The 72,089-nt window shown below is 36.4% G+C and overlaps 2 long non-coding RNA genes across 2 annotated transcripts; one reads left to right on the top strand and one right to left on the bottom strand.

The window, feature by feature from the left end:
* Positions 1-41,263: 41,263 nt before the first annotated feature.
* Positions 41,264-46,460, bottom strand: LOC146440299 (uncharacterized). The gene is made up of 3 exons (XR_014851396.1): positions 46,200-46,460; positions 44,151-44,346; positions 41,264-41,769 (listed from the first exon to the last, which is right to left on the bottom strand). It is a non-coding gene; the product is annotated as an uncharacterized LOC146440299 (long non-coding RNA).
* Positions 46,461-46,694: 234 nt separating this feature from the next.
* Positions 46,695-52,720, top strand: LOC146440298 (uncharacterized). The gene is made up of 4 exons (XR_014851395.1): positions 46,695-46,947; positions 48,180-48,223; positions 50,492-50,580; positions 52,587-52,720. It is a non-coding gene; the product is annotated as an uncharacterized LOC146440298 (long non-coding RNA).
* The last annotated feature ends 19,369 nt before the right edge of the window (positions 52,721-72,089 follow it).

Raw genomic sequence — 72,089 nt, 5'->3', positions numbered from 1 at the left:
GTAAAAAAGACAAGTCTTAGTTCAAAAAGTTATGTTTGTATTTAATTTCATAAAATAAATAGCAAAACATAAATTAAATGTATCTAGAAAATTGCATAGGGAAAAAATAACATGAAGGAAAACATAACTATCATGGTTTTACCCTGGCCAAATGCCAGGCACCTACGACATTTGTTCCCTCTGCTCTCCCCCTGCCACAGCTGGGCAGAGGAAGGGAAAAATGAAAACAAAACCATACACACACACACACAGGGCTCACGAGTTGAGATAAGGAACTGGGGGAAGATGCTCTGAAGGAAAAACAGGACAAAAAACTTAACAAAGTGATTTATTGCTAATCTAACCCTAAACAGAGTCAGAAGAAGATAATGAGAAGATAAGCTCTTAAGACACCTTTTCTCTGCTCACCCCCCTCTGTCCTTCCCACCAGCAGCCCAGGGACAAGGCATGGGGAGAATTTGGTCAGTCCATCACCGAGATTTGTGTTCCACTGCTCAGGGAGAGGAGACCTCCGTGTTGCTGTGGGGTCCCTCCCACAGGAGACAGAACTCTACAAACTTCTTTGGCATGGGTCAAATCTCACAAGCAGCAGCAACCCGAATTTGCTGCAACATAAGTCCCTCATCCACAGGGTGCAGACCTCTGAGCCAAGGCCAGGCTGCTTCCATCTCGGGAGCAAGGCCTTTCCCTCCACTGGGACAGCCACTGGATCACAGCTTCCTCCAGGCATTCACCCGCTCTTCTGGCTTGGGCTGTGGGTGAATTTCTGCCCTCCTGTGGACTCCATGGGCTGCAGGGGAACCTCCTGCTCCCCCCACGGCCTTCACCACGGCTAGCAGAGGGTTTTCAGCTCCGGCACCTGGAGTACCTCTTCTCCTACTTTCTTTACTGACCTTGGCATCTCCATGCTGTTCTCCCTTCACATATTCGCACCTTTCTCACCTCCTCCTCCTCTGTCTAAAAAGAAATGTGTGATCACATTGTTTTGATTTCTTCTTAAATATGTTTTCACAGAGGCGTAACTAACGTTTCTAATTGCCCCAAACTTGGCTGGTAGCATGTCCATCACCTTCAGAGCCATCAGAGATTGGCTCTGCTGGACATGATAAAAACTTCCAAAATTTTCTCAGCAAAAACTGGGCTAAGCAAAACCAGCTCATGAACTCAGAATTAAAGGCATAAAGAAATAAAAATTGGATATAAACAGGGAGATATCAACAACCTGTAGAGAATAAAAAGAACAAAACCAAGTTTGTATTTAAGAAAAATAAATCAGTGGTACAAGTGAATACTGAAAATCCTTTTAACTTGGTCCTAAGGTAAGACAATTTTTGTTTAAGTTGGCTTCTATACTGGTGCACCTTAACAATATTTCATTTATCAAAACTGCTGAGCAACTACTATTCCATAAAAAACACTGATGCATATAATCTTTGAAAGTGAGCCCATTTTTTATTCAGGATCTTCAATAAAACTTATGGATTTTGCAGTTGTAAATGCTCACTGTTGGAAGAATTGATGTATTTCAAACAGATACTGTACAGTTTTGCTTTGTGAATGAGTCAGGTAGATCTTTCTGCTAATGAATGACTGCAGTTCTTACCATATTGTTGGAGGAGACACTATTCTATTTCACAACCTGAAATCTTCCCTTTTATTTTCAATTTACACTGACTGAAAGGAATCCTTTGCTGTCACATACTGAAAGGCTAATTTGAAACTCCTAGGATCATTTAGGGGAAGTAGTCATAAAGCTTACCTCAAACCTAGTCTTCATCTATAATCAATTTTAATCAATGGAGAGGAGTCTAATTTAAAGTAATTTTCTTTCTGACTAACCCTTAAATTTGTACAAGATTTCATGGTGCATTTAATATAACTCTTAATAGAGAAAGACAGGTGTCTTCACAGGTTTACAGGACACATCAGAAGCAAGTTATCAAAATGGGTTAGCAGGCTTGCCTCAAGGCTGTCATGAATGAGTGAATTGCTGTCCCAGCACACGATAAGCCTGTGGAAGTGCCTTACTTGCCAGAGGCATTGGAGACAGGCAGCATATTCCAACTGAACAAATTTCCCTGCTTTCAAGACCATTTGTAACCATTCCAAGTGTTTTTTGAAGGAAGGTGTCTCTTTCTAATGAGGATAATGGAAGCCCAGCCTGGACTAAATTTATAAACACTTATTTGAGACTTTCTTCTAACAGCAGTTCCTCTATAGAATAAAGCACAGTGTAGTGTAAGACTTTAAGGGCCCCACTGCTGTCTCTTTCCCTGTCCTTCTTTCTCTCTTGTTTTATGCAGAAAAAAAGTTATTATTAATAAATTACAATTTTCAGTAATTATCTGGACCCCCATGTGAACAACTAATAAGAGATAACGAAAGTAAAAATCAAAAGCATAAACATGAAATTAGAAACATTCATTTCAGGAAAGTTCAAATATTTCACAGCTTGACCTAATCATACTGATAAAAACTGCATTAGACATCAAAGTTACTTTAAAATAGTGCAACAATAAATACCTGTAAAAAATTTAGAGTAACTAGAGGAAATAACATTATTCCCTTTGATATTTACCTTATGTTTATTAGTGAAGATAAATTAATTTTATATTAATATTATGCATCCTTAATAAAAGTTGAACGATTATGAATCACAATTAAATGTCTTAAAAACCTGTGGAAACACAAATCAAGGCTGGAAGGGACACTGCCATCTAGTGATGTCACACAAAGTTAACCAAATTGAACATCAAAGAAATTCTTGGTGGTGTTACAGAGAAATAAGCACAATTCTCAGACGAGACTTAGTGCATTAAGCCTCAACAGACCCTTAAATTGGGAGGCTGATTTTCTGATCTATTTAAAAAATAATCCTATCAATGATATTGTGCTTCAGTAGGAGATAATCTGCTTATACAACAATAGACATATATCTCTGAGCAACTGTAATATTCTCTTAGAAAAAAAAGGGTTGCTGAACATAAATATACTTATGTTTTATACAACAAAATCAGGCAAATATAAAAGAAAATTAATCAGGCTAAACTAATAACCATTAAACATAATTGCTTCACCGTTGGCTCTGAACTCCAGCATCTGTGCTGCTGTGCTTAGCTGTTATGACTTTATTCCCCAGAAACAATGCTGAAATGCTCACCAGGATATACCTGTTAATCTGACTCCACTCCAAGGCAAATCTTCTCTGATACTCTGTAAGAGGAGAGCATGGGTGAGCTGCTAACCAGAGCTCTCTTTTTCTTTTCAGCAAAATAAACTATGAGGAACCTCAGGTAATGCTAAATGGTGCTGCCAAGTATTTCTTATTTAAAGCCTGTAATCTGATGGATCTAGTACATTTCTGATGAGTTCAGTACCTGTATAATAATGACATCTTTTTTAGTTTTAATTGCTTCGCTGCTGGTGAGTACAATGGATACATACAATGGATATATATTCACCAGCAGTGAAGCAATTAAAAGTCAAAATACACAAAATAGTTCTGAGATCACTCTTTGATAAAATAAGATGCAGAATTCATTAGGAATGTTGTACTAGATCAATTGAGAATTTATTCTATGAAAGTAATTGCACTACTGAAAGAGTTAACTTCTATTTACCTGAGAAAGGAGAGGATTTAAGATCAAAATTAACTGGGGAAAAGCAAGGATGTCTAGAACAAAAATAAAAATGCTGCACAATAGCATAGGTTTTAGATATTATTTTATGCCTAATAGAAAAAGAGAAACAAAAATAAAACAAGACACAAGGAATGAGGGAATAAATATTGATATTGCTGCAGCAATTGACTTGACATCATAATCTCTTGTCAAGCTGCACAGTGTCTCTTGCTCTTGTATTGAAATACAGCAGCTCCAAATGTCATCCTAATTATACTGGTGGAGCAAAGTGTCCTTAGGGAAATACAAAATGGAAATAAACAAACATAGTTTTCCCATGCTGCATGAATAGCACTAACACTTCCATTTTAGTGTCAAGGAATATCAAGTTCCACTTGGATTTAAAATATTAGTTATTGTTTATTTATTTGGCTGCTTTTGTCTTTTTTACGCATTGTAGATATTTACACCTGTGATGATGATGATGTTTCTCTAAAAAAAAGATTTCCTATTTTTTACAATCTATGTTCTAAGCAAAATATATGCCCTATTAAGTTCCAGATGAATTATTAAAATAAAATACACCTCATTATAATTCTCAGGCTTTTTTTTTCTCTTATTTCATATGAAGCCCTATTTTTATAAGATCAATATTGTTCTTTCTAACATGATTCTTGTGAACCAGGAACATAAGATCAACTCCTTTAAACAGATGAAGAAAAGATGCACAGAAAGAAAAAGGCTGGTTTCAGAAAACAGCCATTGCTACTCTTACAGCAAGAGACAAACACAATGCAATTCCTCTTGGAATGAGGATACACATATACAGAGATAAAGTGAGATAAATTTCCTTACAGAGGTCTAAAAGGACTCATTTCCCAATGGGGGCAGTGCTATAAAACCAAGCTACATTTCACCTTTAGAGAAAACGCAGTAGCCTTATACATAGAAGTAGTAGTAGTAGCAGTAGTAGTAGCAGCAGTAGCAGCAGGAGTAGCAGTAGTAACAGTAGTGATAACAGCAGAAATAGTAAAGAGTTGCAACTTCAGATATTCCCTGGAGTGGGTCTTCCTTGATTGGAAAGGGCAGCAGGGCTACAGCACAGTCCACAGATCAGAAATTTGCTGGAGGAGACAGTGTGATGTTGACAGGCATGCAGAGCAGATCATCATGTTTTTCTTCACTAAATTCTTGCAGAGGGAGTTTTTACACCTGGGACTCGCAGATGTTCATTTTCATATATTCAGCCACCACACAAGCTTTTATCTTTATTCTAGCAGGGCATTTATTTCTGGTTCTAGGGGAAGCTGCCCACAGAAAATTACTGTCCTCTCCATAGTATGTACAGCCTATCATGTTTTATAGAGTAGTTCACATTCCCTTTCATCATAATGCTTTCAAATCACACAGGAAGGAAAGTTGTTCTCAGAAGTGGAACAAGAAGGTTATGTCAAAAGACGCTATCTCTATATGTCAAAATTATTTTCTTAGTGGAAAAGTTGCAAATAAATGAAAAATTGGGCTGGAGCCAGGGCATATATAACATCCTTCTTTCCTTACAGAAATTGCATAGTGTGGTTTGCATCAACAATATTTTTCCTACAAAGTCTCCTCCACAATAAGAATTATTTTTACATGGTTGCCATAACTTTAGAGATGTGCAGACCTGCTTTTTGAATTAGATTTGTTGATGAGCTCTATTTCTCTCTTAAGAGTTACACCCTCACTCTTATTAGGATTTATCAGACCAAGCAGCATGCAAATAATTTTTTGTTTGCCTTGACTTCTCTGACATAGCCTCAAACCCAAGTTTGTGGTGTTAAGTTCTGCTTTGTTTCATTCTTCTGTTACTGCTAACAGAATAACCTGGAACAGAAGAAACTTGTGTGTTGAAAAATATAAACCTTAAAACCATTACCATGCAAAAAAATTATTAGTTTAGAAGCCATTAAATATAAGCCACGTGATCATTGTTTTACCTTAGTTAAGAAAGTTTTCAATTCCATCTAAGATTTAAATATATTTTTTTTATATATATATAAAAATATATATAATTGATATATGGATACAGTCACACATACACATTAAAAGATGTATTACATAGTGTATTGTAGAACATCTAAGTCACAATATGCATTATTCAGTATAAAATTATTGACTCCTAAAGTTTTTTCATTAATTCTGAACTGCGTTTCCTTAATGTGTCTGTAAATTAATGCAAGCAAAAAGATAAATTAAATCTATCACAAACTTCTAGATATACAGAGACACTAAGTTAATTAATTTATGTCATTTAATAGATTATATGCTTCTTAAAAAACACACAAAACAAAACAAAAATCAAACATCTTTCTATCAAAAATATGGTAGATTTCCTATCACTGGGGTTTCTGGAGATGTGACTGGAGAAGGTGCTAGATAATCTTACTGGCACTCTTTTTCCCACAGAAGAGTAGATAAGATAATCTTTTGAGGTTGCTTCAAATGTGAGTTTTTCTGTAATTGTATGAAAAGACAGGAACTGTATCTGGAATGGTCAGATCAGTGATTTGCAGAGATTCCAGATGAGGTTAATGAAGAGGACCTCACCACTGTGCACTGTGGAGCAGTAAGGTTATGGCCTCCTTGTGTACCAGTTGTGCAAATGTGAAAAACTTTTAAAATGAAAATTAGGTTGGCAAAATTTAAATAGCTTCTAAATAGTATCTCCTATCATTCTCAGCAGACATTTGTAAACCAGCCCTCAATCTCCCTCCTCATTCCAACTGGAATGTTTATTTCTGAATGGAAATACTTTCTCTAGCACAGAAATTAAAACAGGTCTAGCTACTGGAAAAGAGAAAATCACTAAGATGCTATCCCATCACGGTTGCTGAATGCTTCTTATGGCCTTACTGTTTATTTAATGCCTCGTTGAAAGTTAATCTTTTCCAGAATGTTGTGGAAGACCAGGCCTAAGCATGTTTTGTACCAATAGGTCTTGTCAAATATATGTAAGTGGGATAATCTGCATATTTAACGTCCACAAAATTGTGACCCTCTGGAACTGATTATTTAAAATAATTATCCTGTTTATGGCAGAAAAAGGTAATTAAGTAGAGCTATAATTTATTTCACAGTTGATTTCAAACACACTGACAAAATGAATGCTTTGGGCTGTCTGGAAAAAATAAATTAATGAAAAATCAGTCAAAACCCTTAAACTTTCAATGGTGTGTATCTGGGACAAAGGAAAGAGAGGCTGTGACTGAAATCTCTATTACCATAGTGATTTTATGTTTTCCACTTTCATGTCTACTACATCACTGGAAGCTCTTCAAAGAATATAATGAAAATATCATCCCTATAAGTAATTACAGCAGGGAATGCTGCAGTCAACTGGCTACACCTCCTGTCATGGGACAGAGAGGTAATCTTTCATCCTTCTTTCCTGCCAGATAACTGAACAAAAATAGGGACCAATTTTTGCCAGCATGTCTCTATGTCCCTGTAATCATTGCTCTCAGTAGAGCACCTAAAGTCAGAAAATTGACATTAATTTTAAAACATTTTCAGCAGTTACCTCTGGGTACCTGTGTCTCATTCAAGTGGGTCTGCTGAAGTCAACTGGATTACATCCTGACTCATTTAAAATCATTGAACTCTTTAAAAGTTGTGAGTTTCCAAGACTACAAATATCATATGCTACTTAAGCACATTATGATTCTTTCAGAGATACACATTTTGAGAAAGAAGAACTTTTCAAAATTCAGACTGTCTTTTCTATATTCTGCATAAAGTTAAAACACATAGGCATTTTCCAAGACAGAATTATATAGAAATCTCTGTTGATTTAGTATGAAAATTTGGATTGGAAAATATTTTATAATTTAAAAAAAAAAGGTTTTTTAGCTAGTATAATGAGTTCCTGCTTCCTGTATGTGTGATTTCTGAAAACTCAGGCTTAAATGAGAAGAGATATAAAAGACTGAAATGGAAACAGAGCACTGCAGATGAAAGACAACACAAAATATCTTGATAGACACGCTTTGGCTGGGACAAATTAGAGTCTGATATTAAAGTATCTGACATGCATAAAATATATGTTTTAGCATTTGGCTTTTTAAATTTGCCTTTATTCTTCTCATTTGCTGCAGAAATTTGTTCAGATACCCCCTTGCCTCATGTGTCCACCCTCAGAAACAAAGACAGAGAGAAGAGAAGGGTCAGCACTGACCAATAGAGAGAAGGTTTCTGGACTGAATTATCTTACTGTAACAAAAGCTGTCTCTCGGATGCCATTATTTGCTATAATCTGTTGAACAGTAATTTTGGAAAGGCTCTTCACTATCATAGTGTAAGAATATCCTGCTATTTGGAGTAAACATGCTGGCACTTTTGTCTTTTTTGTAATGTAAGGGTAGAGCACAGGGTATAACAAAGGGTTTTACTTGGTTTGAACACTTCTCCCAAATCTTTCAAGAATTCTCTAGTGCCAAAACCAATTCATGTAGCAAAAGTTCAACATGTTCAATGCCCCCATTAATTTTCTGTCCACTAGCGAGTGACTCGGGTCCTTCCAACCCCTTCTGAAAAATGATGCGATTTGAGACGTTCCTTTCCTTTCCCAGCTAGCTAACATGAGTATCCTCACAGCATTTTCCTTACATTTGCTCAGCACTGGTGAGGCCACACCAGGACTGGATCCCCCAGCACAAGTGATATGGATGTACTGGAGAGAGTTCAACAGAGGGTGATCTTGTTCACACTTACAAAGTGCAAAGACAGAGCTGGACTCTTTGAAGCAGTGTCCAGTCACAGGACCAGAGATACTGGGCACAATCTGAAACACAGGAGGGCCCATCTGGACATCAGGAGACACCTTTTCACTATGAGGGTGACTGATCACAGGTCATCCAGAGAAGTGGTGGGATCTCAGGCTGTGGAGATATTCAAAAGTCACCAGGACACAGTTCTGGACACAAGGCCCTGTTGTAGTGGTGGAGTTTGACTAGGTGACCTCCAGAGACCCCTTCCAGTGTCAGCCATTCAATGATTCTGTGATTGTTGAATAGGAGTTTTAAAAATAACAATAAAATCTGTATGTCTTATCCTATTGATACCTCAGTTAAAAATGTCATCTGTAGTCTGAAATTCATTGGATTTTCAGATATAAATGTGGTCTATAAAGATGTAATTATATTTCCAGACAAAGGTTTAAATACGATAAGTTATCTGCTTAGGACAAGGAAAGTATTTCTTCTGTTCTTTAGACTTACAATACGAACATTCTGTTCTACTTTTATTTTTAAAATACTTTATGATATGCAATGTTTTGGAAAAAAAATTTAAAAAATATGCATGTGGATATATGTTTGAACATTTACACAGTATGTGCATATCATCCATCAGGAGGCAAGCTAATTCAGACAGCACACTTTATTTCGCTTTACGGTTATGCAGCCATATAATGAGAAAAACTGTAGTTTCACATTCTTTTCTATACTTGCTCAGAAATTAAGTTCAGTAGGTCCTTTGAAATGAAGAAGGATAATTTTGTTTTAGCGGCCATTTAGTTTTCTTTTATGTGTTTATAATGAACAGTATAGATCATTTCTATGATGAATCTTGTGTTCCCCAGTTTTACAGAGAAACAAAGACAATTTCGACAACTGGAGCTCATTTTCCACCAAGCCTATGTCTACAGAACAGTTATAAATTAGGTGTTTTGGGACTGGGAACCCCACAGAATCTTTAACTACAATGTCCAAAAGCATGAGACCCATCATATAGAAGTAAAGATTCCATTCCAGGAGCTGGCTAATATATATACTTCTGCTAGTCTCCTACTGTGCATCTTCATTTTAAACATTTTCTGCCTTATTAACTAGACTAAAATAGCATCTGCCTGTACCAGTAATGACTGGAACTGACCCTGTGTACATCTTCACACTGTGTTCCTGACAGCAGTAGCCTGCCTACAAGCCCATTATGTGAGTCAGGTTTATGTCTTTATGCTCTTACACAGGTACAACAGGGTAACTCTTCTAGCTCCAGTAATGGACTTGTGCATGCCTGGCACCTTCAAAATGCACCATATTCAAGCTGGCACACTTGAAATGTGACTTTGCTAATACATCACTGGGTCAGTGAACTCCTGTATCATTGGTATTTCACTTCATGCTAACTGGTTTTTGAAGCATGATCAAAAGTTGTGAACAGCTACAATAGAAAGAATAACACTGTGATCTCCCTTTGTATTACTTTTTTTTAGGTGTATTACTTTTTTTTAGGTGTATATTTTCAGAGTTTTTTTTAAAGTAAGAGTGGAGAACAAGAGATGAAGCAGACATTTTTCCTTGCAATGATTCCCTCTCGAATAATAACATTTAGCCCCCAAAATGCTGTAAAATTTTTAAGGCCTACCTCTGAAAATTTGCCAGGGAAATACAAATGTTGGATTTTCAGATTTAAATCCTGCTTATGGCAAACAACTTCTTGTTATCAGAATGAGTAGGTCATACCCTTATGTTCTATCTGCTCTTAGTTGCACCCATTACTTTTTCTTGGGAGCCAATTATACTTACATGACCCAAGCAAAATAAATCAGGAAAATATAAACAGCTTTCTTTTTGGTTACAATGGAACTGAAGCCTTAAGGTAAAGGATTTCACATTCAAGATGCTGAAAGGAGGTGAGGTGCTGAAACAGTGAGCTGTTGAGTCAGCTGGTCCCAGGAGAAGGTCTCTTTAAGACTGCAGTATATCATGACCTGTGTTATTTTCACTGAAGCATTTAATTAATTATCTATATTACATTACATAAGTCACATTATGAAGGTCTAACTGTCTCTGAAATCCTGTCTCACTCTCAGATCTAAATGCCCAATTTTGAGATGCCAAGATTTGCCTCTTCCTATTCAGGAATCACGATCCCGAGTTTGTTTCCTTTGCCATTTGTACCAAAAATCAGAATGTGTCAACCATTCTGACAAATCATGTCCTGGAAAGGGATCTTGCTTTTCTCTAACGTATCACTTAGTTGCTGTCAAAATTTGTTTCTTTTGCTCCTTTTTTAGTCATCAACCCAAATCTACTAGTAGCAAGCTGTTCCTCCTTGGTTGTGGAGGAGTCTACTTCATTCAGCTGAAGTCCTGTGACTTTGTGTAGCATAACCAGTAGCCTTTCTAGGCTGGGTCACAGAACAGCCTCTATGCCTGGCTGTTAGTATTCATTCTGTGTGGATTTCAGGTTTGGGTTTTTTTCAATATGTTGCTGTTTTAAGTGTTTCCAGTATTTGACAGCAGGTAAATGTAGAGTCAGAGGATCTAAAATGTTGCTTAAAAATGGTAGGCATCTTATATATAAGCATTGTTTATGATATGGAGATGTTTGATACAAAAGCAGAGAGAAATAATCAGGGATAAAAAGAGAAAATGGAAGGATTTCAAATAGGACAGTTTCTTGTGGAGCCTTGGTAGCAATGACAAAGTGATACAATGAAAAAGGAATAAAGGAAGAAGGAAAAAAATCACATAATAATTTTTATATTTAACACACACACAAAAAAATTGAGGTTTCTTCTCTTTGTAGATAGTGTGTCCCTAAATTTTTCAAGTGTTAAAAAAACATATATTGTCAGAAGCATTGGAAAGCTTTCTGTCGTACCTCAGAAAGGTCAAAGTGTGTCTAAGCAAGAATTGAACTTGTCCAATTTTGGTTGGTACAGAAATTGTACCAACAAAATGGTACAATTTGGTACAAATTGTCCACTTTTTGTTTGGTACTTATAAGCCACTATGTTCCTGAACAGCAGCATTATTTGAAGAGAAAGCCAAGTACAGATATTTTCGGCCAAATGACAATTTAAGAAACATGCCAGTTTGAAGGGTTTCAAACCCTTCTTCAATCTTTTGTATTCTCAGTGTCTTCTTGTAAAAGTCCTACACATATTCACACTCTGCAACCTTAAACACATCAAAGAGATTGAAAGGTGTCACTCTTCCCATCCATAAGAATTTGTTTGACTAACAGTTAAATTCAATATGACAAGGGTCAGAGTTTTTTTCAGATCCTGTCAACAGCAATTTAAAATCAGTGAAGATGGTTAACATTTTTATTTCCTGAGGTAGCCAAAATTATGTCTGTCATTTAGAATGTCTTTAACCCTGAAGTCTGACAAGTGAACCCCTGTACTTTTGATGGCCTAATTAGCAACCTGTTCAAAATGCCCAAAGTGACTCTTAGGAGAAAAGGTTAACTTAGTGGTTGCTGTCTTTCAGCCTCTTTGGGAAAATTTAAGGAAATCTTTAATTTATCAGTTATTTTTGCATTATCAATTAAACACATGCTTTGGCATTGTGATTTAAAATGTCCCCCAAATGGTCTGAAAATTATATTTGGAAATACTACAGGGCAACCATTTATGAAATTAGCTGAAAAGTCAGGAAGCATTACCATAAATTCTTTTTATTAATGAATTCCTTGACAGTGTTAAAACCATTGACAGGTAGCAGACAAAGTACTTTGCAGAAACCAAATATAGCCAAACTAGAATCAGGTAAATAGGAACTGAGCTGGGCATGCTTAGAAGTTCATCTATTTATTTACAGTTTATATCTAAGGAACAGTGATAGAATGGTTTAAGGGAAGGGACCTTAAAGATCATTTAGTAAAACTCCCCTGTCGTGGGCAGGGATACCTTCCATTAGACCAGGCTGCTCAGAGCTCCATCCAAGCTGGCCTTGAGCACTTCAAGGGGTGGGGCATCCACAGCTCCTCTGGGGATCCTGTTTCAGTGCATCACCACACTCCCAGCAAAGAATTCCTTCCTAATATCTAATTCAAACCTTCTCTCTTTCAGTTTGAAGCCATTTGCCCTTGTCCTGTCCCTATATAGTGAAAAGTTCCTTGTCACCTTTCTTGCAGGGTCCCTTCATGTATTAGAAGTCTGTAATTATATCACCCTGAGGTCTTATCTTTTCCAGGCTGAAAAATCCCAGTTCTCTCAGCCTTTCCTCACAGAAGAGGTCCTCCAAGCCTCAAATCATCTTGGTGGCCTCCCCTGGATTCACTCCAACAGGTCCATGTCCTTGCTGTGCTGGGACCCCAGAGCTGATGCAGCACTGCAGGTTGGGTCTCACCAGGGCAGAGCAGAGGGGCAGAATCTCCTCCCTCACCTGCTGCCCACAGGGCTTTGGATACAGCCCAGGACACGTTTGACTCTCTGGGCTGCAAGGGCACATGGCTGGCTCATGTCCAGCCTCTCACCCACCAATACCCCCAAGTCCTTCTCAGCAGGGCTGCTCTGGGTCTGTTCATCCCCTAGCCTGGATTGATACCGGGGGTTGGCCTAATCCAGGTTTAGCACCTTGAACTTGGTCTTGTTGAACCTCATGTGTTTCCTATGGGCTCATTTCTTGAGCTTGTCCAGGTCCCTCTGGATGGCATCCCATCCCTCAGGTGTGTCAACTGCACCACTCAGTTTGGTGTCATCTGCAAATTTACTGAGGGGGCACTCTATCCCTTCATCCACATCATCAGTGAAGATATTAAACATCACTGGCCTCAATATGGACCCCTGAGGGACAGCACTTGTCACTGATGTTTACCGGGACTCTGAGCTCTTGACCGCTACCCTCTGGATATGACCATTCAACCACTTTCTTATCCATGTAACAGCCCACCCATATTGCATATAGTGGATAAGGTGATCTTCATGGATTATTACCTAAAGATGTGACATTGACTGTACATGTCTAATATGTACTGCATGTAATGTACATACCGTGAAAGAAATGTAAATATAAAATGCACAGGGGAGAAGGTAGAAGACAAGTAACAATAAAAGGACAGAAAAGTAATTTCAAACAGAGCAGGATTAAGGACCTGTCATCAACTGCCATTGAATACATACAACTACAGAGCTGTAGAGTTATATCTGACTTTAACTCTTCACACTCACTATGGTTTTGTCCATTTAGTGGAAAACACAAAGATAATATTAAATGCATTTACATTAGTATAACACCAAAAAGAAAAAAAATCAGTCAACAACGTTGCTCTATTTCTGAAGTCATATCAGTATAGAATTATACCCTCCTAATCAATTCCATAAGCATGATACAGAAAATAAGTTTAGTTTTTGAGATTAGATTGTGATACCACATGTAAGAAATTATCCACATGCATGCAGTGTGTCAGAGAGGCAGAAATGTCAGATGCAGATGAGAAGAGTCATGCTGAGAAAACTGAAGAACAAAGCAATGAAGATGTATAAAAGGGGAAGAGAACACTGAAAGTGAGTGGAAGAAACAAAGCAATGTAACAATAGTATAGGCAAATGTTGGTCTGGGTTAGAGGCAGAAGGATCATGCTGTGTCTGATGCTATTCCTCTCCCCTTTCTATTCAGAAATAATTATTAATTTGGAGCAAAAATGAATAGAACTGTTCCAGCAGCAAGCTGGATAAGCGTAAATTGTATACTTTTACTGAAATTAAAGGACCTATCTAAAGCTTTTATCTGGACCAATGAATAAAAATGTGAAGATTTTGACAGCTTACGAGAGTGTTAGAATGAGTCTGTTTTCTTCTATAAAATGAAAATATTAATGAGCTTGAACTCTGAATACCTATCTGATACAAAGAAGTGTGATATTTTCTAGTTTGTCAGTCTTCAAAAATAGACTGTAAGAACACAGAAAATGATGTGTCTACATTGTCAAGTTTCTGGTTTAGTGATTAGTTATTAAAAATCTTTTAAAAATCTGAAAGCAGTACCTATCAATTCGCGGTACCTCTCCCCCTGTCAGCAAAAAATATTGTGTATACATTTAAAAATGTTAAGATGACAAAGGAAACAATAGCATTAATTGCACAAAACACATTTTTAATTTAATTTCTATAGAATTGTCCAATTACTGCTGTTTTATTTAAATCTGTTTCTACACATTTTTTCCTGTATGCTAAAGACTAACATTTCATAAGTAATGTATGCTCAATGGAATTTCTTTCTTATCTCAGTAACAGTGGCAATCCTAGACACATATTAATAGGACTTATTAAAAAAACCACATCTAATTTCTGCATGGCTTACCATCTGTTCTTCCACTTCTTCTCTTGAAACTGGTTGACCACTGGAACAGTGCTTTCCTCTTCTTCCCTTCCTATAATGAATACTTGGACTTAGAAGCCCAGCTCCTCCATGAAGGTGGAAAAAGAATTTCTTCCCCTAGAATGGTTTTGAACATCAGAGTGCTCCAGCCATGCTCCCAAATTGCCCAAGTTTTCCTGCATCAATTTCTATTCAAATGGGAGTACACTGAGAAAGAAAAGAGTTTTCATTTCCACTTAATAAAGCAGTTGAATATAGCCCCTCTTGAATGAAAGAACAAATGCACAGGGCTATGATTACACGGAGAAAACAGCTCAAACATTAAACTGCATAAGCCAAACCCACTCCCATAATAATTCCAGTTAAGACAAAGCTCATTTCAGCTTCATATGTGGAATTCCTAGGCCATACAAAATGTGATAGTTAGTCATACACTTCAGATGAATACTGCCTATCGTAATAAATTTCAAGTGAATACTGTCTGATTTTTAAGAGATGGATGTTTATGGAAATAGTCTTTTTGTCACAATTTTCACTACTCACAATTAGTGTAAATTGTTCACATATTCTGCAAAATGGTCTCTAAAATGATATACCCTAGAAATAGGTTGACCATGTTTTTGCACTACCTTCAAGAATCATGCACACAGAAAAAGAAAAGCTGGTTGCTAAATAAACAATTCACAAATAAATGGTACTGCTTCCAGTCCTTTTACTTATCACCCTTGCTTCCAGCACATTTGCTTTCAGCTTTCCAGGGAAAAATATGCAGATATTGTTTGGAACAGATTACATGTAGTTTCACATGACGCAGTCTGGCTTTTTGTGTGCTGCATATACTCCCAGTCTTTTTAATTCATGTACAACACAATCTGTCGTTAATCTTACATTGTGAGATAAGAAGTAGATTCATTAGGAATGCTGTTTAAGTACGATGTCTTAGAAGGAAACTAATAGATGAGATAATGTGCATACAAAACCATCTGCAAGGCAAAAGTTTATGAGATAGAGCAGTGATGAAATGGCAAGATAAAGAAAGACAAGTAACATTAGAACAGAATGATTAATGAAACACTATTCCATAAGATCATGGCGGTAACATAATGTCACATGAAAAATAAAAAAAAATCTTTGAGGTAGGAAAGGAAGGGCATTTGATGATGTTATTGAGTTGGCAATACGCACACTCAACATAAAAATAATTATCTGTAATCTAGGTATGTTAAATAGATATTTAGTAGACATTAACCAAGCTAGAGAGATCTTTGTTCCTTATCAGAGTTAGATTTTTCCCTCTCCATAGAGGGATTCTGGCTGGATTTTAATCATTCTAAAACATGATGAACTGATTTTGTTGCATTAACTGTTTTCTCCTGTAGTGGAATGGAGATGATAAACTTTTCCAAATGCTGTAGGAAGAACATTTCTCTTTATTCAGGGTCAGATAAAGTTGCCTTAACATCTACTTCTGAATAATCATTTCAAACCCATTCCTTCCATCAATTACTGAACCGCTTTTAAGAAAGTTCTGGATTCTAAGTATGAATCCCTGCAAATCTTAAATATATGTCAAATGAATCAGTAGAAAAATGGGTGGATTTTTAAGCAAAATAGTAAGTCCTTGGTTATCCAGATCAAAGCAGTTTTGGACCAGGTATTTAATAGAATTACATCTGTTACAACCTGCCATTGAAGGTGAGGGCAACTGAGTTCTTGTTAATAGATCCCTTAGGGCAGATTAGAGTGAAATGACATGGAGTGTTGACACAGTGTTTAGATAGATGGATAGATAGATAGATAGACAGACAAATAAGGTTTATTTTAGAACAATTTACTTGCAATGGAAAGGAGGCCTGTAGCTGTTTTGCTTATGATTATCTATAGTAATATAACAACATAAATGTAGAAAAGTATTACCACCCATAGGTCCAGTGGCAAGTCTTGGTTGTTATAATTTTGTTGTCTGTTGGTTGAAGTGATTGTTGCCTCTTGATTCCTCAGGGGTGGGGAAAGCCCATGTAACAAAAAGTTCAGTGGGTTAATATGTGCCGGTTCAGGTGGAATGCTCAAGTGTGTGAGGGATCTTTGATGGTTTATGACACCTTCTAGACATGACATCTACTTCTCACTCAGAGTAGTTGAGCTGGTTATGATCCATCAGAAGCAATGAATACTTTCAGGCCTACATGTGAATGTCTAGATGCCTTCCCTGGAGGAGACATTTACACCCAAGTCAGTTGTGTAAGAGACATTTTAGCTTGATAAAAAGCATTTTCCCACCTTCACAGGATCTGCCTCTTCACTTATCTGGCTCAAACCCCAGCTGGTAGCCTCCAGTGGTGGCTGCACAACCCCTCTGCACCTGAGCTTTTACCTTGCAACCATCAGCAAAGCACCCTCTGGTTTTGTAAATGGCCAGTTGTTTGAGGCATTAACCCTTAGCATTTCAATCTCTCACACCATCACTGCATCAAATGCAAAAACATGTGCGTCTCATCTATCATGATGTCAGATTGTGTCTCTGAGCTAGAATTGTGGTCAGCACAAAAGTTAGCCTGGCTAATTCCCCTGCTGGTGCACTTATAAGTTACCTCTTGTGAGGGGTGGGATGCAAAAGGCACCAAGGGATCTTAAGGCAGGGAAAATCTATTATGATTCTAAATCATAGTCAAAAATCCATATAATGTCAAGGTACTCTTCTAAATTAGAGGCCACAGATGGAAGAGCTCATAATTGATTGTCTGTCAGAGTTGAAATTAAGACACAGTTTAATTGCATTTTTAGAGCAAATGTGAGTACAAGAAATGTGAAAATCTATAATTCTGAAGGAAAGGTTGCTATCCAAAAACATATTAAAAAAACAGAAGTACTTATTGTTCTACTAGTGAGGATCATTTCACTTCAGTTGTGTAGGGAGACATAAAGATACACCACATGTGCAGGCTGGAAATGTAATTTCCAGGGGGGCAATTTTGGAGCTTGCTAACTGCTTCTGACTAAGGGGCTAACAAAGCAGAGTATTTACCTTCTGATAAGCACTAAGAATTTCTAAGTTTAAAATGGACTAGACTTTACAGCAATTTTAAAGAGAAGTGTTAAGTGAAGAAAAAGGGGAACAAATAAGATTTGGTTGCAAATATACTATTTTTTTAACAAATTTGAATAACTGTAATTAACCCTTCATTGCTTTTAATGTCACTAATTCCACCTCATGGGTAACTGCGGATATTTCAAGTAAAGTAGCTGAACATCTTGAGGTGGATTAAATTTATGGGTTTTCAGTCTTTAACTCCAAGCCAAACAGATAGGTTTTAGAACTGAAAGCAAAATAAATGCAGTGGCCTCCAGGAGCTTGTTTCAGTGTCCTTTGTCTTGTTTTGGAAATATTTTCATCCCCTTTTAACAGTGTTCCTGTAAGATTTGAAAATTTTTGGGTTCAGATGAAAAAATCCATTCAAGTCATCGGAGGAACCCTTGGAAGTACCTCCATCACCACGTGAGGAGAGGACCTGGAGGGGTAGGCTGGGGGCCAGAACCCTCCTTATATCTTCTATCTGCAGTGTTGATTGCAGCCCAGATATAACTCAGGCTTTGTGAACACTAGAGCCCAGAAACATGAACTTAATATCTGACTGTTTTTTTGCTAAAACCATATCAGAAAATAACAGAGATTCTGATTACAGCATGGTTTGTGCTAATGCAGCCAATCTCCCCACTCTTCTGTGAAACCATGCTGTCCTGCTCAAGCTGGCTGCTGGGAAAGGCTGTTGGCTAACAGTAATTTTGAAGGTATTTAAAAGATGATTCAGTGGTGGGCTTGGCAGTGCAGGTTTAACGGCTGGACTTAATGATTTTAAAGGTCTTTTCCAACCAAAACAATTCTGTTATTCTATGATTATATGATTCTATGATTCTGTGATCAGGGATAGGGAGAGAAGGAGTTTGTTTACCCAAGCCAAAAGCCAACCATTTTCTGATGAGCAGTTCAGTGATAAGGAAAACCAAATACCACTTCTTATCCCTGTATCTTGCTTTTTTCATTATTAGTGTAGATGGAGCCCAAGGCCCTGGACAACATCTGAAATACAGTCTGAGGAAGTGCTTTAACGTGAATTTGGATGTTTACAGTGTGGATGTTAGCAGAGTTTTGCTGTTGAGAGAAGTCTTCGACTCCTGTTTAACAGATGGTATATCCCACTGAATTCAGCAGGTGGTTAAAAAAACCTGTGGGGAAGTAAAAAGGAAATGAATTCACATGAACTTGAATGTAACTTTCACAGCAAAGGTTTGATCCAGCTCTTTGCAAAAGCCTCTAATGAGATGTTTTAAAATTACTGGACTGTGATATAACAGTAAATGTCCTTTTGCATGCCTACAGAGATATATAGACTTGAAATATATATATACACATGTATATTTAAAATATTCAGTGAGATCAATGCTATTAGAAAGCATTTAACGTGAGGGCCTCTATATTTCCAAACACAATATTTTGTCTAATTACAGAATTTCGCACTTTACCAAATGAAAAATCTTTTCTTCTAGAGGTACCCTGTCATGGTTTATCATGTGAGAAATTAACATAGCTGTAAAGTTGATTACTGATCCTCTATGCAATCTTCTGGAATACTTGCTGTTTCTTTCCAGGCAACCATTATTGTATCACAGTTATTTAATTTTTTAAAACAATAGTATTTTCAATGTAGATATAAATCAATTCATGTGTACTTATTTGGAAAAGAAAACCTACAGGCATTTTGGTTGAGAACGTAATGGCCATAACAACCATAATGTATGTTAGAACTATATAACAACTGAAACAACAGTTACTAGGGCTAATATCAAAATTAATCTAGGAAAAGTCTATTTAATAATTTGGGTGTTTGGATTCCAAAATATATGAGATTGAAAAGAATTCTTGCAATTAAAAATAAATAATGGGAAAAGGTATTTTACTATTATAGCTTAAAGAATGCAGACTTTCTTAGGGACAAAGAAATGCAGTTAATCTGGAAGAACATGTCCTTGTCCGTTAATGAAGTTGCAGCCATAATATGTTTATAGCTATTTCTGCACATTCTTTGTGAAAATTCACGATGAAATTCTATAAAAACATCTGGCAATGTGCAGATAAAAATGTCCATAAACTGTGCACTGAGAATGCATTTACTCAGATAAATAACTATTTTATAATCACCTGTAATGTAAATGAAATGCTGGTGTTATATTTGTAGTTCACAGAAATTATAATAGTAGTTCACATTTGACAATTTGTCGAACTAGCCAAAAAATGTGTAAGTAATTTCAATAGCTAAATTACTGCTACAAGATGGAGTAGCAAGATCAAAATTTGATTTTTCTATTAAAGGTATGTTGCTTAACATCAGGGAGGGATAATGGACTTTTTTGGTACCAAAGATACATTTCCTTCCACATCTTTTGAGCTGTTTTGTCAGCTTGCTGCAATTGCAAACTTGCAATCCCTCCTCTTAAGATTGTAGCAACAGCACAGTTTGGACATTTGGCTTCTGTGTGTGACTCTTGCAAAGTGTCAGTGTTGCTTGTCTCAAGATATGAGCAAAAGAAGCAGGACAAAATCTGATTTCTTATCTAGGTTATCAATACTTTGGGAGGGATGATTGTTTCACTAAAATGAGTTATGAAAAAGCAAACTGCCTGAGGTTGTTAAAACTGATAGTAAACATTGATCTTCTGCTAAAATGAATTTAGAAAAGATGATCAATGAAGAACTGGGAAAGTGATTTAAGATTACAACTGTAATCTTCAACCCTATGAAAGATATTATTACACAACAGATAGTGAAAATACTTCTTTATATCCACTAAAGGTAGACATGCATAATAATAATAAAAACCAGCCTAAAATAATCCAAAATACTTGACACAGTTTAGAAAAATCAATGTTAAGCACAATACCTATGGAGATTTTGCAATTCGTATCAGACCTTATTTAAAACAGACATCCTCAGGCAATAGCAGACAAAAGCATTCTTTTGGACCTTGACTAGACCCATTTGGTTATGTCCCTGACCAGGAATATAGACCAAATCATCTCCCGACGGCACTTTCAAGCCTGTGCTTCTGTGACTTCTTTATGCAACTCATTGCTTCTATTCCAAAAAATGACAGCTTGTGCATAAATTGTGGAGTGTACTGGAACATCTATTAATATTTTCAGAAGGAATATTTTGAGAAAGAAATATTAAGTTCTGTCTGCTTTTGTAAGACTAAAACAAAAGGGAAGGTGATTCTGAACACTGTTAATTATCTGTGTTGGTAGCTCTCACTTTAGTAAGATTCAGTATTGCACTGAGACTATTTTTTCCCTTGCAGAAACGGTTCTCCTTGTGCTACATTTTGGATTTTTTACTTGGTTTTTAATTCTTTTTGCTAGTAAGCCTCAAATTACTTTTTCCTTAGCATTGCTGTCCATTATTACTGATTGCATTTGTAGATGAAATAAAGAATTCTAAGCCTTTTCTTTTCATATACCTACATAACATGCTGCATTGAATGTTTTATGCTTTACATACAAAAAATAATAATTGAACTAGTCTAGGTATTGGCAATATAAAAAGAAAAAAATGTTGTTAATCATTCTAGAAAGGAAGGCGATTTTCCTTTGGTCTGAGTAACACTAATTATTTCTGCCTGAAATACATTCAAGGCAGCTGTGTAGGAGTTGAATTGTTTAGAATTCACTGTTTGGTTGGGGCTTTTTTCTGTTCTACTTATGGGGTTTTTGATTGTTTTTTTTTAAATCAGTTGCAGACAGCTAAACCATAAGCTTGTGGCTATCACTTAAAGATACACAAACAGATGTGATGAAATGAAAATAACATCATTTAGCATAATGGAAGACATAGTGAGCAGAACTAGCTCATGAATAGATTTAATAGATCTAAGCGATCTCCAAAAAGCAACAAAATTTGTTTTAAAAATGCCATCAATGAGAAAAAGTAGAAAAGCCTGGATTCCTCTGGTTAGTTATTAGAAAAAGCCCAACAAAACTACTATCTCTGCATAGCCATAGTTCAGTTTTTTCAAGAAGTATCCTTAGTATCTGAATTAGTAATAGCTTGACTGATCTAAGGGAGTGTGAGCTTTTTGCAAGATATGCCAGCAAGCCGTGGCATTCTAATCATTGGTCTTTAGCTTAGAAAATGAAATGCTAAAATGCTTTGCACTGTTAAGGTTTCATCTAATATTTCTGTCATACCACTGCTGTATTTCAGCAGTGAAGTAAGAACTGCCCATAAGTGAGTGAGTTTTGGTCCTGAAAACAGTGATGCTGAATTGAGCTTCATTTCCTGCCTTCTTGCTGTTCCCAGTGTGTGCATCAGGAGGACACACCTGACCCTCAAACCGACCGCCAGAGCAGGAAAAATGCTCTCTGTTCAAGGGAAAGCCCTCTAGTCCAAAATAAAGTAGAGAGAAATAGCATTTAAGTCACTTTTTATGGAAAGAAGTTGAGGATTTCAAAGCTAGGAGGTTTATTGTGAAAGTGTGCAAAGGCAATTGAAGATTCAGAGCCTCTCAGGGTAGGATAGAGACCAGTGAGTGTAGAGAGGAGCACTGAGAACAGCTACACATCAACTCTACTGCTTCTGTAACAAGTTCAAGGAATTCTACATAACAGTGAATTCTGTCAAAAAAAATCAGCCATGTTTTTTGTCAATGAAGAATTCTGCTTTTCCAAACCTAGAGTGCTAGGCCTATGCATGGATGTATACGGAGTTACAAGAAAATAAGAATTGTTTGAGTTCTCATATCTGTTTTTCCTTATCCTTGGGGAATGGAGATGGATCCTTTTGGGAATGAAAATCAAGTGACAAGTACAACTTTGAACTGATAGCTCTAACAGAAAAATAATAATAAAAAAAAAATTTGGTAGTCTATTTTTTTAAGAAAATGCATTGTTTATTCCATTAAATTACTGAGTTCTGAACGTTTGTTTCTAGATATATGTTCTCCTGTTTATTATCAGATTGTCTTAAAAATAAAAGTAGTTTTAGAATCAACATTTTCAATTTGAAAATTAAATTTATGCTACTTTGTTTAAATTAAAGTCCATATATCTTTCTGAACATGCTCATTAGTTTCCCCACTTCCCTAATTCTTTGACCTATCTTAATGTAGTTTTTTCTCAAGGTTTTCATTTGGATTACAGTATCAGTGTTGTCAGTTTTCCTCAACAATCCCTGAATTCCAAAACAAACAATGACTCTGATCTATCTGTTTGCATAACTCCCTGGACCATGGTGTCTAAGCAGCTCAAAAACTTGATGGCAATTACCTCCTTAACACCTTGCCTTGTATATGAAAAACATTATTTCACCTTAAATATTTGGTAATAATTTATGTTCCATGTTTTAGAAATAATTATAGTTAATATTTAAATAGCTGTATTTTCCTAGAAATATATTAATCTTTGACTTGTCTAATATAGACACCCAGTGTAGTTATTCAGAGCACAGAAGGCAGTTTCTGGTTCTGCATAAATTGAGTAGATGCAACCATCCTTAAAAACTGCTGTCTATATTTTGCAGATTGGGAAGAGTTATAAACAGGAGCTAAACAAATAGGAATAGATTACAGAAGAATCCTGCTATGAAGCCAAACCACTTGTCTTAACCTTAGGCTGTGGATTTTAGAGGGGATTTACTTGTCTCTAACCAGGACCTCTAAGCTGCTGGCTGTTTTTTCTGAAATCAATGGCAATCTATGTTCACAGTCACTTATATGCATAAGTTATGTCTGCAGAAATACTTCTTACTCAAAAAAAATGCAAGATAAATGTTGGAATAATATAGGGTTTAATAATCCATGGAAATAAACAAGGCATGAGTTTATTTGCTATTGCACAATTGTAAAATGGTAATGAGAAGTTCAAGAGGTTTTCTATTAATATAGAGAGGTCTTCACTTACAATAGCATATTTTTAATTTCCTCATTTTTTAATCTTTAGTTTTACTCAGCCTTCTAGATTAAATGGCTAGCTCACACCTCAGAGGACAATTGAGCCTCTATTTCACATTGATTTTGATGAATCACTTACAACTGCATTACTAGTTCTAGACATAACAGGACCTATTCACAGAGGCACATAAATAAATGAGATGGCAGAAGTGAACACCAGAGTTGTTCAAAAGCATGAATCAGTGACAAGTTACACAGCTCTAGTGACTCCAATATTATTTAGATGCAAGGTTAAAAGGATTCCATGGGCTATTTTTTTCACAATTACTTTCTACTGATAATTTTATAATACTTGGTGTATGGAGTGTAACCCTGAAGTATGGTAAGCCACTGCTCTGCTCTAAAATGTGTACCTGCGACACTTACCAGGACTTTAAAAATAAAATCTTGCTAGACTTTTTGCTTTCTGCCACCTATATTTTCAGTTCCATCTCTCCTCTACTGACATTTTTGTACTTTGCTCATCATCAACAAAACACTTATGACTATGAGCATCTTATCTTTCTTAATTTTTATGGAATTGGTGGATATGGACAAAACTGCCTGCCACTGTATTGATAAAAGTAATCTTGGTTCCAGAAATACACTAGAGAATTTTTAGTTACATTTTTAGAAATTTGGGCACATACCTCATATTTTTAAATATATTTTGAACTTTTTGATATATCACCTTAATTGAATTTCCTATTTTAAGACTTTTTTGTTATGTTTTATTACATATATTTTCTACCTCCTCTCTCATTTATTTCTTAACTAAAATGGAGAAGAGCATTGTTACACTGTACTTTCATGTGTCAGATGAAAAGTGACAAAAGACATAACTACATGTTGTGGTTTAATCACAGTCAGCAACTAAGCACTACATTCACTCTATCCCCTCCCCTGCGGTACTGGGGAGAGAATCAGGATTGCAGAAGTGAGAAAGCCCATGGGTTGAGATAAGAAGAGTTTACTAACTGGGGGGGAATTAAATAAAATAATAATAAATTACAAAGAAAAGGAAAGTAGCAGGAGGAGAGAAATAAACCCCAAGAAGGACATAGAATGCAAACAAAAATAATTTCTCACCATCAAGCAACTGATGCTTAGCCAGTCTCCAAGCAGTGTCCCCCATGCCAAGCTCCCATCCAGTTCTTTTGCAGAGCAGGATGCTATATGGTGTAGAATATCCATTTGGTTAGTTGGGGTCACCTCCCAATCTTTTGTGCACATCCAGCATACTCACTTGGCAGGGCAGTGGGCTAATTGGGAAAGGCCTTTGCTCTAAGCACTGTGCTATCAACATTATTTCCAGCACAAAACCAAAACATAGCTACTATAGCAAATAAATTCTATCCTAGCTAGCCACCCAAAAAAGAATAAAAAGAATAAATTAATTTGCAAATGACAACTCAAAAAATATTTGAACATTAAACTGAATTATTAGCACATATGTTATATTTAAAAATCTGTCTGCAGTGTAGATCCTGATTAGAATTTGTGGAAGATTACAATCTAGTATTGATATTTTCTTATTCTTTCATTTTTATATTTTTTAAGAACCTTTTCTACTGATACTGAAATTTCTTCAGAATTTTGCTAGGGATCCTCTTTAGCAGTTAGTAACTCCAGTGAAGGAACGTCCCTGAAGACATCTGAGAACACCAGTGTGAAACATTATCTTAAATAATTTTGCCTGTGATATATTTATAGATATTTTGTGCTGATTTAAAACTTTTTACAGGGAAATAACTTTATACTTCTAGTGGGACATAGTTTTGCACATTATCAAAAATATTATGTGCAATATGTTGTTGAACTTGTTAATTTCTGCCCATTAAACTAATTGGAATAATTGTAACAAATTTTGTGGTTTGCCTAGTAAGGAACCTTTTCTAGAATTATAATTATTTAGGAGAATAAGGTCTTTTTTATCCAGGACAGCTTACATAACATATTGGAAAATAATCAAAGTAAAGTGTGATATTAGCACTGCACCTTGAAAACACATTTTAGTTTTTACATCTAATCTTTTTTGATCTTAGGGAAGCTGTGCATAAATATCCCAGTGAGAGAGACAAGATAATAAGCCAAAGCCACCTGTCCAGAAGATGAACTCCAGACTTTCTTCAGACTGTGATCTGATCTTTTGTATTCTGTAAATTGTAAATATTTCTTCTGTTTTCTTATGTTTACAAGACCATAACAAGCCATGTTTGCAACTACTGCTCATTAAAAAATTACAAACAGCAAATTATAGAATTCAGGCTTTAACTATACATGGATTTTTGAGCTGTATTAAAATCACCTGGTTGGATTTCTTATTTTGATATCCCAGTTCATTCAAAGGACTGTATAGGAAGTTGTGTTCTGAATAGCAAGTTTCTGATATTACTCATAAGTTTTTGAATGCTGATGCTTTAGCAGTTGTAGTATTAAGTTAGTTGAATTTAGTAAACTCTGAAAACAATCCTTTATAACTACCTAAACGTCACTGTAATATTTCTCACTAGAACTTTGTAATCAAGTTGCCAAAATAAAATAATATTACGAATTCATCAAGATGTTACAAAATCAACATCACATAGGACATTCCAAATTTTCCCTGTTCTCCCAGTATGCACAATTCTGGGAGCATTACAAAAATCTTAAAAGATGTAAAGTACTACAAATTCCTCTTGATGTTCTCAGAGTACTGAGAGCAATGCTCAAAGGGTTGGTCTCTTGTATTCTACAGTTTGTCAGCAGTGTTACTGGTATTTGGATTTTTATATACTCTATTTATGTCATTTCAATCTGTATTAACATATACAAATTCATTTCTGTGAATGTTTGTGCATGTATAAACACATACAGAAGAGAATGCATAATGAAATTATATACTCTACTTCTGTATTATCTCAGAGATGGTGGGGATTCATATTCTATTTCTAATGAAACAAGCCATAAAAGCCTGCATGAGTTCCTTGGGAATATCATATTTTAAGGAATTATTAAGTGCTAACACAAGAATAGTATGGTTTTTGTTTTGATTTGGGATTTTGGATTTTTGGTTGTGTTTTTTTAGTTTTGTTTTGTTTTGTTTTTTTCATGTTGAGCTGAATATGCAGAGATGGGAGGGACAAGGCACCTCCTGGAGGGTGTGAGAAAAAAGACCTCAGAACTCACTAATGAATGTTGTTTTTTATCTTTAAATCATTCTTATGCAAATTTTATGTAAATTGTATGAAATGCTTGTCTGTGCATGGAAAGAATTGGTATCCATAGAGGAACATAATATTTACAAAAACACTGAAATTAAATCCTTGTTATTTTGAGTTCCTAACAACACAGAATTACTTAATTTTGCTCCTCTATAACCTGTTTCATATCAATGCAAAATACCTGTAAAATTCACAGGCTTACAATTTTTGGTCACTCAGAAGTTAGTATAATTTTTAACCTAGTTTACCTTTATTATTTATACAACATCCATCTTGTACAACCTCATGAAATTGCAGTAGGGCCAAATTTGACCTGGTTGTTCATAGTAAGGGTTTGCTGCACACAATATTTTACCAAGTTTGAAAGCATTTGGAGTGCCCCAATTGAGCTATATATGATATTTAATACTGGAATTTGCTGATATACATGAGTTTAAGGTCAATTTCACTAGGATACATTCAGATATTTCATTTTTATGCTCTTCATGTGTATCAAACCTCAGGAAAATTATGTTCTTGACATGTTTAAAATTCTCTTTAAACTCATGTGTCTGAAAAAAATTTAAAAAAAAATCCCTAAACATGTTTTCACCCACTATTAAAAATATGCATACTTTAAGTTTCACTGCCGGTGAAGTTCTAAAAAGAGAATTAAATTCTTCTACAGGTAACATTAAAAAATATTTACCATTAGAAATCATTTGCATTTTCTATACAAATCATGGAAGAAGAAATTGCACAATTCTGGGAGCATTACAAAAATCTTAAAAGATGTAAGGTACTACAAATTCCTTTTGATGTTCTCAGAGCACTGAGATCAGACATCAAGTAACAAATTATTATTTTAAAACATGTTTTAAAACAGCACAATATTTGTGAACTAAGGGATGTATACTCAGTCCCAGAAATTACCTATGGAATTTTGTATTTAAATTTTTTTCTGCAGCTTGTCATTTTTTCAGTGCCTGAATCTTAAACATCTCTTCCAGAGACACTTAAGAAAGACTTTCTAACTACCACACTCCAATAGTGCAAATACTTCAGAATACCGGGAAAAAAATAGCTAAACCAAATAATACGTGTCTACAAAGACAAATGCAATCATTGCCTGCCATTTCTTGTGTACTGTTTACATGTGGCTCAATAGCTAAAAGATAACAGACATATCAATAATCTCTACTACCTGAAAGCACATGCAAACAGTAAATAGATTTTCTCATCAAGGAAGTGCCGCTGTTGCAAAATTGATCCTTAACCCCACTGAGTTCATATCAAGCTCTGCAATGATACTGGTAGCTTTCCATTTTGCTTTGTTTCCTCACATTCAGGCTTGTAGTTTCGTGTTACTGGATTGACTGTATTTCAGCTATATTTTAGCCTATGTATTACAGACTGCATGGTTTCTTTGTCACTGGTGGCATTTTTGCCTACATTGGGTTTTTTCCTTGGATTGCTTTGCTTTGGTCTTACTGTGACCACAGCCCTAGGCAGATAGAATAAGTACTTCAGAATTTGTCACAGAAGACCTGCTTTATGCATGTTCTGTGAAGCTGTGGTCATCTGCCTCAGAAACAGAGTGCAGCACATTGCCTGTGAATGTCCCACTGCACACACTCATCACAAGAGTTAAAACTGTTATAACTGAAAGATCAGTGGCAGTGACATTATGGTCAACAGACTGTGGATCACCAAAAGCAGCTGCCTGCCATTCCTGTAGGCTTGTGAGAGTACACAGAAAATAAAGCTATGAACTGGAATGGGAATGGGAAGGGGAAGCAAAAGGAAAAGTGGCCATCAAGAGTGTGATAAAAGTTCAAGATGTTTTTCCCTAATTTATGTTCTATAGCAAATTGAATACTGAACAACTGAACAATGGGGATAGCTAGTGTTGAAGAAAATGTGTCTGTGAGAGGAGAAAACAAATATCAGCAAGGTCATGAGGATTGCACACAAACCTGTGAAATGGGATCACGAAAGATTGGTTGTTAAGCTTTTGGAAGGGAACCATAAATCATCATTAGAGATCTTGTATCTTCAATAAGCTATTCTTAAGGGAAAGAGATGAGTTTGAAAAACTATTGCAAGTGTAGATAACTGGTAAAAAAAGGATATATGGGACATGAATGCATATCTTAGACATGCGGGATGCAACTAGGCATGAAAAAGTCAGATTGCAAAAGTAGGTGTAGTACAACTGTGTTTTACTGCCTAGGGAATTAAGGCAGGTACAGCAAAATCAGTAATGGGAGAAGACTGCTTTTGGGAAAGGAATGGTGCTTCCATTTTTTCCAGAGAAAAAGGGAAAACTGAATCTTTGGAGAATTGTAAATACATGCATAAATTTAAAAAATATTTCTTATGTTTTAAAATTCTTAAAATTCTTATGAATTTCACATTTTTCTCTGACTTCTTAAAAATTGTTGTGTTGACTAGTGTAAGTGTTTAGATGACTTCACATCTGAAAAAAAAAGAACAGTTGTATCTGCTAATAAAGATGGTAGATTTGTGCTGCCTTTTAATCCTGTTCATGCGGCACAGAGAAAAAACATTGATCTTAACATTCTGTGCTGTGCAGTAATTGCAGTGGATGAGCAAAAGGAATGAAGCTGAAGGACCTCTCAGCAGATGAGAATAAAAAATGTTGGTTATTTATTGTTCATTACAATGACATTGATCTTTACTGATGAGAAAGTGAAGGAAAAGCCAATGTTCAGGGCCAAAGAAATCTTTTATAAATTGAATAGTGGCAAAATTGCCAGAGTTTTAATAATTTGATTTTTTTTTTTTTCTTCTCTGTGACATTCTGTTTTATTCTTCTGCTTGAGGAAGGTACTTGCCTCTGAATAGCTAAAATGAAGCAATTGATTACTCAATTCCTCATTATTAAACATCTAATAACAAAAGACTGAGACACTTTTCCCTTCATTTTAATTTGTTACAGTTATTAAATGAGGAAGATCCACACATACCTGAGTAATTTCAAGAAGACAATGTTTTTTAAATGGTAATTGTTCATGAGAGAGGAAAAAATAGCATTCAAAATGAAGATATCATTAGGATGTGCATGTGGATCATTCACCTTGCATGTTGTGTGGGTTTTAAGGTTACTTTTGTTTAGTTCTGGCCACAGAACTCAGCAGTACAAAATGTTCTAACAGGTTAATTGCTTCAAAATGCACTTAAGTCTAGTTTCCATGGTTCTCCTACTTACAGTCCAGAAAATACTAAATGTGACAGTACTTGAAACATTGTAAAAAAGAAAAAAGATCACTTCAGATAACTGCAACACAGAAGAGAAGGTAGGCAGAAACTCACTGACTGCCAGATTTTACAGTCCTGAAAAATTTATCTTGATTTTTTAATTGCTCTCTTGTGATGGTTTGGACTTCTTTTGAGGATCATAAAATCAGATAAGAATTTAGCCCAGAAAAGACCTCAGGAAGTCTCCAGCTCAACCTCCTACTCTGGAGATAAGCTCAAAACTCCTGCTCAGGGCTTTATCTGGCTGGGTCTTGAAACTTTCAAGGCAGAGGACTGAGAAATTTGTCAGTGCAAGATCATACCATGGTAGATCATAGAATCACAGAATGTTTTTTGTGGGAAGAAACTTTAAAGATTCCCTAGTTTCAAACCCCCTGCCACGCTGCCCCACCTCTCACTAGACCAGGTTTCTCAAAGCCCCATCCAACCGTGTCCTGAGCACTTCCAAGGATTGGGCATTCACAGCTTCTGTGGGCAGCCTGATCCAGTGCTTAACCATGAATTTCTTCCTTATATATAATGAAAACATGCCCTTTTCCAGTTTGGTGCCGCAAACCCTGGTCCTCTTGCTACGCTAATACAGATGTTTTGTGAAAAGTCCCTCTCCAGCTCCCCTCTAGATAGACCCCCTTTAGGTACTGTAAGGTGCTACATGGCCCTCTCTGGGCTTTCTCTTCTCCAGGCTGAACAGCTTCAATTCTCTCAGCCTGTCTCCATAGCAGAGATGCTCCAGCCCTCTGATCATCTCCAGGCATTTCTCAGGACTCACCCCAACAGATCTGTGTGCTTTTTATGTTCAGGAGCCCCAGACCAGGGCACAGAACTCCAGGTGGGGTCTCACCAGAGCAAAGGGCAGAATCACCTCCCTCAATGTGCTGGCCATGCTTCTTTTGATACAGCCCAAGGTAGGGTTGGCTTTCCGGGCTGTGAGAACCCATTGCTGGTTCATGAAGAACTTCTTTTCCACCAAGAGCCCCACATCTTTCTCCTCAGGGGCTGTTCTCAAACTATTCTCCTCGAAGCCTGCATTTGTGCTTGGAATTGCCCTAATCCAGGTGCAGGACCTTGCACTTGGCCTTTTTGAACTTCATTAAGTTATCATGGGCCCAACTCTAAAGCTTGTCCAGATCTGTCTGGATGGCAGCCCTTCCCTCCCATGTGAGACTGCACCACACAGCTTGGTGTTATCAGTGAACTTGCTGAAGGTGCCCTAGATCCCACTGTCCATGTTACTGACCAAGATGTTAAACAGCTTTTAAAAAATGCCTTGGGACACTGCTGTAAAATCTCTCTTGGGCCTTGTGGTGCTGAAAGTTGATCCTGTTTAACTCTTTAGAAATATTTAACATAGTGTGATGCAAACAGCCAGAGAATTGCTAAAGATTCTCTTTTTACATTTTTTTCACTGACAGATAAACATGCTATAGGTCTTAAAGTAATATTACCAATTATTCACCCTATGTGTTTTGCTAGATAAAAAGTTTGGCAGGCGAAAATATCAGCTCAGAATGCATGGGTAGAATTAAGTAAGCCTAGCAAGAAGGCATTGGGAAACAGAAGTTTCTTCAGAAGTAAAACCTCCAGTATTTCTTTGCAGCTGTATGAACTTTTATTACATTTTAGTCTCCTTTTTTAGTACACAGTATATGAATCAAAGGTCTGCTAAGCAGACATGATATGAATGCTTTACTTCATATTAAAAGGAACCATGTTTTGAAACCATGAAATTGTATAGATATGAAGATGCATGTTTAGATGTGACATTAGGGACATGCTTTAATGGTGGGCTCAGAGGTGTTAGATTACCATTTAGACTCAATGGTCTTAAAAGATCTTTTCCAATATAAATGATTCTCTGATTCTATGTACTGCTGAGTTCTTTGAAAAATCAAACTGTAATAATTTCATACTGGACAACTGGAGATAACATTTTTGTCCAAAGTTAAAATTTTAATTGTGCAACTTCATATGAAGGAAAATCTTCCTGAGGCCTGCTAGAGTCTTTGTCTTCCTACACCCCTGAGAGGAAGTCTTCCTACACCCTTCTTCCTCCACAGCAGTGTTATGGGAGCATATATGCTCACATGCATGTTTTATACTGATATTTCAGTATAGCCTGGGGCTCATAATTCTACATTCCAAGAATGTTTTGAGTAAAATGCATGACAGAGTGGATACAAAATAAGATGCATGACAGAGTGGATACAAAAAGAAGCATTGAAACAAACTTCATTAAAGGGAGAAGCAAGAGCACCATTGGTCCATGAGGGAGATGCACAAGGAGCTGGGGGTGATAGGCAGGGCAGAGACCTGGGCACAGTTCTGCAGGATCTGAGCAGTACCAGGTTGGTGACAGTGACAACTTCTACCTACAGGCACAGAGAAGGCAAGGAAATGAGCCATGTCTTGGGGCCACCCATCAGACAGGTCCAGAGACAGAAAACAATGTGACCTATTGCACTGGTCCAAGATCCATTTTGGAAGATCAGCTGGGACAGCTGAATGCAGGACTGGTCACAGTCCAGATTACTCTAAAGCACATACTTGCTATGTTAGGGTTTTCAATCCTTTCATTAAAGAAAAATAAACATCCCAGGGAGATGGTCAGGACCAGTAAGGTTTGGAAGGGCCCTCAGGCCACTGACAAATGGTTGTCTTGTGAGTGCACATTATGTATGCTGACATCTGACTCAAAAATGACCATCATATCTGGCCAGGTGAGAAAGTAGCCTTGTTGAAATATATCCATATTTCTAAAGGTTTTCAAATTTTATGAAAACATTGGAATTGAGGTGAAGATAAACAGTGATGCTAGTTATGATATTTGCTAACTTCAGGATACCAAACCTGCAAATATTTATTTCCTGACATTGATAACTTAAGATAATATTTAAATGAAATAAAGCTTCTTTTTCTTCTTTTCCTCTTTTCTTTTTTACCACATCATTTCCCTGCATCCCCTTCTACCATTCCCCCCCATCTTGAGTTCTGTAGGCAATTAAGTTTTGAAACTGAAAAAAACAAGGGAAAGGAAATTACAGCCTCTAGGAACCAGCTGTGATCTTCACATCACCTGCAAATACAAGACAAGAAATGTGTCCAAGAAGAAGGCATTTGATTTTATAAAATCTCTGATTCTTGTTTTTAAAGAAACAACTAAAACTACTGAGCACTTCACACCTTTATTCTGTTTTATGTGTCCCTTTATGTGAGGCTGAGGAGTGTCAGATGAGAGAAAAAGAACTTCTTTAATCTTCAGGAAAAAGATGCAGAGAGGGAGGGTGGTGGATTGACCTTCACTGGTCTCCAGGTGCCCACCAACCCACTCTATCACTTCCCCACCTCAACAGGATGGAAGAGAAAAATATGATGACATGTTTGTAGGTCAAGATAGGGACAGGGAGACCACTTACCAATTACCATCATAGACAAAACAAAATCAGTTTGGGGAAATCAATTTCTTACCAGTCAAACAGAACAAGATATGGAGAAATAAGAACAAATTTAAAAAACTGCATCTCACCCCTGCTTTCTTCATAGGCTCAAGTTCCCTCTTGACTTTTCTACCACCTTCTCCCAAGCAGCACAGGGGACAGGCTGTGGCCATTGCAATCAGTTCATCACATGTTTTTGCTGCTCCTTTCTTCTCATGTTCTTCCTTTTTTCCCAGTGTAGAGTCTCTCCCATGTGAGATAGTCCTTCATGGTTTTCTCCAACATGAGTCCTTCCCATGGCCTCCAGCTCTTTGGGAACTGTTCCAGTGTGTGTTCTTTCCATGATGTGCAGTCCTTCAGGAGCTGACTGCTCCAGAGTGGTCACGCACAGGAAATGAAGTCCTGTCAGGAGATCTGCTGTAGCATGGACTCCTATCCATGGGCCACAGGTCCTCTCAGAAGCCTGTTCCCATGCAAGCTTTCCATGGTGTAACACCTTCCTGCAGGCTACAACCTGCTTCAGCCTGGAGTCCTTCATGGTCAGCAGCAGCACAACCTGTGTCACCATGAGCTGCAGAGAAGTCTCTGCTCTGGTACCTGGAGCAATTCTTCCCCCTCCTGCACTGACCTTGGTGTCTTCAGAGTTGTTTCTCTCATGTATTCTCTCTTTTTCTCTCAGCTGCTGCAAAGGTATTTAACAGTTTCTTAAGTATGTTATCACAGAGACACTACCAGTGTCTCTGACTGGCTCATCTCTGGCCACCATCAGGCCCATCTTGCAGTCAGCTGGAAGTGTCTCTGTCCAGCATGGAGGCATCTTCTCACAGATGTCATAATCTTCTCACAGATTTTGGCATCTTCTCACAGAAGTCACCTCTGTAGTTTCCCACCATGAAAAACTTGCCATGTAAAGACAATAGAGATATTATCCCAATAAAAATATTAAAAATGGATGACTCATAGTATTTCTGGAGGGCCTTTCATAAATCTAAATAATTGCAATTAACAAATATTTCACTTTCTTAAAACTCTTGCTAACATTTATGGTTCCCTATATTCCATATTTTCCTGAAGTATATTTTTTGGTAGTGAAACTAATTTATAATGCTTTTTTCCCTGTTCTTTTATTTACAGCATTTCCTGTTTCAAGCTTTTCTCATATGGAATATCCTCAGTGGTGAAACAAATTCTGTTAGACAAAGAGTAATACCATTGATCACTATCTACACAGAGCCTAAACTGATTAAAAAAAGAGTGGAACTGTACCCTAGAAACCATTTATATTTGTTTGAATTAGTGATGTAGGAGACTTATTTTGGTGTTGATGAACCGTATCACCTCAGAATAATTTGTAATAAAAGATTTTGACTGATGTTAAGTGTGTGGATGAAATAAACAGATAATGTTTCCTAGAAGAAAAGATCAAGATGTCAAGAGAAAAACAGAAAAAAAACAAGAAACCAAATGTACCATACAGGAATATTAACAGACTAGTAAAAATTCAAATCTTAATCTTTGTGCACATGGTATTTGCAGAAACACCTCAGGAAAAACACATCAGTCTTCACTGCTGCCTAACCTATGCTCAGTACCCAGAATGGCGACACTGAAACTAAATCAGATTTTCCAAGCTTTGCTTAGCCCTCCTTTTCAATGTCAAGCAGTGCCTTCTGTTACAAAACAGATCCTGTTACTGTCTCAGCTCAGAACAGGCAAAGAAGGAAGACACATCTTGCAGGAAAAGTGCATTCAGATTGTCTTTCTCTAGAAATGTGTTCTAGTTTAGCTGGCTTCAAACCAGTGGGTTTCCTGATGTTGGCATTCCATACCCCACACAGACATGCACACTTACAGAAACATTCTACATTAAAATGAAAGGTTGCATAAACCATGTCAGACTTATCAGAATGAAGACTGCTTTTGCTCATTCCTGTTCTGTAGCATACCTGTTTCTGTGGCTGTGGCTCTAATTTTGTAGACAAATTTCAAGACTGATACATTTAATTATATTTTTTCCATTTTAAAATGCATTTTATAATAAATGACATTCCTATAGAGTGTAACAATGTATGAATGAATCTTTCTCTTCTCCCTGCGATTTATGATATATTGTTAATCACCAAATGTTACTATTTGCCACAAGATTGGCATGCCAAATAGACCTAGTTTGGGAATTTTTTTTCTGAAAGATATTAATTTTTAATCAAGCATAAAGAATATCAGCCTGGAGAGTTAAATTATTGAAAAAGCTATAAGCAACTGACAATGGAACATTTTATTGCTAAATACCAAGAAGGTCTCATAGGCAGCCTGTGATAAACATGAATCCTTCAGGATATACAAAGCAAGCCTGAGAAACAGGTTGACAAGACTGAGGTTGATAAAGAGTGAGTTATAAAAGTGATAAAGAGTGAATCAAGCTAAAAGAATATGATAACATTCTCCTAACTACCCTCAAACAATAAGAATTAAAAAATGGAAGTAGAAATGAGATTTTTTTAGCATAATGCTTTAAGAAAAACATAGTAATCCTCTGGTAAAAGACCTGAAATAAAATTACTATATTGAAAAGCAATTATTTGTATATATGTGATGAAAAATTTTAAAAATTCAAGACAATTTATGGGATTAGACACTTAACATAATTTTAGGATTACTTTAAAGAAAGTAATGGAGACACGACATAAAAAAAGAAGTTATACAAAATTATTTCAGTAATAAATAGGCTTTCTTAGAAATTAATGAGATTTTTAATTGACTTCCAAAAAATCAAGATAAAATTCCCAGTGGAAAACTTAATAAGATCATTGCTTTCACTACAATGTATCTGACATCCAGGTATTTGAAGAGCTGAACCCCCTTAGCACTTGACTGTTTTTCATGGATTCTGTGACACTTGGACATGTGATTGCAAAGTTAATGTGACAGGAATAGGTGGGGGTGCACCAGCTTCTGAGCCATACTTGCTTTAGAGCAATAATGTTCACCTAAAAAAAGTGTTCTCATATCTTGGTTCATCTAAAATTGCAAGACTTATTGCAACTCATCAGCAGATCAAGTGGACACTTCCTCAAACCATCAGTTTGTGGACAACAGAATTCATAAACATTCAAGTGCATGAGACAGTTGAAAACCTCTGTGCATATTTCAGCTTGTTTTTCCTTATTCAAACAAACCTTCTTGACTCCATATCAATTTCTTGCTGTGTTGATGGTTCCAAACTGGAAGTGTGGTATTTCTCTCTCTGCCAACTTGGAGCCTTTGCCATTTGTCTAACAAGCTCTCTGTTCCTGATATAATTTCTTTTTCTTTTCTCTCTTCTCCATCAATTGTCAGTGAGACACCCTTATTTTACAAACAAACAAACAAACAAAAAACCAAACCAAACCAAAACAAAAAACCCCCATCTGCTTTATCAGAAAAGCACAAGTATTGTTATAATCCATTAAAACATAGATATTCTAGTTACAGAATCACAGAATCATTTCGGTTGTAAAAGACCTCTCAGATCATTGGTTCCAACCTTTGACCAATCACCACCACTAAGTGCCACATCCAGTAATTTCTTGAACACTTCCAGTGATGGTGACTCCAGCATCTGCCTTGGCAGCCAATTCCCGTTCTCAGCAACCCTTTCACTGAAGGAATTCTTCCTTATGTCTAAGGTGAACCTCCCTTAGTACAGCTTGAGGCCATTCACTCTTGTGACATCACTTGATGTGAGGAGAAGAGCCTTGCCTCTTTTCAGGGAGTTGCAGAGTGATAAAGGCTCCCCTGAGCCTCCTTTCCTCCAGGCTGAACACCCCCAGCTCCCTCAGCCACTCCTCAGACCTGTGCTCCAGACCCTTCCCCAGCTCCACTGCCCTTCTCTGGAGCCTCTGCAGCCCCTCAATGTCCTGCTGGTTGTGAGTGGCCCAGAACTGGACACAGGACTGGAGGTGTGGCTTCACCACGCTGTACAGGGGATGATCCTGCCTTGGTCCTGCTGGCCACACTATGCTGATACAGGCCAGGACGTCACTGACCTTCCTGGCCACCTGGACACATGCTGGCTCATTTGCAGCTGCTGTTGACCAGTGTCCCAAGTCCTTTTCCACTGGATCACCTTCCAGACACTCTTGCCCAAACCTGTGGCACTGCAAGGGGGTTTTTGTAGCTAACATGTGTGGGGGGCTGTGTTATATTAAACAAAGACTCTCAAATTTGTTTAAGTACTAGATGTGCAAGGATTTTGTCTGTGTGTCACATTCAAAATGCAATGTGTAGTCTAAAGTATAAAAAGATAAAAAATTCCCAGTCTGAAATACAAATTATATATCTGAAATGATTCCCAAAATTGTGCCAATGGAAGCTGCTTTTTTCTTTTTTAATTTCTTCTCTTTTTTTTCCTCTAAAACCAATTAAATTTTAATATGAAAACCCCTATAGATCTTTATTTGACTCATAATTTTCTGTTTCATCCGTTGGCTAAAGGTGAAAATATAATTTTCCTCCTACTCATCAAAAGTTTACAGGTGAATATTAAAGAACATTTATATTTTCAAAATGTCATTAAGGATTGCAGAAATTAAACCCATTCTGAGGAAGGGCTATCTCAGAACATTTAGTGTTATCTTGCCACACTTTGAGTAAAATTATTATGCTTTTTCTGTCCTCAGAAGTAAAATAGAGAAATATTTCTTCTCTCAGGCTCACCTAATCATGCAACTTTTGTTTATTTTATCTCAGCCAGGCCTCTGTTCTTTGCTGCAACTACTGAATTAAATGTGCTGCTGTGAAATAACCATTCCCTCTTTTAAGCTGTGTTTTATTATTTTAATGCTTGACTTTGCAGACCCTAAATAAAAGTTCTTGCTTTTGAGGCCAAAAATGAACATGTCCATATTTTAATGATTTAATTTAAATGTAAATGCCAATTTTGAGTACAAATATATTTACTTCCTAGGCCTGATCAGGTCCACATATAAGAAAAAGCAAAAGGGAGTATGTTTTCCTCTGGAAGAAGAATCTGCAAAACGAAAAAGTAAAGTTCCTAACAATTTGTATATTTCTTTTAAATTATTTTAGAAAATGAGCAAAAATATGTTAATAAATTAGTTCATAAGGACAAACCTGTAACTGCTTACTATTTCTGTCAACTTTAGTAATATTTCCAGCTCAGACCATTTGAAATCTGTTCACAGTATTTCTTTAATTCTACAAATATAAGTATTTTATACTTCAGGTGAACCATTCAAAACACACAGAGAACTGCTGGAGGGTATGGACTAAAGCTTATTTTGTTATTGTGAATTGGTACATTGTACCTCAAACTCAGCTGTTTCTTTGTACTTCTAAGCATTCAGGCATACTTATGTCAGATTGCACAATGCTTTGTCCAAAAAAGCCTTTGAATTTGTGATAAGCTATAGAGTAAAAAAAAAAAAAAAATCTTAATCATAACCACCTAAATACTTGGCCATTCTAATCAAAACCTTTACCTAGGTAACGTGAAAACAAACAGAAATGCAAACTGCACACTTTGCAACCCTTTAAATTTATACTGATAAAAAGAAATACATATTTATGTAAACTGTTAAATCACAAACAAAGCATCTGAAGGAATATTGTCCTAGATAACAATTGTCACTACAGATAGAAGGCTACTTTTTTAACCTTTACATATCTGATATTACCAGATGACCAAACATTGATTAGAATGCATTATTTTTTAAATCCTTTTCATATCTGAAATAGTTTTTCCTGGAGGTTTCTCTTTCCTTAGAATTTCCTTGGAAAATCAGTATTGCGATGCTGGTTTTAGAGTGACATTATAATCTGGAAAGTGACTGTCACCTTCTTAATCAATAAATCTACTCTTCAACTCTTATCTGCCCAGTGACAAGAATGAATTTTAAAAACTTTTTTAGCCCTGCTGTGCTAACAGACTTTATGTGTGATGGATTGGATTTTTGTCTCATGGTGTCCATCAGCTGAATTATTTCCTAAGTTTTGCCTCCAAAAACAAGCTCCAGTTGACTATATCTGTGCAAGCCCAACTACTTCAATTACTAGGTTTGTAGATGGATTCTGACAGGATTCTTAAAAATGCGCTTTTCAAAGAGTATCACACTTTATCTAATGGAAAATTTTGTGCTGGGTGTAGACTACTAAAATATGTATTATGTGTCCATACCATTTTACTTGGTGCTTAGCTTATTATTCTTGTAGCATCATGAGCTTTTCTGTCTGCCAGAAAAAACAAACATGCTAATATCCAATGGAAAAAAGTGCAATTTCTGACTTAATTTTAAGGTTCCAAAGAGAATAAACATTCATTTAAATAGTTTATAAGTCTGAATGGTTACTCCACCACAATTCTTTATTATTAGCATTAGCATTAGCGTTGAATTTTCTGCCTTTTTTAACAGAGGTACAATCTACTTCAGGTGAGAAATAATGCTGGGAAATTCTAAAATCTCTGACAAAAAATCACTGAATAGCTTGGGTTGGAAGGTACCTTTGAAGGTCACCTAGTCCAACAATCCTGCAGTGAGCAAGGACTCCTTCAACTAGATCAGGCTGCTGAGAGTCCCATCCAACCTGACCTTACATAATGTCCTTCCTTCCTTCCTTCCTTCCTGCCTTCCTGCCTGCCTGCCTTCCTGCCTTCCTGCCTTCCTGCCTTCCTTCCTGCCTTCCTTCCTGCCTGCCTTCCTTCCTGCCTTCCTGCCTTCCTGCCTTCCTGCCTGCCTGCCTTCCTGCCTGCCTGCCTTCCTTCGTCCCTCCCTCCCTCCCTTTCTTTTTGTGTGTGTTTGCACTTGTTTGTTTTGTTTTAAAATAAGTAATTAAAAGGTATAGCTTTAATTTCTTCTTTTTAATTTATCCCCTACTTTCAGGTTTTTTTACATTTTTTCCTGTTTCTCCAATGGTGCTTTTCTTTCCTGGTCTGCTGCCACAAGTGGCAAAAAACCCCAAAAAATGTGTGAAGTAACATTTTGATGCTCTAATGGTAAGAACCATTATTCTTACAGTGAAACATCAGCTGTCTCCAAATAGGTGCAAAATTATCTAGTTACTAGTAACTGCCTTAGTGGTGAGTAGGAAAGCTGCACGTTGTGAAAGGGGACCAGGATCCAGGTCTAGACAGGCTGAGAAGCTGTGCAGACTGAGCCTTGAATATGCATGAACTTCTGAATCTAGGCAGAGTGGGCAGTGTGTGTGTTTTCTAGTGAACCTCAATCCTGGCTGCTTGGACAGGAGGAAGATTAATTGGCCATCTGTACATATATTTTATCTGACTTTTGACAGTGTGTGTTTCTGTCTGTCTCTTTCTCTGTCTGTCTGGGATACACACTCAGCCTTGCTAGTGGCTAAAAATGCAAACAAGAACATGAGCCAGGAAAACAGACATGCCCAGATGGGCTCCAGCACACAGGGAGAAGGAATTGCCAGGTCCAGGTGTCTGGGGAATTTGGCAGCTACCCATAACATTCTTCACAGTGTAAGGTTTTCTCTGCCACAGTGATATGAATTTCGGAGAAAAGTTAAAATTAAGCTCTCTGATAGAATAAGAAGTATGTAGAACACACAAATATGTGTGTGACTCACACTCAGAACTGTTCATATAAACTTAGGGCTAAAAAAACCTTTCAAAATGAAGTGTTTTTAAAAGTCCATTTTTATTTTTGGTTGTTTTGCAAGGTTTAAAAATGATCTGTTACTGCATGGTTACAGAACTGGTTTATGGTTTTTATAGAAACTTGTCAAGAGTGTAAGAGGTCTACTTTAACACCACCAGTTCCAGTGTTGAGAGAGAATTATAGCAGCTTTTTGTTTCCAGGATGAAACTGTAGTCTCTAAAAGAAGGGGTCTAAATTCTCTGTTTCAAAGTCAGTCCCTTTTTGTGGTGATCAAAAAAACATTAGTTTCCTGTCTAATTCAAGTGTTACTTTACAAAGTATTTTAAAGTTCCTTTATAAATCTTTTTCAAAAGTTCATATGAAAAGAGAGGAAGAGGCAAGCAAAACAGATATAAAGATATACAGTAACATCAAGGAAGTGATCTAAAAATAATTTGACAATTGCACTCCATTTTCAGCTTCCAACTTTTATGTGTGCATTGTCTTCACCTAGAAAAGGATATGGACCTTGGAGATATTGAGCAGGATGTTAAAACTGAGTCCAATGTTTGCCAGGGAACTAAAGAGAAAAAAAAAACCAAACCAACTTTAAGAGAACATAGATCAGAATGATAATAACAAAAAAAAAAAAAAAAAAGTATTATTGAGTCAGACTAATGAGATGGCTGAACCTGCTGGTTCACTGCTACCAGGTCATTAGGACAAGTTCACTGTTCAAATGAATGAGAAAACTTTTATACTGAAAACACCTTCAACTTGAGTATTATAAAATGACAGGCTTGCCATAAATGAGAAACCATCATCCAAGAATTATATTGAACCATGATTGCCTCGAGGGAAACAGATTCTAGTACAGACAACAGTCCTGAGGACAAAACTCATCATCAGAAAAAAGTTCATTAATTTGATCTTTTGTTCATTTGTTTGTTTGTTAAATTAACAGTAGTTGGTAGAGAAAATTTCTGTTTTCCTTTCACTGCAATAATGTTAGTTCCAAAACCTGACACAAAACACTGAGAGAATTCTGGGGATTGTTACAAATTTACCTGTAAACTATAGCTAACAGCAAGACCTTTGCAGTCATGGCAATAATGTAGACACAGAGTTTATTGGTATGATATCATACAGAAAAAACAGTTTTTCATACAGAACATCTTATGTTCTGGCAACTGATGGCACATCTTTATATGTGTCTAATAGGACTTTTGCCTTCTTTGAAATACAAAGAATGTATTCTGGGTTGTTCTTAGAGTGAGATTGGCTGAAATAGCAGTGAGGTCATAATTATTGCATATAAATGTAAATATCTAAGAAATTCTGACTTATTCTGTCCTTTTTTCAACAAAATGTGTGTGTGTGAGTGGAAGCACCAAATAAATGTTGGTTAAATATGTGGTAAAAGTGTAAGTGGATGAAAGAGGTGTTAAGTTTATAAATGCATATAACACCTCTACTCAAGGTTTTGACTTGTATCCTTTAATCTCTCCATTAAAAGGCAAACTAACAGTGCAAAATTTTTAGTGACATGACACCTATAGTCATATCCCAATTTCCCATGACAGTGCTTTTTCAGTGCATTAACTTTACAGAGACTTGGGGTTTTGCAAAACAACAATTTTGATTACAGGAAATATCAATGCTTCTCAGAAGCTGGAATAGTAAAATCAACATATTATTTCCTGCTCTGTTGGGACTGCCTTTGAACCCAGCATAGACTAACACAATCACGACTAATTTTCAATAGATGTTTTCAGCTGTTACAGTTTGAATTCTACTTAATCTAAGACTTCTGGTTTTTGACATCAGTCCTTGGCCCTGAATGGCAGCAATTTATTTTATAGTAAGCAATATTCCTTTTTTCCAAAATGGAAAGAGCTCAGAATTTAAAGGATAAAGAAGACATGGATAAATTTATTCTTTTCTCCTGGCCCATACATCCTGCAAAAGCAATCAGTTATCACAAAAAATTATCAAGTTATACCTTATCTACAGAATGGAGAGCACTATATCATTCCTTCTCAGGATCCATGAAAAGTAGGCTGCAACTCTAACAGCAACCATGTTTACTACAAGAGGCTCAAGTAAACTGTTTGCCTTGTTTCCCCATGTCCAAGACTATATGAGTTACTGTCCAGAGTACGTGTCCCTCTCCTTGGAAGAGAAAGGGAGAATGAATTAAATATCTCATTTTTTTAGAGCTAAATTTAGGTGTGATGAATCCCCATTCAATAATTTTGATACAATCCATATGGCAAAATTGTTTTAGAAACCAAAACAGAGTCCTAAATGTCCTGTCCTACAACCCTTTGCTGAACTTGTAGGACAAAGAATCATAATTATTTGCATACCTCTTCTGTAAAGTCTTAACGATTATTTCAAATACACTGTCGTGATGCATTATTTTATAAAATTTTTTTAACCTTAGGAAAGTAAAGAAAATGGATAAACAATTTTGTGACTAATATCCAAACCCGAATATAAACAGTGGGCTTTTGCCTTAATATATCTTATTTTAATTTAGATGGACATATACAGTAGTGTTAAAAAACTACAAACACTGCTATAGCATGTTATTAACTTTGTCAGAACAATTGTCCCCTCAGAGGGAATAAGAAAATCTATTTCTTTCATAAAGAGAACCCATCTTGAATCTGAAAATGCTAGCCCAGCCAGCTACCTTGCAGTTTTACAGCTGAAATTAGAAAATAAATCAATATATCATCCTTCAACTGTCAAGTGTATTGTAGACATCTATAATGAGCATCTACTCAAAAGAACAATATTATTCTACTTCATTTCTATTAATGACATTTACTTTGGCAATAAAATAAGAATTGCAAATCTTTTGTCAAAGAAGACAGAAATAAAGGATTGTGGTCTCCATTGAAAACATATTAGACAAATCCAGGAAAGGCCCCTTTGACCAATGAATTAACATACCTGTAAACTCCAATGTTCAAAAAGAGTCTTGAAATCTATCTTTATCAGACTTGCTGCTAAGACCAAAAATCAATCCACCCAAGAGATGAACATTGCTTTTTGCAAGAGATGCTGCGCCGCTTTGAGCCATGGCATGTCATAAAGGTCTCACAATGTGGAGAGATTAGGTCAGTTCAGAAGTACAGGTGGGGTGAACCTGAAAGAAAACACTTTCCTTAAATAGATAAATAAATTAATAAATTCATTAATCCAACGATAGTTTTACCAGTGCCTTTTTATTTCCAACACTGACATTTGTTTTCTTTAAGGTATGGGGTTGTGCTGGTACTTTCTTTTTGTTTGGTTTTGGTTTTAGGGTTTTTTTGGTATGATACCTGGGATAAGGAGATGGCAGATAATTTAAAGGTAGATAACTTACCTGGGACTAATCTATGAAATGCACTGTACAATTTATGTGCACCCAGTGCATGCAAATGTAAGGCTGGGGAAAGAGGGGGTTGGGTGGTTTTGTTGAGGGGTGAGAGTTGATGTAGCTGCATCCACAGTGCACTTCTGTATGTATGTGTTGTGGTTTAACCTGGCAGGCAGCTAAAAACCACACAGCCATTCATTCATTCCCTTATGGTGGAGTAGGGGAGGGAATTGCAAAAAGGAAAAACTTGTGGTTGAGAAAAATACAATTGGATAGGACAGAAAAGAAAGAAAAAATAATAATGATAAAAGAATATGCAAAACAAGAGATGCACAATAATGTTGCCCATCGCAGGCTGCCAGATGCTCAGTCCAGCTCTGAGCAGTGGCTGCCACACCCTGGCCAACCTCCCAGAGGTGTTTTTGTTCAGCATGACAGCACATAGCATGGAATATCCCTTTGGTCAGTCTGGGTCAGCTGCCCCAACTGTGTCCCCCACAGCTGCTTGTGGACCCCTGGCAGGATGGCTGGCAGTATGAGAAGCTGAAAACCCCTTGACTTGGTGTAAGTTAAACATCAGTATATTATCAATAGATTCACATCCTGATTATCTAAAGCATAGCACTATACAAGCTACTAGGAAGAAATTTATCTCTATCCCAGTGAAAAGCAGGACAGTATACATCCAAATTTCTGTTCATAGAAAAGAGCGAAGTGTCCTTCAATGTCCCTCTAATGCACAGATTCTTCAGATCCTAAGCGACCTGGACAGAAAAGAAGGAGAGATTGTTATAGTTATACAGAATATCTCTGTGCAAGAGATATATTGCGGGTTTTGGTTTGGGTGGGTTTTGGGGTTTTTTTCTCATCAAATGCTTGTTTATTCTGCTCGTCATTAAAAGTGATACTATTCTACAAGAATCACCTGATTCCACAATACCTATTTTGCTAAAGATCTACAAGAATTTCTTCTGCAAATGGTGTAACTAGACACATAGCAAAGAAGCTGTGTTGCTTGGATTCTGATTAGACCTTTGTTCTGATGGAGATCTGCTTGTTCACCATTTTGTCATTGAGGCAAATACAGTCAAGGTAGCATCCCCAATAGTGCATTTCTTTGCTGAAGTGCCCAAATCCTTAGAAATCTCAGTTATGGATGAAGAGTCGTGTTGTCCTCTGAAATTGCCTAGGTCTCTCAGTATAAAAAGAAAAAATATGCACAATGCTCAAGAGGGTTTAATCTCTCTTCAGGTTTCAGTGTCATGTCTTCATCTGTCAGTTTTTCTCCTTGGGCATGTGGGTTAAACACAAACTTGAGTAGTAAAATATTTGTTTTATGCATCACAGATAGTTGAGTGGCTGTACTTTTAAGAAATCACCACCACTGGTGAAAAACAAAGTGCTTGAAATCCATGAGAAATAGTGAAGATAGATATACAACAAATGATAGAAGAAAAAGATACTGGGAACAAAAAACCACAAAACCCCTAAAAAGCTGCCCCAATGACCCAAACAAACAACAACAACAAAGCCAAAAATCAACCTCCCCCAAAAAACCAATCCCCTCCAAACACCACAAAACATTCAAGATGCAAAATAATTGGTGCAAATAAAGAAAAAAATAATAAATAATTCACCACAGTGGTGAAATGTTCTCCCATGTGGTGGTTATGAAGAACTCAGAGACATTGTAATGTCCTGAATGCAGGCAGACAACAGAAGCTGAGGCATAAAATAACCAGTAATCCTACTGATATGCCACCGAACTGTTCTCCACTTCTGAAAATTTTAAGGCCATGCATTTATGCCTATAGAAAGAGATAGATATAGGTAAACAAACAAACAAACACACACATTTATTTTGGCTTATAGTCTGTAGTAATGTGGTTTTTTAGGATTCCATGTGGCTTCCTTTGTTCCCCTGCCCTGTATGCTATTGGTCCATTTTGAAATATGCACCCTGCTGCATCCGAAATCTATTGGTGGGTTCCCTATGCCTGTCTTCCCTTCAGACCTTCTGGGACTGGCTCTAGGGGAGACAGTCCCTCCCCTTCCTTTCCCTTTATAAGCCAATGTCTGGATCAGCTTAAGGTCTTCATCTCTGAGCTGCTAGCCCTATTCCCATACCTGCTTCCCCTGTAACCCTCTCTCCTTACCCCTAATAGACCTCCCTGGCAGAACACAGATGGATTCCAGTTTGTTTCTTCATCTTACTTTGTTTCCTGCTGAATCTCTGTGGCTACGAGGCTCACGCCACGCTGAGCGGACCCCGGGGGTCGCGCGCCCCGGATCCGGTGGAATTACGCTGACCAGAGACCTCGTTCCAGGGGGGAGCCGGCTCGTGCCACCCTCCTGGACCCTGCTACATCAATAGTCCTCCACACGGTAAAGAAAAGCAGGTGTATTTGTATGAAAACCTCTGTGCCATTTTCCCATAACATCTTTTTCTTGTCTCTGAGAGCATGTTCTTTCTATATGTGTTTAGAAGGTGAACTTGAGAAGAGTGGCAGATGATTGTTTTCCACAAACTTTAGAGAACTGAAATATTTTATCAGGTGACATCAGTATGTAATCTGACAGAAAAAAACCCATTTGACTCAGACTGTAGGTAAAATTTATTCAGATTTCTACCTATTCAGGTAGAATTAGATCAGCTAATAATAGTAATAATTAAAATTAACAGTTCCAGAGACATTGGTAAGGAGTTCTTATCAGCTGGCCTGTTGCTGAGGGTCCTAAAATATATTTTCACAAACCTTGACTTGTGTGTCATTTGTTTTTCTGGTATGCATTACATGGAAAACAAGCTTTGATTGTGTTCAAAAGAAAAGGAGAAATCAGATGCTGACAGAGACAAAAATAAATTTATAAAAAATAGAGGCACAGAGATGACAAAGCGCCTATCTCCAGAAACCTCTGCGAATAAAACAGGGTGATAAATGTAAAGAAATAGAAGGCAACCTCAAAAGATTACATATTGAGTGCTCACTTGTATAGTTTTATGGTAGCTAAAGTTTGAGAGTCAAGGTGTTGGTTCAAAATTTCCTTAGTCGTCACACATTTTATTTTCATTACAAATAGTTTGAACAGCAGAAATTAATGCAGGCTAAACATAAATTATTAAATGTGATGTAACCACTCTATTTAAAATGTAGATTGTAAATTGGCAATATTCTTTCCCCTCAGATAGCTGCAGTTTAAGAGATCACTGTAAAGTTTCCCCAAAATTAATAATTTGTCATGAATTTACAAATGTAATACCTGACAGCACCACATCTTATTACATTATTCATTACATCCAATCAAAATCCCCTTTTCTGAGTTTTTTACATATTTACTTTTCTTTTTCTCCACTATGTTCCTCATTTGTAACCACATAAGTTTAATTTTAAAGATCTACCCTTTATGTGTTCTGATTAATTTGTTGTATTGCTACAATAATCTAATTTGCCAACATTTGAAAACTTCTTCAGCAGAAAGGCTTTTGTACATTTAATTCAGTACTACTATGTCAACTTTAATTTTTACTCGGCTTCTCGAAGCTGATAAGAAGAAAATTCTTTAATAACCCCAGGTACCTAACTCACATGAATAAAATGTCTCCTCCTTCCCTGCAGGGACAGATTTAATATTTATTACTTCACTGACACCACCATGTGCAGTAAGTATAATGTCCACTTTTTCTGAGCCACAACAGAGTTCAACAGCAATTCAGAGAATTGCCTGTGTCACTTTGCTATTACTAGTCATCACACTTCTTTTATTTGCATTACAAATAGTTTGAACTGTAGAAATTAATGCAGGCTGAACAGAAATGATTAAACTTGATGTAGAAACTCTTTTTAAAATGTAGATTGTAAATTGACAATATTCTTTCCCCACAGACAGTTGCAGTTTAAGGGATTATGATAAAGTTTCCCCAAATTTAAGTCCTTTGTCATGAATTTACAAGTGTGTCACCTGACAGCACCACATCCTATTACATTATGGATTATTTCCAATCAAATTTGCTGAGTTTTCATTATATTTGCCAAACTAAACCACTTGTTTCAAATTTTCCATTGCTAGCATGCATCTCAGGATGAGGGTTTTCAAAGCATTTCAATGTTCTGTGTCTGTACATGCTTTTATTTTTAAAAATTCACAGCAAACAAGCATGAAAACCATAACCAGGAATCTTAAAAAGATCATGGCGAAGATTAATTTTTGAAACAGATTGCTCACTACTGAAAAGGATTTTTAATTTGGCATTGTCATGTTATCTAACAAGCTATACAACATGTTCATTCTCATGTTATAGTGTTCTTTAAAGGGGGATATGTGGATTTGATTTGTTTCACTTTTTGTTTTTTTCCCACAAAAAAATTTCAATATCTGATTCAGTTACACTATTTGAAATGCATCATTAAAATTAGAAATCCTCTATTGCAGATGTTCTGCAAACATTCATTAAATTGGATTAAGTCTCCAAATCTTTTTATTGTTTCTTCTATAAGTGTGCATCATGCCATCTCTGCGTCATGCTTGGGTTCTATGTGGGCAAAAGTTAGTCAGCACAAGTCAAGACTGTGTTAATTTAACAGCTTGGATGGATGCAGAGCAGGACTGTACCTGTGCCACAGCTCTGTGTCATCAACCACTATAGATGTCACACTGTATATGGATAGCACATCACATGCAGATGTCTTGAAACATTTTGTATGAAGACATCTGATACAAACACAGAATAATACAGAAGAGTTGGAATATCAGAGAAGAACACATGGTATGACTGGGACTGGCTAGAAGAGGGAGAATATGTTATGAAGTGTGTGAAGAAAAATGGAATAACACCAGGAACAAAACTAAAAGCTAGTAAAAAGATGGGGGACAAAACATAGCATGCATATAGAGCAAATAGAGCAAGAAAACCTAAGGCCTGCATTGTGTTTTGAATTTTTTTTAAATACGTTTCCATTTGTGTGCAAGAACAGTTTTGCAAATATTTCAGGATGCCTCTTAAATCTTAGGAAAAAAAAAGGAACAACAGATTTCAAGGTGTTACCAAAAATAGTCCTAGGTTTCTTCAACACTTGGTAGAAGGAAAAGGTTGCAGACAATTAGTATCTTCATAAGAGCGTTGTCTGGGCTGATGGAATGTGCAACACTGTCTAGAAATTCCATATCATACAGGAAGCTTGACCACTAATCTTCTAAGTGGCTAAAATTTGATAAGATAAATCATGCCTATCAGGGTATGAACACAACACAGACACACAAACAGGTATATTTTAGAATACAGTATACAGGACATTTAAAATATTTACTTTTTCCTATTTCTACAAATCTTTGTTTTATTGTATCACCTGAAAAATGTAAAGAATGAATCAGTGTCTGAGCTCATTTTCCTAAGTCTTGTCACTTCAATAGGTCTCATTTTTAGGTGTACTGTTTTTAACAAAAATTTATCTGGAGGCAGCTTGGTAAAGTGTTTTATTCCCTTTTGTGCAAAGAGTGAAGAAAGTCCTGACAGAAATTTTATTCTCAAATTGGTCATCAGCATGTGTAAAACCTCTTCTTTAAAAATATTAAATGGGAAGTTTACCTAGAGAGTGCCATTCTACAAGTTAAATTCAAGAACTTAGTTGTGCAGTTCTTCTCCGTTTTGTCTCTAGCTCACTTCAGATGTCATGTCTGTTTTAGCCATGCTGGGAGAACACCTTTAAAATCTGTTTACAAAGTTTAAACCCAAAGCTGCTGTCTGTAGTAAAACATACAGAAACTGTAGTGTCCCACAGTGCTGTTCCTTGCTGTACATGCAGATGATGGTCACAAATTGGCAGTTTGAAGCCTGAGGAGATTATTTGTAATTCCTGTAGTATTTATCCCACTATGGAGTGCTTGTCAGTTATAACAACCATAGTCCTGACCTTGCTCCCTTGCTTGTCAGTATTTTTTCAGTTTTTTTGCTTTCCAAAATGCATGAAGAACCCTATGCAGCATGATGGAACGTAGTCTTCAAGCACAGATCTTCAAGAGGTATTTTATTATTTTTCTTTTAAAAGACAGTAATAGAGGATCAAAAAGAACCCTTGAGAAGTTTAGCCAGAGACTGAGTAACAAGGGTGCTACATAAAGAATTAGTGAAGGGCATTTTTAAATTGTATTAAAGTTTTGTCTAGAAGTTGGTAAAAACGATGGATTAGAATGTTTTACTTCTCTGCTGCTCAGGAAGTAAGGCTTCACATGCATGATTTGCAAGTAAATACAAATCGCCTTTATTTTTAAACAAAACATTATTCATGTTTTGTTGGGCCATTTTGGAGAGGTGTGAGGAATGCAGCTCTTGCAGTACTTTTCTCTCATTTTTGAATACAGAGAGCAGCCAGACTATTGGTTACCAGTTGACGTTTTCATAGTCAGTGAAACTAATTCATGTGTTATTGTCCTGACTGTCATGTATTCTCTTAAACCCACAGAAATCAATACTTCTGCATTTCATTAATACTTCTGCTTTGTACCATAGCAGCAGCTGTGAAACTATACAGCCTTAGTCTCTGATAATCTAGTTTTGCATTAATCCTCTGGAAAAGACTATGCTCTGAATCTCTGTAGACCAACAGATTAAATAACCTGGTAACTTGAAGGTAGAAAAACACAAGCAAAACCTTGGAATGTATCGTGGCAAACAACCAAACACATTTGTAGTTTTTATTCTGCAGTCCTGCTTAAGAATAGCATCATATTTTATTTTTTGTTATTAAAAATGCTGAGATATGAATCACACACAACTGTTATTTTATCCTCTTGATTTATTTTCTATTTTCTTCATCTCATTAAAAATGCTAAGCAGATCACGATTTTGTATGTTTTCTTATGTTCATTATAACAGTTTTGTTACCCAATTCCTTTACACCAAAACCTGTTCAGAATACATATGAATTTGTGAACAGGAAAAAATGTTAGATTCCTCTTGATCAATGCTTGGAGCTTTTCATAAAAAGCTAAACCAGCATGCACAACAAAAGCAATTTCTGCAGCCATGAAGCTTTCTATGCAAGACCTCAGAACTTCAGTTTCATTAGTAGTAAATGGCAATGCTGCAACAGCCAGAGGCCCATCCGTCACACAGGGAACTTATTCAAACCATATTGCTCCTGTAAGACAATTTTAACAGCATCTTCTGTTTTCTCCACATTCAGAAAGCAAATCATTTGTCTTGTAGTTTTGTCAGACATGGCTTGCCTACAATAAACCCATGTGAGATATTCCCAGCCACCTTCTTGTGCTTCAGTGTTTTTCTCTTCCTCATTATTTAGACTGTCATGTGTGTGTTCAGCCAATAAACAGATATTTCTAAACTGTTCCCCAAAATGTCACTATTTTATTTTTTTTATAGCCTTATGGGATAAAGTCAATTCAACAGTTTATGTTAAATCCCTTGTACTTGTTTTCAAAATCTCTTTATGCATATGATGACCCCCTCTGCCAATAAAACCTCATGACCCAGCTTAATTGAGTGAATAATTTGAATAACAAGCAAAATATGTGAGAAAGGTACTCACTTTCTATAAGACCAAAATAATCCTTTGGATCTGTAATTATTTTTTGTTGAAATTATATTGGCATTTCTTATAAGGAAAATATGATGCAGATCTGGAAAACACCTTAGAAACCCAAAGATATTACTGAGAACAGCTCTAAGTGTTATGCATATACATTTGCTGATAAACTAGGCACAAAACAGAGATAAACCTATTAAATAGTTAGAATTAAATTAAGTTTTACTCAGCCTCTTGATTCACAATTCTCTGTGCAGAGTGAATGAGTCTTGTGAAAAAAAAAGTATGATAATGCTATTAAATGCATCATAGCAAATATACATTAGGGACAAAAATATGCTCAGGCATGTATAACTGATGTTCCTTGATATTCGCCCCTTCTTTACTTAGGCAAGGTACCTTGCAGCAAAACCTAAGTAAAAGTAGCATTGCTATCTTTCTACTCACTATGATTTCTCCCTCTCATTTCTACATTTTCTACAGGTCCTGTTCCTACAACTGAATTCATAAATAGATTTCTGCAAGGGCCCTAATCACCAAGATTCATAAAGGCAAAGAACAATAGGGAACATGAGGAATTCTGTCTGTCCTCCTCTGTATATTACATGCCGTGGATTTTGCCCTTTTAGTTGTCTAAAGCACATCTATTGGAAATAAATCCAATATTGATGGATTTTTCCATCCATAAATCCAATATCTAAGATTTTTCTTAGATACTCACTATACTTTGATGCCTCAAAATTATTATTTTAATAAAATAATTTTAATAAAATAATAATTTTATTGTAATTATTTTTCTCATTTTTTAAAAAAAATCATCATTTACCTCTCTATTTTAGAATAGTTATTATAAGTTTCTGGTGCTTATTTTCACTTTCTTCATAGATGTTACCCTTCGTATATAGTGCTCTCTTATGAGTGAGGATATTTACATTCAGTCATTATGTTTTTTCTCAGACTTTTGATAAAAGGTAGGTAGAGGTTACCATGATGTCCACTTTGGTAGATTTATCCCTCAGATATCTTTTTGCCACCTTTACAGTTTTTCGCATCCTGAAGTTTCTTTTAGAAAGTCAAATGCAGAACGACAAAATCTCCATATCAAGTTACAGAATGAATTTCAGAATTTTTGATGTACAGCATCATTCAATACATGCTTTCTGTGTTTATTTTCATATTATTTAATTTCTCTTTTAAAATTAATTTTTTTCTGAAGATGATTTGGTTTATAAACTAATTATCAAACAGCAAAGTGTATTATTTCCATATCTGCTCTTGTTACTCAATATGAGTTTGCTAGTTGAGTCACTCTGCATATCGCTAATTATTACTAGAACTGTTCTAATTTAAAACTAAGATGTAAAATGAGACTATATTGTTAGTGATGCTAATTTTATATCTGAAGGAGGTTTTAATATAATTTACTACTAATGTGGTAATAAATATACCTTGGACACTTCTCAGAATTCTTCTTTAATTTCTAATAAAGCAAACAGAGTAGTAATATTTGCTGATGCATATTGCATCAGATGCAATGGGAATAGTTGTTTCAAAGCTAATGAAGAGTCATTACAAGCAGGAGAAGTCCAACAGATGGAGAAAATTGATTTTTATTTCTCTGTTTTAGGGTCTGAGGGATAGAATTTGTTAATGCACTGGAGTATAGAATACATCTCTCTAGATAACTATTATTAGAGTGCTTTGCCAGGAGTATAGAATACATCTCTCTAGATAACTATTATTAGAGTGCTTTGCCACTGAGTCATATGAGCCAACATTGCACAGTATTATTCTTGTGATGTTTTTGTATATATAGTCCATTGTTAACATTTGCATTTGTACTGCTGAGAGGCCTTTTAATTGCAATTCTATGAGGACAGCATCATGCAATATGGGATTTGTGTTTCTCCAAAATAGTAGTAATAATGAAGGAGTGAAATCCTTCAAGGAACATATATATGCAAGTTAAAAGTGGCAAGACAAAAATAGAAACTTTGAAAATGACAAATAAAATGGTGACTTTACATTCAGGGAATATTGGTGGGTGTTTTATGCCCCACCTTTTAGGCAGACATAGAGTGTACATAGCTAGCTGATGTTAACACTGGAAAATACAAGAAAAAGTCTGTGAAAAAGGTGATAACAACAGTGGTGAGAGGTCATCAGATCCCTAAGAGAAATGGGTCTGGAAGGATCAAAATCACCAAACACAATCCACAGTCCTGAGTGTTTCCCAGTGAGAGACAGGGGGCCCTGAATTAGAACCCAGCTCCATGAGGATTTGTTTGCCTGTGCCCCAGGATGGAGCTGCAGGGTGATGCTACACAGCTGGGATCAGGATGAAATGGGATGATCTGTGTGAGCTAGGGGGGTGAGGTGTCTGCAGGACCATTCTCCATGTGGGGACTGTGTTTCAGCAGTGGCCCTTGCCCCTGCATCTGTTCATGCCCTTCATTCCACTGTGGCCATGACCTTCCAGATGGACCTGATTATAACTGCAGTTCTGAGCTGAGCTTCAGTTCTGGGTTTAGAAACAGTCACTGGGTGTCTGCAGATTGGCAGTGAAATGCCAGGGCAGACAGCTCATCAGAGGAAACAAGAAGACAAGGAGTGGGTTTCGTCTGGCAGTGTCAGTCTCTAGTGTTAAGTTGGTATTTGAATTACTCACCCAAGAATTCTTTAAGAAGCAGTGGGGAATAAAATAGGCACACTAGGGAGATTCATCCTATCCCAAAAGAGACTCTGAAATACAATTCAGATTAATGGCTTATTTGTCTCTGAAGACAACTAGAATATGGAAAGATGAGCAGAAAGCTGAGTAAAATGAAAACAGTGCAGATTGTCCCAGTGTGAGTGAGCACTGGCACAGGACCATATAAGAAGCCCAGAATAGAAAACTAAACTCTTAGACTGAAGTATTGACAGACTAAGAGATGAAGCAGAACATCAAAAATTAATTTTCACTTTATTTAGACTATGATCAGGAAAAATAATTTCACTTCTTCTAAGCAGTGGTGTTACATAAGACTGTGTCTTCATTGTACTACCTTATCAGTAATTAGCATGACATAATGGACAAAGAATTTTTGGGCAAATGAGTCAAAATGGAAGATAAAATATACTCAAGCCAGTAAAAAGAAATATTTTCTAGAATTCAGGTAATACAGGATAAAAATATTTTCTTTTAAAAAATAACTAACAAATATTTCACAGGAAGCTTTATTTAGTATGGGATACTGCAGAAATGTTAACTGCTCTTTGAATGCAGTGCTATATGTTAGCAGCAAAATAAGAATGCTGTAAGCAGATCTTAAATGAGTATATATCTGAACCCCAGAGAAGAAATTAAAAAAAAAACACCTCAAAAAACCCAGCCAAGCCCATGGTTTCGGACTGCCTAAAAATAAATCAAATTGATTTAACTGTGATACTTTTGCCTTCAGATCCCTAAAGAGAAGGAAAAAGGGAAGTCATTACCTTGCTTTTATTCATGTCTTAAACAAAAATTACATTGGGGTCAGTAAAGGAATTTTATAAAAGACATAAAAATTAGATGAAAAGTTATTTTGTTGCTTGGCAGCTTGTGTTATAAAAAGGAAGCAATAAGAGGGAAAAAAGAGGATTAAATTAAAATGTCTGTAAAGTAGCTTTTGGCATAAGTAGCATGTATGGTTGCCTGTAACTCAAACGATGAAAAAAACCTCATCTGTAAAGTGCAGTGATCAAGTATTGTTTAGTAGGTGAGACAATAATTTTATTGAACATGAGAGCTCCTCTGCTTTTCATTTGCTTAGTGTTGATTTCATTCATAAAGTAATTTAGAGTATTACAAATTCAGTCATTATTCTGGAGCTAAACTTGAAGAGTTCAGGGTGGGTTTTCCTATATTTCAATGTGGTTCTTTACATAGTTAAAAGTGTCTGAGGTAATCTATGTAGCTTGAAGTTCTAGTTCTTTCTGGTGAGAATAATTATAGAAATGCTACATAATAGAAAATATTGATGAGGTTCTATAGCATGGAAATTCATACTGCACTTTCCATGATAAACTGGTCTATATTATAAGGTTGAACATTAGCAGACCCTTGTTGCATCACAGGAACTTTGTAAAAGTGTCCTTCTGTACTGTGATTATAAGTATTAAAAGAGAGGGGCTGCACAGTGGTTTGAAAAAAAGAGTTTTAAAACCTCATCTCCACTCAATTCAATCTTGCAACTTTGAATTCATTAGAAAGATTTCAGGAATAAAAACAATATTTGTTCTCCTTCTAGATAGAGACACCTTTTGTACTCAATACAAATTCCTAAGGAATTAAGGATTTTAGAATTTCTAGAATCATAGGATAACTCACAGTGGAAAAGAACAAAAGACCTGTAAGATTATCAGGTCAAATCATAAGACTGCTAAGCCCAGCACTAAACCATATCCCTAAGTGCCACATCTACACATCTTTAAAATACCTCCAGGGACCACGACTTAACCACTTCCCTGGGCAGCTTTTCCAAAGCCTGACAAACCATTCTGTGTAGAAATGTTTCCTAATATCCAATTTAAACCTCCCCTGGCACAACTTGAGTCTGTTTCCTCTCTTCCTGTTGCTTAGTACTTTGGAAAAGAGACCTCCTGTCCTCCCACCTCCCTCAGCTGCTCCACATAAGACTTGTGCTCCAGACCCCTCACCACCTCGTTAGCAATTCTCTGGACTTGCCCCAAAACCTCAGTGTAGTCACAGCCCCAAAACTGAACACAGGGCTCGAGGTGCAGCCTCACAAATGCTAAGTACAGAGGGACATTTTTTTCTCTAGTCCTGCTGTCCACACTCTTGCTGATACAGGCCAGGATGCCTCTGTCCTTCTTGGCCACCTGGGCACAGTCTGGCTCATGCTCAGCTGCTGTTGATCAGCTCTTCCAGGTCCTTTTCAGCTGGGACACTTTCCAGCCACTCTGCCCCAGCCTGTGTCACTTCAGGGGTTGTTGTGATCCAAGGGCGGGACCTGGCACTGGGCCTTGTTGAACCTCATAGCAGTGGCCTCAGCCCATTGATCCCCCTGTCCAGATCCCTCTGCAGAGCCTTCCTGCCCTATAGCAGAACAGCAGTTCTTCCAAACCTGGTGTCATCTGCAAACTGACTGAGGGTGCCCTCAATCCCCACACAGTGTTTTCCAACTCCTCTTTATTCCCCATACTGCATGTATTGTTGTTAGATGCACTTCAGTTGACTTATTGATCCCGCCACCTTTCCAGGGCAGAAGCCTTAAATCCAACCCGAATGTTCTCAGCCATTTTCCATGGTTTCTAACACATCAATATCTCTTTCATTTTTTCCTCCTTCTGATACTCCCTCCTTCTGAAATTTCTGTTATTTTGAAATTCTATAATTACACCTCACCAACATCTTTTTGTTGAAAGGTATAATGAGGTCTTTGGTTGCTGCATCAAGGGTGGCCATGGAACCTTACTTCACCAAAGGTCAATCAAAACGTGTGAGAAGAATTTATTAGAAACCTGAAGGCTGTTACCATATCTAGAGCAGCAATAATGTCTGAGAAAAAATTACAGAAGTTAAAATCAAATCATATCCATAGTAACACTTCATTAGAAGATCAGAGAGAACTACCAAGAGATTATTTGTATTAAAAAGTTAAATTACATGCACTACTGGATAAAAAACAATGTATCTCTCAAAAACAATTGTTGGCATTTTCCATTCTAAAATTTAAAAATGTTATAGATAATAAAAGAAATGAGAAGTAGAACTTCTCTATAAAGAAGCACTAGGTTAAAAAACTAACAAAAAACTTCAGCTCATTTTCATTAAGCTCTAGTAAGTTCACAAGTCTAACTTTTGACAAATACCCTCCATTGCACTAATGTTTTATCAATTAAACTCTGTCTTCTGGGAGACTGGAAATTGTTTCTAATGATGTGAGGCAACAGTGTCTCTTCACTCACAATAAAAGTAGCTTTTATTAGCCTTTGCTAATACCAGTGAGATTTCTTTTAGTTAGAGAAGGGAAAAACAGTCCATGAACATTATTGTGGTAAATGTCTGAAAAACAGACTTTGATGGTTCCTAAATTTTTTAATTTCACTTATACAATCTGTTATAATTTTTCTGAGTCTTCTTTCATATACTCTGTTTTTAAAACAAATTAGGTTTATACATCTTCCTTATTTATGTAATTTTATTCACTTTTATTTCATGTAAATATATATAAGCAGCAATACCAGTTGGATTTACAAAATAATAGTCTTGTTTTTCTTTCCTCAACAAGGTAGACATGCAAAATCTTAAAATCCTTTACCTTAACACATCATGGATTACCAACAGTAATGTTTTTTGTAAAATCCGTAGTGGCAAAGTAAAGAAATTGGTAGAAACCTCCCATTCTATCCAATCCAATTGCTTAGAGCCCAGGTAAAGTCAATAGCCTTTTTACATGTCATAAAGGCAAAAATGAGAGTCAGTTGTTTAAATGTGACCAAGATTTCTTTTCCAATAATTATTTGACATATAGTAATACATTTAAGATGGTGTTTCCACTTAGTGTTCTGGTTTGCAATCTCATTATATACTCCTTCAATACAGGTGACTGCAAAGCAGCTGAGGTTTAGTTGAAATAAGTAATTCTGGGTGAGGGAGTGATAAAGCAATTGGGAATAATTGCAAGATCAGGGTTGCTTAAACTTGCACAACAGGGAAAGTTAAGCAAAATCAAGATGAATTTTCCTAAAATAAATTTCCAAAGGAGTTATTGGGAGAATTTAGGTCTCTTTTACGTTTTATTTATAGTTTCTACTATTGAACACATATAACACAACACAAAAATCTTAAAACATAGGCAAATATTGGCTTCAGAAAAACAAACTGATTCCTTCTCACTCCCTCCCAAAATCATTAGTCCACGATTTTGACAGTGTACACAGTTCCTACTGCTTTTTTTTATTAATAGATTATTTTATGCTTTGAAGAGATGGAGAAAATAGTGAAGTCTGTCCCTGAAAGCTGAAGTCAGTAAGAAACAAAAACACCCTTAAGATTTATTCTTTTTTGTACATATATTTGTATTAGCCATCTTTGGCTAATACATTTGTATCTCCCCTTAATATGTTACAGTTGGTAGTGCATTTACTGTAATTGCAGTGCCCAATTTGGGTGTCACTGAGAGATTTAGTTCACTTTCCCTAAATATAAGACATGAAATCCAGTCAAGTAATTTTGTTTCAGGTAGATAAGCTGAGACAACTAAGTTGAATCTCCTAATTTGAATCTCCTAATTCCTCCTTGAGGAATGTGCATTGCCCAGTTTTAATTGTGCATAAGCACTTTTTTCTCTTTTTAAATGGAAGATAGCCCTCCTAAAGTATAGGCAGTAGAGAACAAAAATAAGATCTTAACAAGCCTCTCATATTTTTTGAGTATATCAGTGCACAAAATTATAAATATTGTTGTGGAGAGAGAATAGATAAAATGCATTAGTAGATTATTTCAATACTTTTTTGGTATAATTTTTACTTCAAATAATCATAATATAGTTGTGGTACTTTATGCTCTTTGAAAATGTAGCACTTATTCAGAATTATATACTTGTTTATTATGATGTATCACCATTATTACAATACAAGACTATTTCCACAATATATATAGATCATTCCACTTAAACATTTGAAAACTCATAACTTTTTAGATAATTTAATTATATACAGAATGAGCACCACTTCCTTCAGTAACCACTTCAGACTGGGCTCAACACTGCTCAGTTCTCTGATCTCTGGACATCAAAACCTGAGCAAGTGTGATGGTGCTTCTTGAACCTGACAGGAATCCTCGGACATTTAATAGCAATTCTACCTAAATACACCACTAAGCAAGAGAATTACACATATTACAGAATATTGGTTTGGGTGGTTTTCAATTCTAGGGAAGTGCTGCTTGACTCTGGCACATGTATTTGAAGATGATGCACACAGAACAGGATTCACTTCAGTGCCAGAGGTTTTCAGATTTATACTCCTCATTAACCTTTTAGTATTTTGTCTTTCCATCTGTCTTTATGGTTGTCCTAGTTTCATCTGTGAGGGGATGGAGCTTGGAGCCATGTGGTCTCACCTGGGTTGTTATTCTATTCCACTCATAGCACTGCTGGGAGGGTAGAAGTAAGGGAGTCTCACTTCCATGAAGGAGTGTGGCTTTTGTTAGAGGAAAAATCCATACATGGAAGATCCCCTGGCTGCTTTTTCTTGGATTTTTGTATGTATTTTTGTTATTAATATTGTTTTTACTCTTAATTTTCTGCAGTCAAGATTTTTTTTAAATTGTTGTTATTATTATGCAGATGTTTTCCTTGGTACACTCTGATCCTAACATAGTTATTGCTGGACAAGTCACATACTTTGCAAGTGTAGCAAAACCTCTAAACCGAAAGAGATTTTGAGTCAGACCCTTAAACTTGCTCTAATATCTTAGAGATGTTTAAAATGTTCATGTCAGTTTGAATAGATTAATTAGAAGTTATTGTTTAGCAAGGGTAATTACTATGTCAGATGTATCTAATTTACTGATATCTACATTACAATGCCTAAAAAGTATATTTCATAGAGTTTAAAAATCATTTGATGTAATTATATTCAAATATGGGTTTAATTTTCTGGTTATCTTCAAACACAACAAATTTTCTCTACAAGTTGAAGACAGGAAAACATGATCAAACTGACCAGCCATTTAATTTACATATATATGTAAATGACATATGACTTTGCACCATAAGGCCAAGAAACTATTTTTTATCATATCCAGTCATTTTACTGTTAGTACTATAATGATTTCTGCTAAAGAAAATGCTGCAGTAGTCAGAGACTGATCTGGTTTCTCCTACCTGTAGTAGTTTACTTCTGTTTTCTTTCACCACAGGTGTAACAGCTTTTAAGATAAATTCTAGTCAGTTATACAGACACTTTATGGAAATCCCCAAATATTTTTAATGCCATTTCTGATAGAGCTAATTTAAAAATTAATTATAAAATTCATGTTTATGGCTGTAGGCATGATCCATACAAACAGTATTGCAATGAGGAGACAAACAGCATTGCAATCTTGCAGTGGTATTTCTTTATTATATGAAGGCAGTGAAAACCAGTACTATCAATAAACATTATTGTCTGTGGACTTAGAATTAAATATTATTTATGATCTGTCAAAAATTGTCCTCCTATTAGTTTCCCTTTATTCAATTTATACTTAAAACTGCGCTTTTGAAGATGCAAATGGCACTCAAGAGTGGACCAAAATCTGATTTTGAAGTCTGAACCAGATTTCAGCTAACTATTGAAGACAGTGTAGAGCTAAGGAGTGTTCAGGGCTTTTTCTTTAATTTCTCTCCATCATGGACATTCCTAGAAGAAAAAAGCCAACAGACACCACACATTACCTTTGCCAAGCTCTCCTAAATTTTAGTAGGTAGAATGACTATTGATAGAAAAGACAATCACCATTTTAAAACAAAGCTATAAAAGACAGAAAAGTGAAAGAACTTCTATATTTATAAAATATAATTATAATACAGCTTAGAGTCAGGTCAAATGTACAGGCATATGAACTTGGGCTGTCTGGTTTGAAGGGTGCTTGCCTTTAGCATTATCATTCTGCATCACTTGAGCAGTTACCCTTAATGGTACAATACAGATGGCAATTGTATTTTTTTCCCAATATTTTTCCATGTTTCTATATGTAATGCATGACAGTCTTAAGACAAAAAGAAATAATGACTGGGTTTTCTAGGATTTTTCAGGGCCAAGGCTTGAAATCATGTATGAACTTTCAATCTAGCAGAATGACATTTTTATACTGCAGTAAAAGTGATACAAGTCAGATGTGTTAGGAAATATCATGAGGGTATGTGAGTGGGAGCACTGCAAAAGACCTGCTGGAATTGTGTGATAAAATATATGGATGAATGGCATCACTCTGGGTGTGAGAACTTCCATATTACCCTTGGAAGCAGTGTCAGGAGTGAACTATTGCCAAAATAGCACATGTTCCATGGAAAATTGATAGTTCACTTAAAAATAATGCCTGGGTGTAAATATGCTGCAACCAGGAAGATCAAGAAAGCAAGACCCTGGAGGAAATGAAGGAGACAAGATATTTGACACTGCAGTTTATATATTGACACTTCATGATAACAAACTGTGGAACACAAGGAAAAAAATCCCAACACTATGTATGGAAGAGCCAATCCAATAAATGTGTTGTTTTTTCTCGTTTAATTTTAAGAGTAGACATAATGTTCTAATTGAAGTGCATTTGAAACCGGTTTGCTCCAAAAACATCAGGTACCACATCAAAAATTCTGAAGCTAGCTCATATTTGAACATAGACTCATAGAATGGTTTGGGTTGAAAGGTACATTAAAGGTCATCTAGTCCAACCACTCTGCCGTGGGCAGGGACACCTCCCACTAGACCAGGCTGCTCAGAGCCTCATCCACACTTGAACACTGCCATGGGTGAGACATCCACAGCTTCTCTGGGCAACCTGTGCCAGTGCCTCACAATCCCTACAGTAAAGAATGTCTTCCCAATATCTGATCTAACCCTACTCTCTCTTAGTTTGAAGCCATTCCCCCTTGTCCTATCACTACAGTTCCTGACGAAGAGTCCCTCACCAGCTCCCCCATGGGCCCCTTTCAGGTATTCTGCTGTAGTAATGCTGCTCTGAGGTCTCCACACATCCTTCTCTTCTCTGGGCTGAACAAGTCCCAACTCTCTCAGCCTATCTGTGCAGGGGAGGTGCTCTGCTCCCCTTATCAATTTTGTGGCCCATCTCTGTACTTGCTCCAACAGTTCCATGTCCTTCAACCTGAAAATGAAGAACACAACAGTCCATGGTGCTGAAAAACCTCCCTTGGAAGGAAGGGGAAATTTGAAGAAAATCAGATAGGGAAACAGTCAGGCTTGTAATCCCTTAGCAGCAGAGAGAAAATTTTTACAGGACAGAAAAGTCATTAGTCAACGCTTTTTAAAGGATTGAGAAAGGAAGAGATGGATAAAGCAAATTGAACTATTAAAGTTCTTTAATTATATCATTTGGTTATTAATTGTAAATTATACATTTGTATGATAGTGTTTAATAACATATCTGATAGTTTTGAGTGGTTGCATTTTTAAACACATTTTTAAATGAGGCAAATTTAATGAAGCTCTTCTGGGCATCTGTTCCACTGAGACAATTAAGGCTGTTTCTAATTTACTTATTTTTCCTTTTGAAACACTTGTACTATGCTTTAAACATGTCCATGGTCCATGCTGAAGATACAGATTTTGCCAGACTATCTAATGAAAGATTACTGCACTGTTACAGAGGCAAAAATCCCAGCAGGAAAACTAATGTTGCTTCTACTGTCTGAGCCAAATTCAGATTAGCATAACTGAATTCCACGTCTCTAAATTTGTCCTGCAGGACACAAAGCAGGCAGTTCAATCTTCAGAGTCGTGTAGGCTACAACCTCTGAGAAAAGCAGCAAAGGTGCAAACAAAACTAGTTAGGAGGGAATTTGAAACAACCATATATAACTGTTTCGATAAGAGTGGCTTTACATGTTTTATCAAATTTATCAAAATAATGAGTATGATGCTATTAAAAATTAATTGTCTTTGAAAGCTGGACAGAAGGATGTCTGGAAATTGATAATGGGCATACAGTAATTGTATAGACCTTGAATTGTGTCTTTGTGCTTCTGCAATTTTGCTGTTATTTACATAACTTTTCCATTTCATTCCTAAAACACAGGAATTTTAATCGGCTTTCGCGGCAGGAAGAATCAAAATAGTGTGCAGGAGAGCACATTTCCTCAGGGAAGCCTGATGCTCTACTGAAGTGGGAATCTGGGTTATGATCCCCTCCAGAAGGATGTGAGCCTTGAAGCTAAGTATCTGCTTGTAAAGTAGCAAAAGGTTTTGTTCTCTTCTCTTGAGATCAACTACATGGTCTGTTCAAATCTATGGCAGAGAACATCACCTAATAGTCCAGTGCAGGGAAACTGTATCCACACTGCTTTTGGGGCATGCTGCCTTGTCAGTGCTGTGTGTGGGAATTTTGCAAATGAATTTTGTATGTTTCAAGCCAAAACTGAACCAGGCACCATTTTAACAATGTCACTGGAAAAGAAACATAATTCATAGCCTCAGTCATTGACTTGGTGTAATTTATTACAGTTTGCATAGCCTAAGAGATTAGAGCAAGAAAGCTCTAGTCTACAAAAAGAACTACTCAAGCATTCATCTCTCCCTTTCAAGAGAAGTGAGAGAACTCTGGAATTGGAATATTCTTATTCAGATATTAGTTATTACTCTGATATTAGATATTACATTAAGTTAGATATGTTAAGTTACTAATATTAATTAAATTTATTTAAAATTAATTAAATTTATTAATTTATTAATTAAATTAATTAAAGTTTTGTCCTAGATACTTATAAATGTAATAGTCATGAAAAAGAGATCACTCTTACTCATGTGTATGTCTAAACATTGCAAAAAGAATAGCCAGTACATATAAATTCCAGCTGTTAGGACTGCTTATTTGAAGTTCTCCACCTCCTTTTTCTCTCTCTTATGTACAATCAGATAGGAATAACTTCAAAAGATTACACAGAGATACAGTGTAAAAAACCTTGGATGGAAATGTCTTGAATTTTAGTTATTTCTAAATTATATTTTTTAGACTAGGAAAAAACCCTAGAATTAGATTTTAAATAATTTACTGTAGTATAATATAGAAGTGTTCAAAACAATAAATGCTTAAATAACTCTTATTTTGAAAAATGCTAAACTATTTGAATTGAATTACGGTGCAAAAGTAGTATAAAAAAGTTGCTTGCTAGTGTAAAATTCCCTTAAGGTGGAGAAATTATCAGTAAAAATCTTTTTTGAAACACATTGCTGGCAAATAATATTTTGCCTAACTGTAAAAAGAATAGTTAATATTTTTTGTCAGTCCTGCTTCCTCTAATTTGTACTGGTGCAAACTTGGAGAAATGCCAGTAAAGTCAATGGGCTTGAACTTGTTTAAAACCCTGATATAAAACTGGGATGAGTAAGAGCAAGGTCTCTTGTGAAATATATAAACTTTATAATCCATGCAAAAGTTATGCTTCAGTGATTGTGGTTAAGATGTATCCTTGCGACAATGCAGCAATTTGCAAAGATCATGAACAGGACATTTTATGTTCATATTTATTTCAGGCTTCATTGGTGGCAAAGGATCATTAGGACTGGATATGATTAAAAAAGCAATAGGAGGAAAAGAGGGAAAAGAGGAAAAACAGGACTACACAGTTTTTACTCATAAAATTATCATTAACTTTTACCAACATACTTTGTGAAAGTGAATTGGATTAAGTGAAATTTCATCAGGCAGGTTCCTTACATTGATATTTGTTTTTTCTCTCTAAGGATAAAAACCAAATAACAGGACAGGTAGGATTCATATCCAAGCCCCTTGGTGTGTTTTTAACAACTGAGTGGTTATTTGGGTCAGCAGAGAGCTTTTCAATTCCACACCTTTGTCCCACAAAGGACATTCTATTTGGAATTGTCTCAGTGTTATATCAGCAGGGATGAGAGGAGAAGACAACTATCCAAATCGTCAGAAAATGATGTTCCTGTTTTCCATCTTGCCTCATTGAGGATAAATGCCCAAGTCACAAGGTTTTGCTGATAGCAAAGCATTGACTCTAGGCTAACTAGCTGTTCATTAAAATGATACTGTCAATGTCCTCCTGGACCTTAGCACGGGTACGTCTGTTTGTTCAGCTTCATCTCACTAATTCTTTTATCTTATATTTAGATTTAGTTTAAAGGAACAACTTTGTTCACAATAGTATATGTTTATATTGCCAAGAAATACTTATTCAAACATTGCCAGTTAGTAACCCTCAGACAGCAAAGTGGAATATTGTCTAAAAAATTAATATCTTAAATGTGAGGAGAATCTAAAAAGACCTTATTATTTTTTCTTGTAATTTGATCTCTATTGTATAGTTTTAAACATTATTCAATAACAAATTTCATTAGGAGATTTCACAATTCCACTTCTTGAATATACGTATATGAAATCTTTGCCTCTTTAGAAACAGTGGGAGGATTTCTGTGACTGAAGAGCAACTGGAGTTTTGGCAAAGGTTCATTTCTATCATGAAACAAGAGTGTTGTAGCATCTTTAAAGTCTATTGTAGGTAGTAGAAGTTTTCATTACACCTATAAACCACTAGTCTTTTTTTAAAACATGGTAAAAGTCTTGGCCTGAACAGTAATTGTGGTGTTGCTTACTAGAGGAAAACTGTGAATTTTGTGTAATATATTGTCTTTTAGCATTATGTTTGTTGTGTACCAATTCTACTGCACAAGTCCTTCTTCTTGCAGTATGAAAAGTAACAAAAGAGAGTCAATTTACAGATTCTAGAGCATATGTTACTTCATGAGCTTCTGTCATGTCCATTTTTACTCAAGTCCTTCTATCACAGACAACACCAAACTTTTCAAAGATACATCTTCAGTAGTTTTTCACTAGCCATTCCTGAATGCATCAATTTAAAACCTTCTGCTACCAATTTTCTAGAAAATAATCACAATAAGTTGTTTTAAGCCATGCTTTTCCTACAAGTAATTAAAAAACTCCAATACCAAATCCAGCCACCAATCAGGTCTAGGTATCTGCTTTAGAGCAACCATGTAAAAGAAAGATATTTTCTTGTTTACAATTCAAAAGTCTGTTCTTCCAAATTTTATATCTTTCTGCAAAACTTCAAGATAATTCATGGCTATATGGTGAGACAATGGTGTATTGATTTCCTGAAATGTATTCAATTGTTTGATAAAGTTACTGGTCTGAAGTTGTCTGTAGTCACTATTATTCCTTTTAATTATAAACTTGTTTTTCCTGATCATCCTGTGAAAGGGTCTCTCATTCATGTGTGTTTATATTTTTATGGATTCCATACTGTAACACTACAACATTTTCAGAGATATCCTACCACCTTAGTTCTAAAATCTTGTTTCTCTTAAATCAGCTGAATTAACTAAATTACAGAATAGCTTGCATTTCTTTGGTTGGCATTGCAGAGAGCTAACTGAAAAGGTCTGACTTACCTTAGTAGGTAAATAATAAAGCTCTTTATCTTAACTTTGCTGTTCAAGATATATTGATGTCTCATGCCAATGACAACAAAAATCAGACACAATTATCATCACTCTTCTGATATTAGTTACACAACATACTGATTTCCTAACTGCACTTTTATATTTTTCATTGAAGTTCCATTTCAATGTGGTAACATACCAAAATTTGGGCTATAATATCCCGATATGTTTTTCATAAATTTCACTTAAGTTTTACTGACTAGACTCTGGAATAATTTGGCTGTATTTCACCCTAAAATGGAGAGTTGATTGCAAAAACTATTCATTAAAAGTCAAAAGTTCCAACATATGTCTGCCTTGATAGATTCGTAAAGAGGGAGTTAGTGATTTGTAATAAGTCTAAGCTAGTTTCTTTTAATGTTCTTCTGGCCTCCATTCTGTCCATTCAACAGTGATATGAATCAAATTGCTTTATTAATTAAATTTCTACTTGATTCAATTCAAGCTGGTGCAGGCATAAAAATAGGGACAAGAGAGTAGAACATGCTTAATTAGGCACCATATACATACTTAAGATGGAAAAAGTTGTTGGCTAAGTATGGAAAGAGTACAAGAGGGAATCTTATCCTGGTAGTTGAGAAGAGAAGAGCAAAGGATTTACACAGCAAATCACTTACAAATGCAGGGCATTTCTTGCTAATCTGGAAACTGCATAGTTCTGACGTTCCAGTTTACAGGACTGGAGTTTCATCACAGCTCTACTGATTTCAGTTGAGCAGAAATATAAATTCTATGGCAGCACCTTCACATCCATAAAAATAATTTCAATACTATAAATTCTTTTCAAACATTATTCATATGGTGAATCTGAAATATATTCAGATATCATTTATTAAAAAAAGGTTTTTGCATTTCAACTACATATTTACAGAGCTGATAGTTATATAGTAATATAAACATTCAATGTACCTGAAAGATGGAAAAAGCAAACCAACCAAAACTGCTTTAGTAGGAAACACAATATGGTTTCTTATTTAAGATGTATACAGCTCAGCATAAGGTACTAACATTCCAACTATTAGTAGGAGTAGTAATATTATAGGAAAGAAGGGACTGAGTTATGTGGTTCCTACCTCATTCTGAAAATCTGCTCCTACCACATAACATGTACTTTCCAATTGAATAGATAAAGGATAAATTGCTCCTTATATTTCCCAACAGGCAGACACAATCTACATGCATTTACAGCTATTGACAAGCACACAGTCTTGCCTGGAAACTGAATTAGACCCAGTGAGTATTGTATAAAGTCCTATCTTTTCTATGCTTCGAACTTCTCTTTCTTATTTCAGTCCGATAACTATTTCACCTAGGTTTCAATTTTAGTCAAAACTATCCAACAGAATGAAAACACTCCATATACTGGAATTGTAGATCCAGGGACTCACTCAATGACAAGTTCTTTCTACTGCAAATTTACTTCAAGAATATACGGACTTTATGAGTGGGTCAGAAAAGCGTTCTCTTTTCTTCCTCCAAATAAGGGAGTCCAGTTTTGAGTCTGAGAAAGATTAAAAGTAAAGTATATACTTAAAATGTTTCAAAGCAAGTCAAATGGGAAGATATATCAGCTTCTTTTTGAACACTTAGAATCGTTCTTGCACCACAGTGATATCTATTTGCAGCAGGGTACTATCAGCACAGAGATACTAGACAGGACTACGGCAGGACATCCCCCCTACCACAGAAGAGCTTATCTGCTCTGCCCATCAGCTGCTGCATATCTCTGGACATTCTTCCCCCCTCACACGAAATGATGAGATAACCCAGGCTAGACAACTGCCCAGCAGTGAGTTACCTCTGCCATCAGGGAGGTGAGATCACCCAGCTGACAATAAACGTCTCACTTTGAGAGCGAGATGTAAGGAGATAAGCTGGAAATTCCTGACTGAGAGACACTATTTTACAAACTATAAAAGCTACACAAATTTTCACAGAGGTAGAAGCCCCCAACACACTCCCTGAAAACATGTAGAGGATCATCTCCCACGAGCTTGGACTCGAGTTATGAGGTTACTTTCCTGGGAAGTGAGAGGAAAGATTCTATGTGTACCCCATCATCAGTTTGGTGGTAAGTCCATTGAACCTTAAGCTGTACTATTGCTGTACTAGATTTTATCTACTAGTAGTTCTTTTGTTTTATTCCCTTGTAGTAAATAGTCTGCTTAAAAGTCTTACATCTGTTAATTTAGTGTCTTTAACTAAATAATTAATTTTGTAATAGACCTAATTGGCCATTGTTAAAGAATGTGTGAACAAGAGACATTTGGGGTACTGGTCACCCGAAAAAAGCCACTGCCAAAAATTTGAGTCAAAGGCAGGACTCACCTAAGCTCTCCTGTTTCATTTGTAACAAGGATTGCAGAGCAGAACAAAGTACTAGAGCAACCTTGTCATTTCAGATTTTTCAGGTTTTCCATCACTCTTTTCACTATGTTCACTTGCAAATGAACTTTTCACCTTCCTCAAGGGGCTTAGAATGTCATCATGGAAGACAGCTTGGCTTAAACCTCACATTTAATGAGAGCTTGGACAGGGATAATTTAATAAAAAGTATTTGAGGGCTGACAATGTTCCAATGAGAAATGTGGCGAAGTAAGAACTCCTTCAGTTTGTTCACTGGAAAATAGTAACATCAGGAGTTTGTGCCTCCTAAAACACTCTTCAGTTTAGTGTTCACCTAATATCTTGAAATATCTAGATATCTCAGATTATCAAAGGGATTTTAATGGGAGCTGGGAGTCATTTTGGAGTGAGGTGATGTTACGGCAGGCTCCGGGAGGGTGGCACAGGCTGGCTCCCGCCCGGAGCGACGTCCCTGGTCCATGTAATTCCACCGGATCTGGAGCAGGCAGCCCCCGGGGTTCCGCGGGCTGGCGTGAGTCTCCCAGCCACAGAAATTCTAGCAGGAAATGAAGTAAGATGAAGGAACGAACTGGAACTCCATCTCTGTTCTGTCAGGGAGGTTTATTTGGGGTATGGGGAAAAGGGGTTGCAGGGGAAGGAGAAGGGGGTAGGTCAGCAGCTGGCAGCTCAGAGATGCAGGACCCCTCTCTGACGCAGACGCTGGCTTTTAAGGGGAAGGAAAGGGGGTGCAGGAGGGGGAGGGGAAATTGACGGGGGGAACACACCAATAGGTTTTCAGGTACAGCAGAGCACATTTAAAAAAGAACCAATAGTATACAGAGCAGGGAAACAAAGGGAGCACATGGAATCCTAAAAATCCACATTGCTACAAGGTGAGGCCAAAGAACACTGAGATTCACCTGCTTGTGGGAGGGGGACACTTCCTGGCTACTGAGAGAGTATAGGAAAGTATGTGCAGAGATACAGCAAGAGATGAGACCAACATACTCATAAGAAAAAGTATTTAGGTAAACTGCATATGACAAGTGATAATTTCCCTTCATATTCCAAATGTATAACATCTCTCCTTTTTGTAAAATGTGCTTCTTAAAAGGACCTCTTCAACCAGAGCTTGATTTGAAATTTCAATGGACTTTTATGGGTTTTCTCTTTCCTAATTATTCTTTAAATACATGCTGTTAAAACTTATGGAATCCACAACATCCTATGGGACTGACTTCTAGAATTTAATGATGTATTGGATAATAGAACCTTTGGGACATTTTGGTAAAACTGCTTGAGTTTTTTCTTGTGATGCCTATTGTAGTCTTTTAGGTGAAGTAGCAGAGAAGCAGTAGCCACTTAATTTTTCCAGTTAACTCATTTTTTGTCTTCCTTTGCCACATGTCCTCCTTATTCACCTCTTCTTTCACAGAAGTTATTTTCATCATTTAAGTTGTCTCCCCTTTATGTTTACAGTATGTTTTCTGAGAACAACCAATTTGTTTAGGGACAACAGTCCATTTCCTAGAGAGCTGGGGAGTTATCAAATCTTTATATTTTTTTCTTGTGGATGACATGATAAAGAATATATCAGAACTGAACAGCAGCCTGAAAATAAAGGTAACTGTTCTGAAGCTTTCAGTTTAGTAGAAGGAAATAAAACAAGATCAGTAAAGGAGAGTCATTATCACACTGTCTGTTTCATGGACATGATGGCTGGTGACCCTGGCTAAGTGTGTGTCTTGAAAATCCATTTTCTATTGATTAGGTCAGTGCCTGCCTGGTAGTTGCAAGATTTGCAGAGGTATCTTAATAAGACTGTGAGTGAGAAAGACATCCCAAATTGCTTGTTTGTTCTTATCCCTACTACAAACAGGGACAAAACTTAGTGACCTGTCAATACTGTTCCCTCCTCTATTCTCCTCATCCAAGTTTCTCCATTAATACCAGCAGTGAGGTGAGGTCAGCAGCAAAGTGATGTTATAGGTCAGTGGTATGGGCTGCAAGGCCATGACACAATCATACAGATGCATTCAAAATGGTCAAATTCAAAATGAATGAAACTAAAGAGAGCAGAGGGATGAGTTGGTTCATGAGTACTGCTTGTCACAGAGTGCTTCTATTTCTCCAGTTTACAGAGGACTTTGCTCTGCACAGCTATACCACATGCCAGGCAGTGAATTTTATATCATGTAATTATAACCTTACAGTTATAATACATCACTTGATCCACAGAACATTTATTTTCTCATGGGAAATTACATTTGATCATGGAAGTCAGCTTTCATACCTGCTTCCAGGAAATAAGCAACATGCAGTGACTTGGGACCCCAGTCAAGGTCCACAAAACAGCTCTTGTTCCTTAGTGCCACATCTATACATCTCTAAGATACCTCCAGGGCTGGTGGATCGCCCAGTTTCCTGGGCAGCAAGTTCTGA

This window comes from Lichenostomus cassidix, chromosome 3 (assembly GCF_008360975.1).
Source record: "Lichenostomus cassidix isolate B80296 chromosome 3, HeHo_3.0, whole genome shotgun sequence".
In the NCBI taxonomy this organism is placed as follows: domain Eukaryota; kingdom Metazoa; phylum Chordata; class Aves; order Passeriformes; family Meliphagidae; genus Lichenostomus; species Lichenostomus cassidix.
This window is presented reverse-complemented; position numbering and strand designations above follow the sequence as displayed.